General features: G+C 47.5%; 2 protein-coding genes and 2 pseudogenes across 2 annotated transcripts; 2 read left to right on the top strand and 2 right to left on the bottom strand.

The window, feature by feature from the left end:
- The first annotated feature begins 29,068 nt into the window (after positions 1-29,068).
- LOC125513312 (7-deoxyloganetin glucosyltransferase) lies at positions 29,069-30,801 on the top strand. The gene has a single exon (XM_048678393.2). The coding sequence runs from the start codon at positions 29,174-29,176 to the stop codon at positions 30,614-30,616; it is 1,443 nt and encodes a 480-aa protein (XP_048534350.2). The 5' UTR covers positions 29,069-29,173; the 3' UTR covers positions 30,617-30,801.
- A 1,017-nt stretch (positions 30,802-31,818) lies between these two features.
- LOC147963235 (uncharacterized) lies at positions 31,819-45,939 on the bottom strand (annotated as a pseudogene).
- A 3,809-nt stretch (positions 45,940-49,748) lies between these two features.
- LOC125515992 (7-deoxyloganetin glucosyltransferase pseudogene) lies at positions 49,749-51,550 on the top strand (annotated as a pseudogene).
- A 14,691-nt stretch (positions 51,551-66,241) lies between these two features.
- On the bottom strand, positions 66,242-67,435 carry LOC147963234 (uncharacterized). The gene has a single exon (XM_087529519.1). It carries the CDS (start codon positions 67,433-67,435, stop codon positions 66,242-66,244), a length of 1,194 nt encoding a protein of 397 aa, XP_087385645.1.
- Between the last annotated feature and the right edge of the window lie 4,654 nt (positions 67,436-72,089).

Here is a 72,089-nt window from a genome sequence, read left to right as displayed (position 1 = left end):
GTTTGTTATACATATAGTGCCATGGTTTTGATATCCGTCCCCGTCGGCCCTAGTCCTTGTTATGATTCGGATGTGGTATGTATATTCTCTTTTAAAACTAGTTGCATTTCGTGTTTATGAAAAATTATGCCCATCAAGTTGACATAGACATTTTTTCTAGGAGGTATGTGAACCGGAAATTCCAACCGACCCTATTGCCGAGAGGTTAAATTTAGTTGAAAGAGAAAACGAGTACTTGAAAGAAAAATTGAAAAGAATTGAGGGGGAGAAGATGGAATTGGAGTTGCATGTTGCCGATGTCGTCGATGATCACAAGATGAAGATGGAGAAAATGCGCTTGAAGATTAGAAAGGTTAGAAAATATGCCATCGATAGTGAGGCTTGGTATCATTATGCTGTTGGATCCATTGTTACCTTAGTTGCGATCTTGATCGTATTTGTTGTTGCATTTAAATGCTTTAACTAGAGAGTTATTTGTTTGTTGCATTTAAGTGTTGTATGAACTTTATGTATGAACTTGTATTAATTTGGTCTATTCGGTGTTGTGTAATGAAGATGAGCCGGCAATGGATGTACGATGACCGATGCACTCCCCAGTTTGTTGAGGGCGTGCATAGTTTTCTGCTTGCGGCTGAGGCAAACAAGCGGGCGGATGGTTTTATGCCTTGTCCATGTGCTCGCTGTAAGAATGGTCACAATTACTCTACGTCAAGAACCATTCACGTCCACCTGTTTAAGTCCGGTTTCATGCCCCATTATAATGTTTGGACCAAGCACGGAGAAAGAGGGGTTATGATGGAAGACAATGAAGAAGAAGAGGACGACGACAGCTATCCTGGCCATGGGTTCCCTGAAGACGATGATACAACAATGGGGGAAGAAGCTGAGCCGGTAATGCGGGGAGAAGCTGAGCCGGCAATGCGGGAAGAAGCTGAAGAAGAGGCATCAGATGAGCCCGTTGATAATCTAGGTCGGGCCATTGCCGATGCAAAGAGAAACTGCGCAAGTGATTTGGAGAAGAAGTTGCAGCGCATGTTAGAGGATCACAAAAAATTGTTGTACCCGAATTGCGTAGGTGACAAGAAAAAGCTGGGCACCACACTGGAATTGCTGCAATGGAAGGCTGAGAATGGTGTATCTGACAAGGGATTTGGAAAGTTGCTGGTAATGATAAAGGATATGCTTCCAAAGGACAACGAATTGCCCGAGAGTACGTACGAAGCAAAGAAGGTTGTCTGCCCTCTAGGGTTAGAGGTGCAGAAGATACATGCATGCCCTAATGATTGCATCCTCTACCGCGGTGAGTACAAGGATTTGAACGCTTGCCCGGTATGTGGTGCATTGCGCTATAAGATCAGCCGCGATGACCCTGGTGATGTCGAGGGCCGGTGCCCCAGGAAGAAGATTCCTGCCAAGGTGATGTGGTATGCTCCTATAATACCACGGTTGAAACGTTTGTTCCAAAACAAAGAGCATGCCAAGGCGATGCGATGGCATAGAGAAGACCGTAAGAAAGACGGAAAGTTGAGAGTACCCGCTGACGGGTCGCAGTGGAGAAAAATCGAAAGAAAGTACGGGAAGGAGTTTGCAGATGACGCAAGGAGCGTATGGTTTGGTCTAAGCGCAGATGGCATTAATCCTTTTGGGGAGCAGAGCAGCAACCATAGCACCTGGCCTGTGACTCTATGTTTGTATAACCTTCCTCCTTGGTTGTGCATGAAGCAGAAGTTCATTATGATGCCAGTGCTCATCCAAGGCCCTAAGCAACCCGGCAACGACATTGATGTGTACCTAAGGCCATTAGTTGAAGAACTCTTACAACTGTGGAATGGAACAGGTGTACGTGCATGGGATGAGCACATGGGGGAAGAATTTGACCTAAAGGCGTTGCTGTTCGTGACCATCAATGATTGGCCTGCTCTCAGTAACCTTTCAGGACAGACAAACAAGGGATACCGCGCATGCACGCGCTGTTTGGACGATACCGACAGTATATATTTGGCTAATAAGAATGTGTACCTGGGACATCGTCGATTTCTTCCGAGCAGGCATCCCGTAAGAAAGAAAGGCAAGCATTTCAAAGGTGAGGCGGATCACCGGACGAAGCCTCACCACCGTACTGGTGCTGATGTACATGATATGGTCAAGGATTTGAAGGTGGTCTTTGGAAAGGGTCCTGGTGGACAACCTGTTCCGAATGACGCTGACGGACGCGCACCCATGTGGAAGAAAAAATCTATATTTTGGGACCTGCCCTATTGGAAAGACCTCGAGGTCCGCTCCGCAATCGACGTGATGCACGTGACGAAGAATCTTTGTGTGACCCTGCTTGGCTTCTTGGGCGTGTATGGGAAGACAAAAGATACACCTGAGGCACGGGAGGACCAGCAACGTATGCACGGAAAAGACGGCATACATCAGGGTCATGCAAGCTACGCTCTTACCAAAGAAGAGAAGGAAATCTTCTTTGAATGCCTGCTCAGTATTAAGGTATCGTCTGGCTTCTCGTCGAATATAAAGGGAATAATAAACATGGCAGAGAAAAAGTTCCAGAACCTAAAGTCTCATGACTGCCACGTGATTATGACGCAACTGCTTCCGGTTGCATTGAGGGGGCTTCTACCGGAAAACGTTCGATTAGCCAGTGTGAAGCTATGTGCATTTCTCAATGCAATCTCTCAGAAGGTAATCGATCCAGAAATCATACCAAGGTTACAGAATGATTTGGTGCAATGTCTTGTCAGTTTCGAGTTGGTGTTCCCACCATCCTTCTTCAACATCATGACGCACGTCCTAGTTCACCTATGCGAAGAGATTAACGTTTTGGGTCCTGTATTTCTACACAATATGTTCCCCTTTGAGAGGTTCATGGGAGTCTTAAAGAAATATGTTCATAACCGTGCTAGGCCAGAAGGAAGCATCTCCAAGGGCCGTCAAAATGAGGAGGTCATTGAGTTTTGTATTGACTTTATTCCTGACCTTAAGCCGATTGGTGTTCCTGAATCGCGGCATAAGGGCAGACTGGATGGAAAAGGCACGCTAGGAGGGGAACAAATAATATGTATGGACGGACATTCTCTCACTGAAGCACACTACACAGTTCTACAGAATTCCGCCTTGGTGGCTCCGTATATGGATGAACACAAGAATTTGCTACGCTCCAAACACCCGGAGCGGTCTGATGACTGGATTACACGTGAACAAACCAGGAGTTTCGCCAGCTGGTTGCAAGCACGTACCATGCATGACACCTCTATTGAAGATGACCTGTACTTGCTGTCCCAGTTACCATCTTCGAATATAATGACTCTCCGGCTGGGGGCTCATCCATGCTAGGGCTCGTCCCGAGATGCCACTCGTCCCACCAGAGGGTCAAAGGCACTCATCAAAATCTTCGAGTCGGCCATCGGTATTCCCAAGTATGTAATGGGGAATTAGGCTAGTCTGCAATTGAGGTTTTCCGCAATCTGTTGTTGTTCCTCTACGGGGAATCCTATGATGATGACCTCACTCTTGTCAAAGTTGATCTTTAGTCCTGACATAGCCTTAAAGCATAAGAGTATGAACTTAAGATTCACAACGTCCAGGTTGGATCCCTCCACCATAATCATGGTATCATCGGCATATTGGAGGTGGGTGACCCCTCCTCCCGGGATCTGGTGACCCACTACCCCCAATAGGTGACCTGCCATCCTAGCTTTATCCAAAATTCCTGCTAATGCATCCACAACGAGGTTGAAGAGAAGAGGGGATATCAGATCCCCTTGATTCACTCCCGCCGAGGACGTAAAGAATGGTCCCACCTCACCATTTATGTTAATTGATGACCCACAAGTATAAGGGATAAATTGTAGCTCTTTTTGATAAGTAAGAGTGTCGAACCCAACGAGGGAGAAGAAGGAAATGACAAGTGGTTTTCAACAAGGTAATGTCAAAAAGTGCTGAAATTGTAAGTAGCAGGGTAGTTTGATAGCAAGGTAATTTGTAACGAGCAAGTAATGATACTAGTAGAAAAAGTGCAGCAAGATAGCCCAATCCTTTTGAGGAAAAGGACAGGCCAAAACAGTCTCTTATACTAAGCAAGGCATTCTTGAGGGTACACGGGAATTTCATCTAGTCACTTTCATCATGTTGGTTCGATTTGTGTTCGCTACTTTGATAATTTGATATGTGGGTGGACCGGTGCTTAGGTGATGTTCTTACTTGATAAAACCTCCTACTTGTGATTAACCCTCACGCAAGCATCCACAACTACGAGAAAAGTATTAAGAATAAATTCTAATCATAGCATTAAACTTTTGGATCCAATCGGCCCTTATGGAATAGCGCATAAACTGTGGTTTAAGCTTCTATCACTCTCGCAAACCCATCATCTAATTGCTACTCCACAATGCATTTCCTTTGGCCCAAATATGGTGAAGTGTCAAGTAGTCGACGTTCACATGACACCACTAAGGGAATCACAACATACATACTATCAAAATATCGAACACATATCAATTTCACATGATTATTTGCAACATGATTTCTCCCATGACCTCAAGAACAAAAGTAACTACTCACAAGTGATAAACATGCTCAAGATCAGAGGGGTGTTAAATAGCATAATGATCTTGAACATATAATCTTCCACCAAATAAACCATATAGTAATCAACTACAAGATGTAACCAACACTACTAGTCACCCACAAGTACCATAGTTCTGGTAACAAGATTGAACACAGATGAACTAGGGTTTGAGATGAGATGGTGCTGTTGAAGATGTTGATAGAGATAGCCCTCCCCAAGATGGGAGAATTGCTGGTGATGATGATGGCGATGATTACCCCCTCCGGGAGGGAAGTTCCCCGGCGGAATCGCTCGGCCGGAGGGCAAAAGTGCTCATGCCCAAGTTCTGTCTCGAGACTGCGGCGCTACGTCTCGAAAGTCCTCTCCCTATTTTTTCTAGATCAAAATTACTTATATACCAGAAGATGGGCACCGGATGTGGGCCTGGGTGAGCACGACCCACCAGGGCGCGCCTGGGCTCCCTGGCGCGCCCAGGTGGGTTGTGCCCACCTGGTGGGCCTCCTCTTGTACTTATTTTCTCCAATATTCATCATATATTCCATAAAAATTCTTCGTGAAGTTTCATTTTGTTTGGAGTTGTGCAGAATAGGTAGCCTGACGTAGCTTTTCCAGGTCCAGATTTCCAGCTGCCGGAATTCTCCCTCTTTGTGTGTACCTTACAAATTATGAGAGAAAAGGCATTAGAATTACTCCAAAAAGCATTATTATGCATAAAAACATCATAAATAACAATACAAAAACATAATGCAAAATGGACGTATCATTAATCGTAGTCTTTCTAGACCGGACCAACTGCATAATCCAGTTGCACCATCTGTCCTCAAAGCCCTAGCGCTCCTAAACTAATCGCAAGAAGTTCCAATCCAACCGGTCATAGGCTTTCTGGAAATCCAGCTTCAGGAAGACGCCCTTATGGTCGTGTGTCCGCACCTCATGGACAATCTCGTGAAGGGCCATGATCCCATCATGAATTCGTCGTCCCTTCAAGAATGTCGACTGGAGGGGGTGGTCCAGTCGCGCAGACTTTGAAGAAAGTGCGCTCGAGCACGTTGATGACCGTTGTCGGTGTCAAAACCGGCGGATCTCGGGTAGGGGGTCCCGAACTGTGCGTCTAGGCCGGATGGTAACATGAGACAAGGGACACGAAGTTTTACCTAGGTTCGGGCCCTCTCGATGGAGGTAAAACCCTACGTCCTGCTTGATTAATATTGATGATATGGGTAGTACAAGAGTAGATCTACCACGAGATCGAAGAGGCTAAACCCGAGAAGCTAGCCTATGATTGTTGACGTGTACGTTGTCCTACGGACTAAAAACCTCCGGTTTATATAGACATCGGAGAGGGTTAGGGTTAGACAAAGTCGGTTACAATGGTAGGAGATCTTCATATCCGTATCGCCAAGGTTGCCTTCCACGCCAAGGAAAGTCCCTTCCGGACACGGGACGGAGTCTTCAATCTTGTATCTTCATAGTCCAGGAGTCCGGCTGAAGGTATAGTCCGGCTGTCCGGACACCCCCTAATCCAGGACTCCCTCAGTAGCCCCCGAAACAGGCTTCAATGACGACGAGTCCGGCACGCAGATTGTCTTCGGCATTGCAAGGCGGGTTCCTCCTCCAAGTACTTCATAGAAGATTTTGAACACAAAGATAGTGTCCGGCTTTGCAAAATAAGTTTCGACATATTGCCATAGAGAGAATAATATTTACACCAATCTAATCTGCTGACGTATTCCGTAGCGTGTCACACCACGGCCAAGCCTTTATCCGAGTCGTTTCATTATCCCACCTCAGCGCGTCATGCGAGGCGGTTTCCTTGGCACGTCTTGTTAAAGCAGAGATCGTGTCCCCTTATCCCGGGATTCTCATCAATACGGGCGTGGGTAACCCAACCGCTTCTAGGACTCCTAGATTATAGGCAAGTCCAAACGGGCACGGAGAGGACACTTGATATTCACCCTCTTTATAAAGGGGACGAGGCTTTTATTTCCCTCCCGTGCTCAATCAAATCCTTCCCCCACCTCAAGCTCAAACGCCCGAAGTTCAGGTCAGGCGCGCCGAACCTTCAGTCATGTTCGGATCTAGCCTTCAAGGCCGATGGATGCCTTCCACCATCACGGAAGAAGACATCAAGAAGTTGAGGGAGGCCAGATATCTGACCGCCGAGATTTTGCATCAGCTGCCTCCCCGAGGGTAGGCCATCCCCACCCCCGAACCCAACGAAAACGTCGTGTTTGTTTCCCACTTCCTCCGAGGCCTAGGCCTTGCCCTGGATCCTTTCGTCAGGGGTTTGATGTTTTACTACGGGCTAGATTTTCATGATCTAGCTCTGGACTCCTTTCTTCATATCACGACATTTATTATCGTGTGCGAGGCCTTCCTCCGGGTTACCCTCACTTTGGCCTATGGCTCAAGACCTTTGAAGTGAGGCCGAAGCTGGTCGAGGGGCAACATGCAGCGTGTGGAGGTGCCTCAATACGCAAGATGACGGGAGCTCCGTGGCCCAAAGGTTCCACCCCAGAGGTGTCTGAATTGTGGCAACAGGAGTGGTTCTACATCAAGGCTCCTAGAAGTGCCAAGTGGGCGGCCCCCCTGTTTTCCGCTCGGGCCCCCCACCACAGCTGATGTCATGGATCAGCAGAGGTCTGAGCTGGGGTCCAGTCAAGGACGTGCCTATACTGCAAGGCCGCATTCGAGATCTCTTCAATGGAGATTTCAGTTTGGTTGCGGTGATACAGATTATGCTGGTTCGTCAAGTCCAGCCTTGCAAACGCCGGCCTCTTCGCCCGTGGGAGTTCAATCCCGAGGGACCGCGTGCCATTCAAAATTTTCTCGGCCTAACGCACGAGGAGATGTACAAGTCATTCTTCAGACCTCGGACGGAGTGTCCGGAAATCACCGAGGACGCGGGCCTGAGTAGCAACCGCACCGCCGAACAGGTACGGCACCTTCCGGCTGAACATACTTTCTCTACTTTGTTACGAAGTTATTTCTGAGAGTTCGCTTTTTGACCAGGACTGGCTAACAAAGGCGAAGTTGATTCGGTGCTCGGCCCCCCTCCCTGAGGGTTTGGAAAATCCGGTATTGGAAAAGATGCTCCAGACCGCACCTTGCCCGGAGCCCTTGAAGGAAGATACTGTGGAGGATAATCCGGGCGGACGCAGGCCCCCAACGCTACCCATTCTAGCCGAGGGAGCGAGCATCTCCATGAGGGAAGGCGACCAGAAGAGGAAAAGGACTGCGCCCGGGGATTCGGAAGCTTCCAAACGGGAGAAGAAGTCACCCACAGAGGGTCCCACCTTGGGGGGCGCTGTTGCCGCAGAAAGTCCGCGGGGGGATCAATTCTCCCACGAGTTGTAAGTGACCCGAAATACCTTTAATAGTACAGATATGCCATTTTTTTCTTCTAAGAAAATAACCACCGCATATATTTTGCAGTTCGGGCCTTAGCCCCTCTCAAATGAGCTCATCTTCGGGGGATCTTCTTCCAGAGATGATGGAGAGCGAAACGCCTCCTCCGGACTCCTCCGCTCCAGAAGCGGGCGACCCTGAAGTGTCGTCGCGGAGGGCCTCTCCGAGTCCGGTGAGGCCAGAAGATAATCCCATTGACCCCCGAAGCTCCCAGTGTCCGGCTCCCGAAGGGAGTAGACAAAAGAGTCCGGCCCCGTCTAGTGTGCGATCGGATGTTCTGAGGGAGTTGGTGGGGCGAGCGGCCATCTCAGATGAACACTGTGTGATGATGAATACGGTGATGGAGAGAATATCATCCGCCGAAAGTGGATTGCATGAAGCCTTTATGAGTCTACTGACAGGCTTTGAGGTACGTAAAAGAATGTATGATAATCCTGCACATGCTAGGTGTGCCCTGTGTAGGTAGTAGCCCCTGAGACTCTGGTTGTCGTCGGAAACGACGACCAACAAAGGATCATATTTCCAGGAAATAACCATACTGCCTTTATGTGCAGGTGATGGAAGCTCCGGTGTCTAGTCAGACTAGCGAGTTTGCCCATTTAGAACGGCAGTTGGATGCGGCAGAAGCCGACATCGAGCTTGTTAACAAGAGGCTTGACGAGGCACAGGGTAAGTGTCAATATCTGGTAAACGCCACATAGGAAGAGCAGCATGATGACAGTATCTTAAATATGTTGTGACTGCAGATGGAGCTGCCACTGTTGAAGCCTTGCGGGCAGAACTTGCCCGAGCCAAGGAACAAGCGAGGTTAGGTAATGCGGCTGCTGTGAAGGCGGCCGAAGAGTTGCAAGCCGAGAAGGCCGCGCATGGCGAGACCCGAGACAAGATGGCCAAGATGGCTATAGAATTAAAAGCCGCCGCCGACCGTTGCCGGGTTCTTGAAAAGGAAAACCAAGCGAAGGCATCGGACCTTGAGAAGGCTGCTGCGACGAAAAAGGATCTCCGTTCTGCTATGAGGGCAAAGAAGAAGGAGCTGCGGGAAGCCGGGATATTGTAGCTGGGAAATCCTTTATGTTGCGGAGGAAATTTGGAGATCCACGGTATGCCCCTCTGGATCGGCTGTGGAGTTCGGAGGATGCGTATATAGATTTGGCGGCGAGCGCTGCCGATGCGGCCAAGTACTTCCAGGGTCAGACGGACCGTGGAGTAGACCAGCTGTTTTGGAGACAATTTCATTCTCCCGAGCGTCCACTTTCATTGACTGACCAATTAGCCGAATGGGCCGAACTAAATAGGTTGTCCGGACTCTCTATGAGGTCTGTTGTGGATCAGCTATGGCCGGGAAGGCCAAAACCGAACAGCTATTTCAGCTTGGTGCAGCAGGTCCTTGACGTGGTGCCGTGCATTGATGCGATGAGGAGGTCGGCGTGCATAGAGGGCGCATGGATGGCCTTTGCCCGTGTTAAGGCATATTGGGCGGAGATGGATGCTACCAATGTTGCAGCGCGGGATTTGGCTATAGGTCGAAAGGCTGCCGAGCACTACTTTGAAGAAGTTCTTGAGGGTGCCCGTTTGATAGAGGCCCAGTGCTCAAAAAATATTATGTTTGAGTGATATGTAATCTCATTGTAAGCGAAATTCTTTTATAAATTTTTATGAGGCTATTTTTATACTTTTGCCTGAAAGTAATATGATGCCTCCTGGGCGGCCGTTTATGTATACATGTGTATAACCTGAAAGATTGCAGCCGTCGGCTTCAACCCTCACACATATGATGCGGAGGTGCTCGCAAAAACACGCATTCACACTTAACCCAACATCTTGGTCCTATTGAGGAGGTGATAGCGGAGCGAGCGAGGCAACCGGACTATAATGCTTTAGCACTTTCACTTAGCCATAGGAGTTTGACAGTGGGGCTACTAGATAGCCCCTGGTGGCTCCGCACTCTCCCGATCTCGGGGTGCGTACATGCCTGGCCGGGAAACAGCCCTTCGTTAAGGTGGAGGAATTCCAACATTCCCACAGGTCATCGAGTGATTGACCAGTCTCACGCTATATCATGACAGTCAGTTTTCGGCTTTCTCTATTGAGGTGTTCGTCCGGATGAACCAGGGCACAATCGCAATAGTTCTCCTGGTGCTACCTTAGCCGGCAAGGCGGAATGTAAGGCACCAAAACACAGGAGCCGGGCAAACCCAACATTTGACCAAAGACAATGATTCGGAGCTGATGCATATAGGGCCAAACTCGCGACGCCGAACACTCCCTAAGGTATTTGGTCTTTGTGGTATAAACCGAGCCTTAATAGTGGCCTTTGTAAGAAGCCCCGTGTGTCCAGGTACGTGCATTGTTCTGGCGTGGCCACATGCCAAGACATCAGCATCCTTCTCGACGGTGGATATGTATCAACAAGAGACAGTAAAAAAGGTTTACGCAGGGTCTTAATCTAAAAAGAATCCTTGGAGCGGGTCCCTGCTGCACGTCTGCGCCTGTGTCTCCGTTGTGCCGTATCCTGGACAGGTGTAGCACGATGATCATCTGTAAAAGAGAGGAAGTTAAGTGAAAAAGTTGTCGTGCAAAAGGATAGTTTTCAAAGAAACCATGTATAATTCAAGATGATAAGAAATTGCCACTTGTCTGCGCGCGTTGAGCCCCTTGTATTGACAAATAGGGGTGTGACCACTTATTTCCGTATAAATGGCGGCGCCGGACTTGATTAGTTGTATCTAAGGTCTTGACGACCTATTGGATGCTTTCGCTTGTCCGGGCGCCTTTAGTGTGCGGCGGCCAAGGCAGCCTCACTCTCTTCGGCACGTAGAGATCGCTTGATATTTCCATGCACTCTGATGATGCCACGTGGACCGGGCATCTTGAGTGTGAGGGAGGCGTAGTGTGTTATTGCGTTAAAGCGAGCGAAAGCTTTGCGTCCGAGCAGTGCTTGATAGCCACTTTGAAACGGAGCGATGTGGAAAGTTAAATGCTCGCAACGAAAGTTATCGGAGGATCCGAATGTAACTTGTAGTAGGAGGGAGCCTGTACAATGAGCCCATGGGCCTGGCGTTACTCCTTTAAAGGTAGTGTTGCTATGGCGAATTTGCGTTGGGTCTAACCCCATCCCGCGGATTGTATCCTGATATATTAGGTTTAGGCTACTGCCGCCGTCCATCAAGACCCTTGTGAAGTGATATCCGCCAATTACTGGGTCTAATACCAGGGCAGCCCATCCTGCGTGTCGGATACTTGCTGAGTAATCGCGATGGTCAAAAGTGATCGGTTGAGATGACCAGTGGCAGGACTTCGTGGTGACAGGCACTTGGGTATACTTTCCTGGGAGTGCCGCCTTGTTTTTCCCCTTGATTACGTGTAACACGTTTACTGTTTTGACTTCTGGTGGAAATTTCTTTTGCTCCCCCGTGTCTTGCTTGGGGGGCTCGTCCTTGTCTTCACTTGGTGTATCCTCCCCCTTATGTACGGCGTTGAGCTTGCCGGACTGCTTGAAAACCCAACATTCTCTATGGGTATGATTAGCAGGTTTACCAGGGGTACTATGAATCTGACATACTTGGTCCAGAATTTTCTTGAGGCTGGACAATTCATCCCTGGTGCCTTTAGGGGCGGCTTTTGTCCTGGCCGAGAGCTTTTGAATCCGGCATTTACTGCCGTGCCCTTCGTGCTGTCTTCTTTATTCCGGCATTTGTTATTGTTGTTGCGCCATGATTTCCCGTTTCCATCTCTAACTTCAGATGTACTGGGGTCGCTGGTGCTACATCTGGCTAGCCAGTTGTCCTCTCCCGCGCAAAAGCGGGTCATGAGGTTTGCTAATGCGGCCATTGTTCTCGGCTTATTTTGGCCGAGGTGTCTGGCGAGCCATTTGTCACGGACGCTATGCTTGAAAGCCGCTAAGGCTTCGGCGTCCGGACAGTCGACAATCTGGTTCTTTTTAGTAAGAAACTTGTTCCAAAGCTTTCGGGCTGACTCTCCGGGCTGTTGAGTTATATGACTCAAATCGTCCGCATCCGGAGGTCGGACATAAGTCCCTTGAAAATTTGCCCGAAAGGCGTCTTGGAGCTCTTCCCAACTTCCAATGGAGCTTTCGGGGAGGCGTTTGAGCCAGTGACGAGCTGGCCCTTTGAGCTTGAGGGGTAGGTACTTGATGGCGTGGAGATCATCTCCTCGAGCCATATGGATATGAAGGATGTACTCCTCAATCCAGACCCCAGGGTCTGTTGTTCCGTCGTATGCCTCTATGTTTACGGGCTTGAATCCCTCTGGAAATTCGTGGTCCAGCACCTCATCGGTGAAACATAGGGGGTGTGCGGCACCCCTGTAGCTGGGTGTACCGCGTTGTTTGGATGTTTGTTGTGTTGCATTGTATGCTGGGGCGCGCTTGCGTGGTCCATAGATGGATCTTGTTGCACCGTTCTTTGGGTGCGAGCCCTTCATTGGTTGCGTGTTGTATGGTGAGCGGCATTGTATGCCGCTCTGTGTTGGTAGAGGGATCGTCCATCCGACCAGATGGCTGCTTTGATATGTGGTTGTGGGGGGTCTGAGGCCTCCTCATCGAATTCGGGTAGCAGCTTCCGCTTTGGGTAGCTCTTGTAGGGGCGATTGTCGCCGTACCTTGTTGCTGTGTTGAGTATTTTACTCCATCTGATTTGGAGTGTGTCTTGCGCGGCCTTTAGCCTTTGCTTCTGCTTTCTCAGACTCCTCGTGGTGGCAACAAGCCTTTTACGGGCAGTCTGCTGCTCCGGGTGCCTGTCTGACGTTATGTCGTCCGGACCATGATCCTTTATAGGATTTGTTTGTTCGGTTTGATTATTCGGATTGTCGTTGTCCGGCAGCGGTTCGCCCTGATCCAGCGCTGGGTCTGTGTGATCGCTATTTCTGTCGGGCGGGATTTGGGGCGGCGCTTGCGTCGCCGCTTTGACTGCTTTTCGAGGGAACAGGCCTTCTGTTGGGGATATCACTACTGGGCGTAAACCGGCCTATCTGGGCCAGGTTAACTTCGTCAGTAGTTAACTATGTTAAAGCCCAAGAAGGCAGATGAGGGCTCAAGGCCCATAGTCGGTTCAAGGCCTGTAGCCGTAAACCGGCGTTGGTATGTAACTTGTATTGTAAGTTAGGAATAAGTAGAGACCAAACCGGACACATCTATGAGCCGGTATTGGGACTCTGTGAACCGACGGGCGTCACCCGTGTATATTAGGGGACGACCCAGCGGCGGTTCAGGACAACAGACAACAACTTGAGACTTAGGCGAAGCTTGTTTGCTCCCTAGTCATCGAAACCCCATCAATTCCATCACAACTAGAAGTAGGCTTTTACCTTCATCGAAGGGGCCGAACTAGTATAAACTCTCTTGCGTCCCTGTGTCCGCTTTAACCCCTTCAAGCTAACCCGTTGCGATGGCTCCATGACTAAGTCCTTTCATGAGGACATCTGCCGTGACAAAACCACGACAGTTGGCGCCCACCGTGGGGCTATCGCACGATGGTTTCAAGTTCTTGGAGGGCCGCTTTGAAGGACTCGAGGGCTACGTTGTGGGCCGGATGACTAAGAGTCGTCGCGGCAAGCTCTACATCGATGATGCAGGCTGGGGCCCCGAGGCCGGCTCAATTGAGTACGGATACCGGGTCCCCTTTGGTGGCATACACGTTTTCATCGGCAAGATCGGTGAACCGGGCCCTGAGCCAGACATCTGCACCGACCTTGTCGAAACGGCTCAGCGTGCGCGATCCGCCCGAGTTAAACCGGCCGTGAAGCATGCCTTCGTGGGTGTCATCCATGGAGGAAGTTATGAGGATGGATCGGAATCTCTATATTAGCTACAAGACGGCCGGATTGGGGGCTGTTCCGATGGCGACAGTATTCCGGACCCCTCTGATCTACCCAACCGAGTTGGAATATTCATGGCCGGCACACAAGCAGCGCCTCATTCTTCGACCGCTGCGCCAATAACCTCCGGTTCAGTAGCGGCGACAGCTCCCGGGGCAGGAAGCTCTGCACGCCCGCCGGCTCAAGTTCTATCAGATCTATTTGATGCACTGGTTGTGCTTATGGCAGAAGCTAACCCGGCGAATCAGGAAGTCCACAACGCGGAGATTGCAAAGGTGAAGGAACAGATCACCCAGGCCAAGGTGGACCTGGCAGCTGAGAATGCCAGGATGACCACAGAGCGGGCCGCTTTAGACGCACAAGCCTACAAGCTCATGTTGGACCAGAACGCGTCGCATGAAGTCATGAAGAGGAAGTACCGATCCCGTTTGCCTTCGGTTTTCGAGGCCAGAGACCTTTTCAACACCCCAGGAGCAGGAACCAGTAATCCGCTGGAGGGAAACCGGGCGGAAGCTCCGGGTACCGGCGCACCGGCTCAGCCCCGTCTGATGAATCCGCCTCGTCAAAACACTGTTATACCTCAGGCTGTTTCAACACCTCCGGGTCACTACTCCAACCCAATGGACAATCTTGTTGCCGCTGCTGCACGGCTGGAGGCCATTCCAATTGAAGGTGACTCGCCACAGGCGGTAGAGACGCGACGGGTCAAGGAGCTTCTTAGGACAGCTTTGGTCCAGCAAGAAGCATACTCGTACAGCCGCGACCGGATCCACTTGACCCCTCGTCCGAGCCGGAGCTATAGCAGGCGTATGGATGAACCGGCAGTGTCAATTAATGAACGACATGGAGCACCCCACGGCAACAACCCGGCGGGTGGTGCTGATAACGCTCAGGAAGTGGTGGACCGGGCCCGAGCGCGCAGGGAGGCCGAGTTAGCCGCACAGTATCAGGCTCGGCAGCTTACGCCAGTTCGTCCAACTATCTCGGTCGAACCCGGTGCTACTTCTAGTTCTTTGGGGGTGCCTTGCCTTGTCCCCGCTTTACGCAATGTGCGCCTGCCCAAGGATTTCAAGGGCCCGCGGAAGGTACCAAATTACACGGCGGATCAACCCCCAGAGACATGGGTGGAGAGCTATGAGATGGCCATGGAGATGCTTGATGTGGATGATGCGGCGTGTGTGAAGTACTTCACCATGATGCTTGAAGGAACGGCCCACACTTGGTTAAAAAGCTTACCGGCCAATTCTATCAGTTCATGGGCCCAATTACGAGCCCGGTTTATCAGTAACTTCAAGGATACATGTTAGCAGCCTATGTCGATAGTGGACTTAGCTGCCTGTGTCCAGGAGGAAGGAGAATCGAGGACTCATTGGGTGCGCCGGGTCTCGCAGGTTCTGCATTCATCAGACCGCATCAACGCTGACACCGCGGTTATAACCCTAGAAGGCAATTGCCGGTTTGGGCCCCTAAAGCTGAAGTTAGGACGGATGAAGCGCCATTGCACTTACATGGGGACCCTCATGGCTGCCTTGGTAAAGTATGTTGATTCTGATAGTACCAAGGATCCCGGGTTTGATGATGACAAGACAGGGAAGGGAAAGAAGAACAGCAACTCCAAAGGTCAGCAGCATCACTCGGCAGGTAACGGTAGCGGAGGCAAGCGTAAAGCGGATGGCAACATGGACTTCGTGGCTAATACCAACGCGCAGGACAAGGGTCAGCGACGCAAGGGTAAACCGCCGAATCGCAGTGGAGCGCCTAACCCTAACCCGGACCACTTAAATTATCTATTGAACCAGCCCTGTCCAAAGCATGGGACGAAGGAGGTGCCAGCAAACCACCTTTGGAAGGATTGTTTCATTATGCAGGAGTTCAAGAATTCTAATACTTTCCGGTATGATCACGGCTCCGGTGGTGGCTCAGGATCCGGGCCGGGTTACGGTGGAGGAAATTCCGGTTCAGGATTTAATGGTAATCCGGGCGGACATAACAATCAAAATAATCAGAACAGCCAGGGTGGTTACAACCAGCAGTAGCAACAGTCTGGTTACCAGAGCAACCCAAAGCAGTTGAATAGTGGGCAGTACCATGTATTCACCACTAGCTTGGACAAGCGAGACCGGAAGGTTCAGAGGCGGGCAGTCAACTCTGTTGAACCGGCCGTGCCCCGTTATCTACGCTGGTCTGAACAGCCAATCATATGGAGCAGAGAGGATCACCCTCCCCAGGTTGATAATCTGGGTCAGTTGGCTCTGGTGGTGGCGCCTCAGGTGGGAGGTTACAAGTTCACCAAGGTGCTCATGGATGGAGGGAGCAGCATTAATATCTTGTACTATGAGACCTTCCGTCGTATGGGACTAACAGATAAAAATCTCAAACCGTCCAATACGGTGTTCCACGGTGTGGTACCTGGCAAGTCAACATATCCTGTTGGTAAGATAGCTCTGGAAGTGGCCTTTGGAGATGATCATGATTCCAGGTCGGAAACATTGACGTTTGAAGTGGTGAAAATCCAAAGTCCATATCACACCCTATTTGGGCGACCGGCCTACGCCAAGTTTATGGCACGACCCTGTTATGTGTATTTGCAGCTCAAGATGCTGGGTCACAAGGGGACAATAACGGTTCACGGAAGCCGTAAAATCGCTTTGGAGTGCGAGGAAGGAGATGCGGCCTACGCAGAGTCGGTTTGTGCCACCGAGGAGCTGAAGTATTATAAGGACAATGTTGATCCGGCGGACATGACTCCATTAAAGAAGCCAACTACGGAGCATGATCCGGCCCTGAAGTTCAAATTGGCAGCAGAAACTAAGCTTGTTGACTTCGTACCTGGTGATTCGTCCAAGTAGTTCAGCATTAGTGCCAACTTGGATCCGAAATAGGAAAGCGCGCTCATCGAGTTCATCCGTGAGAATCAGGACATTTTTGCATGGAAGCCCTCTGACATGCCAGGTGTACCGAGGCAACTCGCTGAGCACACCCTTAATGTGGATCCTAAATACAAACCGGTGAAACAGTTCCTCCGCCGGTTTAACGAAGAAAGATGCAAGGCGATTGGAGAAGAAGTAGCCAGGCTCTTAGCAGCTGGCTTTATTGTTGAAGTTTTTCACCCTGAGTGGCTTGCCAATCCGGTGCTGGTCCTTAAGAAAAACGGCACCTGGCGCATGTGTGTGGATTACACAGATCTTAATAAGGCCTGTCCAGCAGATCCTTTTGCCGTCCCCCGTATTGATCAAATTATTGATGCTACGGCGGGTTGTGAGCGTTTGAGTTTTTTGGATGCATATTCTGGCTATCATCAGATCAAAATGGCGGTTAAGGACCAGGAGAAGACGACATTCATAACTCCCTTTGGAGCCTTCTGTTATGTGTCTATGCCCTTTGGGCTCAAGAGTGCCCAGGCCACTTATCAATGGTGTGTACAAAATTGTCTTCACAAGCAGATTGGCCGTAATGTACATGCTTACGTGGATGATATCGTGGTTAAGTCAAGGGAGAAAGAGACTCTGGTTGACGACTTGAAGGAAACCTTTGATAACCTGAGGACGTACAAGATGATGCTTAATCCGGCCAAGTGTGTCTTTGGTGTACCGGCTGGCCAGTTATTGGGTTTTCTGGTGTCCAACAGGGGAATTGAGGCTAATCCGGAGAAGATCACAGCCATCACCTCCCTGGCTAAACCGAAGTGTATCAATGATGTTCAACGCCTGGCAGGCCAGATTGCCGCGTTAAGCCGGTTTATCAGCCGCCTTGGTGAGAAGGCAATCCCTTTGTATCAGATGTTGAAGAAGACGGATCAATTCGTCTGGAGTTCTGCTGCTGATGAAGCATTTGAGGACTTAAAGCGGCAATTGGCCAATCCGCCTGTGCTCGCCGCTCCCACTGACAAGGAGCCGTTACTATTATATGTTGCTGCTAATGCTCGTGCGGTCAGTGTGGCTATTGTGGTGGAGCGAAAAGAGGCAGGCAAGGAGCATCCGGTTCAACGTCTGATTTATTATATCAGCGAGGTACTCATTGAGTCCAAGCAAAGGTATCCGCATTGGCAGAAGCTGGTATATGGAATTTTTATGGCAAGTCGGAAGCTTAAGCAATACTTCCAAGGGAACCCCATTACGGTGGTCAGTTTTGCTCCCTTGGGGGATATCATCCAGAACCGGGAAGCGACTGGCCGGATTGCCAAGTGGGCTATAGAGCTTGGGCCGCACGGGTTGAAGTATGTGCCTCGGACGGCGGTTAAGTCTCAAGCACTTGTTGATTTCATCAATGATTGGACGGAACTGCAAGCACCCGAAGAAAAGCCGGATCACACATATTGGACCGTCCATTTTGACGGATCCAGGCAATTGGAAGGCTCGGGGGCTGGAGTCGTATTAACTTCCCCACAAGGTGATAATTTTGTTACGTTCTCCGCTTAATGTCCCTTGTACTAACAATGCAGTTGAGTATGAAGCCTTGCTCCATGGTCTCCGGATGGCTAAGGAGATGAATCTAAGTCGAGTTAAGTGCTTCGGTGACTCGGACCTCATGGCTCAATAAGTGTCTGGCACTTGGGATTCCAAGGACCCACTCATGGCAGCATATCATCGTGAGGTGGATATTGTTGCAGGTCACTTTAAAGGCTATCAGGTGGACCACGTGGACCGACGGAAGAATGAAGCGGCGGACGCTTTAAGCCGGCTAGGCTCTCAGCGCAAACCGGTCCCGCCCAATGTTTTTCTGGATGTGCTGCACAACCCGTTGGTCAAGCTCCCTGGTGAAGCGGATTTGGCTATTCCTGATCCGGAGGTTCAATTGGTGGCAGCTCTTCATGTCATTCCGGATTGGACGCTTCCTTACCTGGCGTACATGAACTGGGGCGAATTACCAAAGGATGAGACTCTGGCCCGACAAATAATCCGGCGGTCCAAGTCCATGACTATCGTCAATGGCGAGTTGCATCATTGCAGTGTATCAGGGGCGTTTCTACGCTGTGTGTCTCCTGAAGAAGGCTGTGAAATTTTGCGTGAGATCCATGAAGGAGATTGTGGTCACCAAGCCGGTTCAAAATCTTTGGTGGCTAAACCGTTTTGCCATGGCTTCTATTGGTTAACTGCTCATGCTGATGCGGAGGATCTGGTCAGACGATGTGATGGTTGCCAAAAGTTTTCAAGACGTGCTCATGTGCCGGCTCAAGAATTGAGAATGATTCCAATTACTTGGCCGTTTGCGACTTGGGGGCTGGATATGGTTAGGCCTTTCAAAAGGTCCAAAGATAAGAAGACCCACCTCCTGGTGGCGGTTGACAAGTTTACAAAGTGGGTGGAGGCAGAACCTGTTAGCAAGTGTGATGCGGCCACCGCGGTTCAGTTCATCAAAAAAGTGATTTTCCGGTTTGGCTTTCCACACAGTATCATCACAGATAATGGTACCAATTTGTCCAAGGGTGCCATGAAGGAGTTCTGCGAACGGGAGCACATCCGGCTTGATGTTTCATCAGTGGCACACCCACAGTCCAATGGTCAAGCAGAAAGGGCTAATCAAGAGATCTTGAGAGGCATCAAGCCCCGGCTTATGGTTCCTTTGCAGAGAACACCGGGTTGCTGGGTAGAAGAGTTACCATCTGTGTTATGGAGCATCAATACTACACCCAACAGATCAACAGGATACACGTCGTTCTTCATGGTCTACGGAGCGGAGGCGGTTCTCCCAAGTGATATCCGTCATGACTCACCTCGTGTGGCGGCTTATGTTGAAGCGGACAACGAGACAACACGGCAAGACGCTTTGGACCTGTTGGATGAAGAACGTGACATAGCAGCCGCCCGCTCGGTGATTTACCAACAGGATCTTCGTCGTTATCACAGTCGCTGAGTCAGAACAAGAACCTTTCAGGAAGGAGATTTGGTGCTTCGGCTCATCCAAGATCAGACTGATATGCATAAGCTATCCCCACCTTGGGAGGGACCTTTCGTGGTCAGCAAGAATCTGCACAACGGGTCATACTATCTGGTTGATATTCGAGAGCATAAAGACTCATGTACATCAGAGGAGGAGACCAACAGGCCGTGGAACATAGCTCATCTTCGGCCTTACTATACCTGAGCCATTGGCTCTACTTATGTACATATTACGACGATGTATATATTATGATTAATATAATAAACCAGAACCTCATCTAAAGCGGGGTATCTGTTCTTTTACATCATGTGTGGTTACACGGAGTTGTTCTAAAGCGGCCTTCGGTTTACCCCTTGAGTTAGCTTTTCAAAGCATCATGTAATATCACTTGGGGGCTTGGTCGTATCCGAACCAATGCAATGCCTTTTGATAGGCAAAAGCCACCAGATCACTTGGGGACATGGTCAAGTCTGAACCAGTCACGCCTCTTGATCGGCCTAAGGCCACAGAATCACTTGGGGGCTTGGTCGAACCCGAACCATTGCCACGCCTCTTGATCGGCATAAATGCCATGGTTTCATTTGGGGACCTGGCTGACTTGAACCATAGCTACACCTATCGGGAGCTTAGTCGTGTCCGACCATGGTAACGCCATCTGATCGGCTCAAATAAGCCTCTTTTTGCAAACGGTTTTATCATTGCCTTTGCTTCACAATTTTCTTTGATAGATATTTCTTTCTTTTTGTTGGGTTTTTTAAACCGACAAAGTTTTAAACCGGTTCAAACTGTCAATTGACGGAACACGGTCCATTTTTAATCCGGAGACTATTTGCCTGGTTTGATTTTTTAAACATCCTATTACGGAGTAACACGGTGTTTTATTATAACCCGACATGGTTTACATGGTAAACCGGCATTATGTATATACAGGAGCTGCTATCTCCTCCAACAGTGTGCGTTTATAAACCTCCGCTTCAAGATTGGCCAAGCCAACTTCATGCCCAACGATGGCAGGTATTATGTATCCCAAAGATTTGATCATATTTCAGATATTTTGATTTCACATATGCAGACATCATACTCCGCCGGACGGTACAACCGCGGTGGCGCTTTAAGATTTTTTGTATTACAGAAAATACTTTGGAAAGTTTATCACCCAAAGGAAGAACAAGTTGCAGTAATTATGCACGAAGGCATATCAAAATCAAGAGTATCGGCTAGCCTATTACAAGGCAACACGGTGCCCAAAATAAGATCATGGTTTTTTCGCAAAGGAGAAGCAGTTTAAACCGGCTTCCGGTTCAAGCTTGGTCACCAGCCTGGCCTGATGGTTGTGGGTCATCCCGCGCCGCTTCAACTTCAGCTTCTCTACCCAGCGGCTGGAAATCAACAGTTGTCCAGTCGATTCCCATTAATGCTTGAAAGACAGCTTCATCATGGATCAGCAACGACAATTCAATATCGGGAGCGTAAGTATGCTTACGGATTGGAGGGATAAGATTTTTCGCTTCAGGAATTGGTGCAACTATTCGCTTGTTTTGGTTGTCATATTGGGCTTGATAATGAGACAAGTCTGCTTCTTCAACCAATTGACAAGCTAGCGGACGCACCTCCCGGTTTATTACTCACAGATCTGCTTCACTAAACTCTGACCCGTCTTCCTTCAAGCTGGGATAGCCCTGAGCCGCTTCAACAGGATCAAAATCTGGCACCCAAGCTTTTGCCCGGATTAAGGCATTGATCGCACTGGTTCGAGCAGCAGATTTCTTCAGCTCTTCAACCCGGGCAGGAAGCATCGACAGACTCTTCAGAGTGTCCAGAATCAAAGTGGGCGCTGGATTGTTGTGGGATGCAGCAGAGATGATCCGCTGGGCACCAGTGTACAGTTGTTCGGTCAATGTGTAGGCAGCTTTCAATTTCTTCCGCACATCTGACCCCAACTGACCAATGCGTGTCCCTGAAATATTGCAAAGGGTTAACAAACTGGCAGCTCTATAAGATGGCCGAGTCAATCCAGGAATCAAACCAGCTTACCAAAGATAGCAGCGGTCATGGCATGCACTTGCCGCTTTATGCTGGTCAGTTCGTCTACCACCGGTTTAAGTGCAGCCTCGGCATCTTCTGCTCGTTTGGTTAAAGCGGATTTTTCATTGGCCCAATCCGCCCGCTTCTTCTTGAAGCCCTCCTTAACCTGTTCCATGGCGCTTAAAGCGCTGGTTAATTCCTCTTTTGCTTTGGAGGTTTCAGCTTGTTGGGATTTCAGATTTTCTTGGAGATCGGCGACTTGGCTTTCTTTTGTCTTCAGTTCAGCCTGCATACAGACAGATATATGATTCTGCAAGCAGTACAACAATTGAAGTACCAACCACATAACAAGTTATGCACTTGGCCCTTGGGGGCTAATGTATATTTGATCTTAAATCTTTCAATAGATTCTAAAGTCCCAAGATCAATACAAGTATTCAACTTGGCACTTGGGGGCTAATGTCTATTTGCTCTAATAAAGATGACAATTACTTAAAGTCCCAGTTTAACTACGCTAAGTTGAACCGGCCCTTGGGAGCTACATCAGCAAATTCCGAAGTATGGAGATTTATATTAGCAAAGTCCCGGTTTGAATGAAGTTTCTAAACCGGCCCTTGGGGGCTAGGAGAATTAACAAGATTGAAATGTCCAAGCAGGGAAAAGCACAGGGAAGTTACCTCAAATTTCTCTTTCATCATATTCACCAGACCAGCTTCATAATCACGGCTGGTATACAGCCGGTTCAGATAGCCAGAATGAAGATCTTGGGCATTCAGAGCAGCATAGGTCGCCAAGTCAACATTCCACTTGCCTTTGCCCATGGCAGCAAATTCTTCTTTGGCGGTATGCTTGGATAAAGCAACATGATTGCTGGGCTCTGTACGGCCAATACCAGTAATTACAACTTCATCATCCTTAGCATCACCGGTTTGCACTGGTGCAGTCGGTTTGTCAGCAGGCTGGGATGGACTGGTGGATCTCCCAAACCGGATGGGGCTTCTGGGCTGGTTGAAAGGGCCTGAGGCATCAATAGGCCTTTCTTCAGCAATAAAATCATCATCCTGCTATGGTGGATCATTGGGTAGATCTTCATGAATAGCCGCTTCAAGATCTGGTGTTTTACCCGGTTCAGGGACGATGTCCTCCTCGGCCGCTTTATCTAGGTGAGCCTTCTTGCTCGGCCTAGGCTTGGCCCTGAAAGGAATAACAAAGTCAAATACAGCATATGTTACAAGGTGATGTACCAGAAATATTATGACAAGTATAGCTTACCCAAGCACCGTTTTGAGCGGCGGCAGGTGAGTAGCCGATGACTCGCCAGAGGATGAGTGGGAAGTAATCTGATAATCAGAGTCAGATGGATTAAGAGGTTGACGAAAACAAACCGCTTTAGGACAAGCACTGACAAGCAAATTAGAGACCTTTGAACGGCGTTTCCGAACCGGACTGTTCGGTAAACCGGTGGAGGTAACTACCTGGCCACTATGCCGGGTTGTGCGGCGAGCTTCGTGCTGTTGGGTCTTCACAAGAAATTTGGGATCCAAGTAAGCAAGAGGATGAGAAAATTTAACCTTCCAGTTTGCCTGACGGATTTTTAGTGAAGGCAAAGGGTCTGAATCGGAAGAGAGAGTAATTACCTCTGCGGCATCAGCATGGTTGGCTTCGGCATCATCCTGACAAATATCATCATCAATAAGGCGCATGAAAAATAAGCCAAGTGAGTCAAGCTCTACCTCAAGGTCCGGATTACCCACATCATCATCAGGGGCCGGATCAGAAGATGCAGTGGTTTTCTTCTTATGAGCAGGCCGTTTCACGACTTTAGTTTTTAGTCGGGTTGGTCGTTCCGGTTTGTCTGTTTTTTCTGGCTTCTCCTGTGAAAGTTTCTTGCTCCAAAACGGATCATCGCCCTGTTTAAACAGACATTGATATTAAACAATGACCAGATATATCAATAACAGGTTCAGTAAAAAGAAAAATCAAGCTCTTACAGCTGGCGGTTTGTTGGTGGCACAGAAGGGAAGCAGGCCGGTTCGAGCACATACGTATTCCGGTTCATTCAGCATTTTATTCACAGCCTCTGTGATTTCTTCGTCGGTGAGCTGGATGTTAGCATGTCGCAGTGGGTCATCAACACTGCCAGTATGCTCACAGATCAAACCGGAGCGCTGACTAAGGGGCAGTATGCTCCATGATATCCAACAGCGAGCGAGATCAACCCCTGTTAAACCGTTGGCCATGAAGGCTCTGAGCTTGGACAGTTGAGGGGCGTATTTGCTTCTCTCCTTGGCAGTCAACCTTTGCGGAAAGGGGTGTGTATTGCTAAGCCGCTCTGGACGAAAGCCAAGCAAAGGATTTTCACCAGCAGGGGAGGTGTCTTTGCAATAGAACCATGTTTGATTCCACTCTTTGGGATGGCTGTGCAGTTTGGCGTGAGGGTATGTGACCTCTTTCCTTTTCTGAATCGCCACACCACCCAACTCCGTATTGGAACCATCAGTAAACTCAGTACGGCGGTTTAGATGGAAGCAGTCTGTGAACAACTCAACTGTGGGCTCCTCTTGAAAGAACACCTCACAGAGCACTTGGAAGTGACACATATTTGTAACAGAGTTGGGGCCAATGTCTTGTGGGCGGAGTTGAAAATCGGCCAAAACATCCCGGTAAAATTTAGAACTGGGCGGCTTAAAGCCCCGGGCTAAGTGATCTACGAAGACGACAACCTCTCCTTCTTGAGGTGTGGGAGGGCATTCTTTGCCAGGGACCCTCCAATGGATGCTGTTTTTGCTGCCTAAAGCGCCGATCAGGACTAAATTGTTCAGTTGAGTCTCTGTGACGCGAGAAGGAACCCAGTTGCACTCATATACTTGCTTGGACATGATGAAATCTACAAGATAGGTGATTCCGGTTCAAGAATGCATTGATTAAAGTACACTGGTATGTACAATGTTAAACCGGAGACAGCTCTATCTAAACCGGAGTTTTATGAAGCAACAACATCTGGCGGTTCAACAAGGGGACTAATGGTATATAGCGGTTTGTTAATTTTTTCTACACCAAGTTAAACCGCCGGATCTAAGCATTGAAACAGTTGAGATTGCGGATGGGTAAGTGTACAGAAACAGATTTCACAAGATTTCTCTACAGCGACGGATCTGAAGCAAGTTCAGAAAAGAAGGAAAATATTCAAGGTTCAAAAAAGAACAGTACCAAATCAATGGGCAGAGATACAGATAGATCTATGGTCTTGAGGCATGTAAGTGAAGGCAGATGCTAAAAACTACCGCTACACAGAGCAAAGGTTCACAGGTTCATCTAAGATCTATCATATGAGTACGAAGCAGACGATGAACACTGAAGAACTTGGAAACCCTAGAACGTATCTACGGAGGAAAAGGTGAAGAACTCACTGGAGCCGAGGAAGAAGCAGAAGGTCGCCGCGATGCTCTGGTACAATCAGGGTGATGCAGCGGCCAAGGTTGGAGTAGAGGTCGTCGACGGCGGCGGAGCTCCGAAGCTAGATGACGCAGGGAAGACGAAGCAGAAGGGCACGAAGGGGAAAAAGAAATGACCCTTCGGTCCTATTTATAAGGCAAGGGACATGTGTCAGGCGCGAAAATCAAGGGACCGTGGGTGGAAACGAAGTTGTCGCCTTGATTGTCACAGACCTATTAAATAAAAAGGGTATCATGGATAAGTTTCTTTATAACAGGTGACGTCACGCCGGTTTACAACGACCAGAGAAGATGACATCACGGCGGTTCAACAAACTACAAGAAGATGTTGAAGATGAAGATTTTGCTAAGGATTGACATGAACCTATTCAAATCAATCTGGGGCCTAATGTTGGGGATATCACTACTGGGCGTAAACCGGCCTATCTGGGCCGGGTTAACTTCATCAGTAGTTAACTATGTTAAAGCCCAAGAAGGCAGATGAGGGCTCAAGGCCCATAGTCGGTTCAAGGCCTGTAGCCGTAAACCGGCGTTGGTATGTAACTTGTATTGTAAGTTAGGAATAAGTAGAGACCAAACCGGACACATCTATGAGCCGGTATTGGGACTCTGTGAACCGACGGACGTCACCCGTGTATATAAGGGGACGACCAGGCGGCGGTTCAGGACAACAGACAACAACTCGAGACTTAGGCGAAGCTTGTTTGCTCCCTAGTCATCGAAACCCCATCAATTCCATCACAACTAGACGTAGGCTTTTACCTTCATCGAAGGGGCCGAACTAGTATAAACTCTCTTGCGTCCCTGTGTCCGCTTTAACCCCTTCAAGCTAACCAGTTGCGATGGCTCCACGACTAAGTCCTTTCATGAGGACATCTGCCGTGACAAAACCACGACACCTTCGGTGCGTCCTTCCGCTCCTCGTCGTCATCTTTTGGTGGGTCCACCATGTATACGTCATGTGACGAGGTGGCGTTCCAGGGCCCAATAGGCGCTGGTTCTTCATCGTCTCCTTCATCGGCGTCCATACCGTCGATGTCTTCGGAGTCGAGGTCGAGCATGTCGGTTAAGTCGTAGACAGTGGCTACAAAGTGGGTGGTGGGTGGGCTTTGAATTTCTTCATGGTCCGTACCCCAACCTTGCTGACCGTAGTCCGGCCAGGGCTCTCCTGATAAAGAGAGAGACTTCAGCGACTTCAGGATATCGCCGAAAGGCGAGTGCTGAAAGATGTTCGCGGTAGTGAACTCCATGATCGGTGCCCAATCGGATTCAATCGGCAGGGGCGCGGAAGGTTCGGAGTCCGGAGAGGAGTCCAGCTCCTTGGAGTCACGAGTCTCGCAGAGTACGGGGCAGGTGTTTGGCTCAATCGCCGTTGGGGTCGCAGCCCCCGAGGTGGCGTCCAACCGCCCATCCTCGATCGGCGCAGTTGGCTCCGAATTAAGGTCGCCGATGCGGGTGCGGCCTCCAGGGCACTGTTCGGCGGCAGAGCTAGATCATGCTCGTCGTGACAGTGCGGCGCGCTCGGCAGTGGCTCGAATCCGTCGAAGATCAAGTCCCCGCGGATGTCAGCCGTGTACTTTAAACTTCCAAATCTGACCTGACGGCCAGGGGCGTAGCTTTCGATCTGCTCCAGACGGCCAAGCGAATTGGCCCACAGTGCGAAGCCGCCGAAGACGAAGATCTGTCCGGGGAGGAAGGTCTCACCCTGGACTGCATCGCTATCGATGATCGTAGGAGCCATCAAGCCTGACGGCGATGACACAGAGGAACTCTCAATGAAAGCACCAATGTCGGTGTCAAAACCGGCGGATCTCGGGTAGGGGGTCCCGAACTATGCGTCTAGGCCGGATGGTAACAGGAGACAAGGGACACGAAGTTTTACCCAGGTTCGGGCCCTCTCGATGGAGGTAAAACCCTACGTCCTGCTTGATTAATATTGATGATATGGGTAGTACAAGAGTAGATCTACCACGAGATCGAAGAGGCTAAACCCTAGAAGCTAGCCTATGGTATGATTGTTGATGTGTACGTTGTCCTACGGACTAAAACCCTCCGGTTTATATAGACACCGGAGAGGGTTAGGGTTATACAAAGTCGGTTACAATGGTAGGAGATCTTCATATCCGTATCGCCAAGCTTGCCTTCCATGCCAAGGAAAGTCCCTTTCGGACACGGGACGGAGTCTTCAATCTTGTATCTTCATAGTCCAGGAGTCCCGCTGAAGGTATAGTCCGGCTGTCCGGACACCCCCTAATCCAGGACTCCCTCAACCGTGCTAGGCCTGAAGTGCCTAATGTCCGTCGCCCCAACTATTTTGGGGACCAGGATAATGACTCTAAAGTTTATTTGCGCCATGTCAAATATTCCAACATGAAATTCATGAAATACCGACATGGTCACAGGTTTAAGGACATTCCAGAATTTATAGAAGAAGGCAACCGGAAGACTGTCAGGACCCGATATCGACCCCGCCTTCATAGAGGCGATCGCCCTACCCACCTCTTACGATGAAAATGGGGTAGTAAGTCCCGCATTCTCAATGTCGGAAACCCTGTTCGCCATCAACCAGAAATTTCCCGCCAAAGAAACCCCACCACGGGGTTCCGCCGCGAAGAGCCCCTTAAAGGAGTAAATGTGAGACCTAATCTCACCCGGATGCTCTAGGAGGGTATCTCCCTCCCAGAGGCACGGGATAGCGCACTTCTGGCGCCTTCCATTAGCTATTGCCTGGAAGTAGGCGGTGTTAGAATCACCTTGGAGGAGCCATTTCTGGCCCCCTCTGTTGCCAGAACAATTCCTCTCCCTTGAAAATCTCCACCGGGGAGGATTCAAGGGAGTACCGCTGCAACCAATTGTCGGGCGATAGACCGACTGAATCAGCAGCTACGTCTAGGGCCTTAATCTGATCTAGCAAGGCCCCTTTACGGGCCCTCAGATCAGCACCCATGTTGGCGCCCCAACCCCGCATAAACTGGCGGGAGATCTTAGAGCAATGATGCTAGATATCTGTAGCACAGAATACCCGCGGCGGGTTGGCTGCTGCTTGAACCCGACGACGCCTTACCATTTCAAAGAACCCCAGCTGTAGCAGCCATGACAGTTCGAAATGGAAGCGCCTGAACCACGGCCGGGGCCCTTCCCCTGACGAGAACAACATCGGAACATGATCGGAACCAATCCTAGTGACCGCTCTCAGAAAGCATAGTGGGAACATAATCTCTCACTGGATAGATAGCAGGACCCGATCCAACACACTCTGGATAGGGTCCACATGTTTACCGGTCCATGTGAACCTAGCCTCTACACGGGCTATCTCACGTAGGGCCATATTCACTATGCAATCATTGAACACACGCATCCGGAGCCGGTCAATATTAGGAGAGCTCTTCTCAGCCTCCTGAGGGATAAGGTTGAAATCCCCAGCGACTACGACCGGCATAGTGCAGCGTTCTACATTATCTTTCAGCTCGGCCAAGAAGTCCGTCAACCGCCCGTGAACAGCCGGGCCATAGATAATGATCACCTCCCAGCTGAGGTTCACACGTCATTCCATAATGGACATACTGAGGAAAAATTCTCCTCGGTCCATATCCTCCACCGAAATAGAGTAGTGTCGAAAACATGTTACATTATAGGATAGAGTAGTATACATACTAACGTACCTAGCATTTGGAGCGAGTAATAGATCCACCCCGGCCGCCCGACATGTCCATGTGGAGCTTAATTTCACTGAAAGTTTCCATCCTCGATCCAAGGTTATACGACAAATAAAGAAACAACACGTCCCAATCGGTCGACGTAATCACTTGCGTACGTCCTTCATACCACGACACCAATTCAAAGACCTAGTCAGTATGTTTGCCCATCGCCTGCCACCTATAAATAATGTATGGTATAATGGTAAGATCGGCAGAGCCATGCCAAGCCAACGCATAGCATAATCATCAGCAGCAAGACACTAGCTACTGGCCACAATAGCCCATTGCCGTCTCCGCTGGAAATGGCTTCCTCTCCGGCACCGGCGGGCGAGAAAGCACACGCCGTGTGCCTGCCGGCGGCCGCACAGGGGCACATCATCCCCATGCTCGACGTGGCCAAGATGCTCCACGCCCGCGGCTTCCACGTCACCTTCGTCAACACCGAGTACAACCACGCCCGCCTCGTCCGCGCGCGGGGCGCGGCCGCGGTGGCCGGCGTCCCGGGGTTCCGCTTCGCCACCATTCCAGACGGCCTGCCGCCGTCGAACGACGATGCCACACAGGACGTCACGTCGCTGTGTAAGTCCCTCACGGAGACCTGCCTCGGGCCCTTCCGCCGCCTCCTCGCGGAGCTCAATGACCCAGCCACTGGCCACCCGCCCGTGACTTGCGTCGTCGCCGACATCATTATGGACTTCTCCATGGAAGCGGCCAGGGAGCTCGGCCTCCCCTATGTCCAGCTGTGGACGTCCAGCGCCGTCAGTTATGTCGGTGTCCGCCACTACCGGCTCCTCTTCGACCGTGGCCTCGCACCGATCAAAGACATCAAGCAGCTGACGAATGAGTACCTTGACACGCCGGTGGATGACGTGCCGGGCATGCAGAACATGAGGTTCAGGGACTTCCCGACCTTCATACGCAGCCCGGCCTCGGACGACTACATGCTGCATTTCGCGCTCGGCATTGCGGAGCGCGCGGTCGGCGCGTTGGCGATGATCGTCAATACCTTCGACGACCTTGAGGGAGAGGCGGTGGCGGCCATGGAGGCGCTCGGCCTGCCCAAGGTCTACACCATCGGCCCGCTCCCTCTGCTGGCGCCGAGCTCAAGCATCAGCACGAGCCTGTGGAAGCAGGAGGAGGAGTGCCTGCCATGGCTCGACGGCAAGGAGGTCGGCTCAGTCATGTACGTCAACTTCGGCAGCATCACCGTTATGACCAACGAGCAGCTACTGGAGTTCGCGTGGGGGCTGGCCAAGAGCGGCAATCATTTTCTCTGGATCATCCGTCCCGACCTCGTCAAGGGCGACACCGCAGTGCTCCCCCCGGAGTTCTCGGCCGAGACGGTGGAGCGTGGGCTCGTGGCCTCCTGGTGCCCGCAGCAGCAGGTGCTGAACCACCCGGCCGTGGGCGCGTTCCTGACGCACAGCGGCTGGAACTCAACGCTGGAGAGCATGTGCGGCGGCGTGCCCGTCATCAGCTGGCCATTCTTCGCGGACCAGCAGACCAACTGCCGGTACCAGTGCAAGGAATGGGGAGTCGGCATGGAGATCGACACCGACGTCCGGCGCGACGCCGTCGCAGACCTTATCACTGAGCTCATGGAGGGGGAGAATGGAAAGGTGATGAAGAAGAAGGCACAGGAGTGGAGGGAGAAAGCGGTGAGGGCGACCAAGCCAGGCGGCTCGTCTCACCGCAACTTTGATGCGTTGATTCACGACGTGCTCGCTCCTAGCCGCTCTGGGTAGTGTACCTGCTTTAAGTTTTTTTTCTCAATCCCTTCTTTTACGGAGGAGGCCGGTTTTGAGAATATTTCGATAATCTCAGCAAATTAGTACCCAATAAAATCAAATAAATTTTGAATTAACAATGTGCCAAAATAAATGTAATTGACCCGTGGTTTTGCAATTAGTAGTGCCCGCTCACTTCATTACTCCCCAGATGTCGATTCTAAGCTTTTTTGAAAGATCCAGCATCGCTGGCATTCATTGGTAATAGCAGAGAGCAACGGAAAACAATAAGGTGGTGAAGGTTTTAGGACCAGAAGATCTGAAGATCAAAGAAAAAGAAAAACAACAGCCCTAGTAGCTGCAACACAACACTCCATACAATCCACACAAGCCGACGTAGCTCCGACTCCGATGATGAACTACGAAGAAACTAGGCAAGGTTGGCATCACGGAGGATCACCGAACGAACAACTTGCCACGCGTCATCGTATACCACCTGGCCCCACCACCGCGGCTTCGACTTCACAGCAACAAACTAGCCGCTCTGGGTAGTGTACCTGCTTTAAGTTTTTTTTTCTCAATCCCTTCTTTTACGGAGGAGGCCGGTTTTGAGAATATTTCGATAATCTCAGCAAATTAGTACCCAATAAAATCAAATAAATTTTGAATTAACAATGTGCAAAAATAAATGTAATTGACCAGTGGTTTTGCAATTAGTAGTGCCCGCTCACTTCATTACTCCCCAGATGTCGATTCTAAGCTTTTTTGAAAGATCCAGCATCGCTGGCATTCATTGATAATAGCAGAGAGCAACGGAAAACAATAAGGTGGTGAAGGTTCTAGGACCAGAAGATCTGAAGATCAAAGAAAAAGAAAAACAACAGCCCTAGTAGCTGCAACACAACACTCCATACAATCCACACAAGCCGACGTAGCTCCGACTCCGATGATGAACTACGAAGAAACTAGGCAAGGTTGGCATCACGGAGGATCACCGAACGAACAACTTGCCACGCGTCATCGTATACCACCTGGCCCCGCCACCGCGGCTTCGACTTCACAGCAACAAATAGTCGAGGCAACCCCACAGAAACGTCGGAGAAGAAGAACCGACTACCACGACCAATACCATGCCTCCGATATTGCTCACCATCATCATCGTTGCCACAGAAGCCACCATGCACGTCCAGTCATAGGAAGCACCAGAGGGATCAAGAGCTTCAAGACGGCACCCTAAAGAGAGGAACGACGTTGAAGACGACGTCACCGTCCGACCCTACAGCAGGATCTGGGCTTTCACCCGAAGAACTTGATCCGGGAGTCACTAGTAGAAAACAGGGCTTTGGTTCAGGCCGGGTCAGCCCATTAGTCCCGGATCAGTCCAGAACCGGGACCATTGTGGGCATTGGTCCCGGTTCGTGAGCCCAGGGGGCCGGCCGGGCCACGTGGGCCATTGGTCCCGGTTCATCTGGACCTTTTGGTCCAGGGGGCCGGCCGGATCACGGTTCATCTGGACCACCGTGGTGAGCCTCTTATTCTTATCTTCTTTCTGAAAGGAAAAATATTCTTACTTGTATGTTTACATAGATACTGGTATTATTTTCTTACTTTTATTATTGCATCTTATATAGTGCGATGGTTTTGGTATCCGCCCCCGTCGGCCCTCGTCCTGTCTATGATTCAGATGTGGTATATATATTATCTTTATAACTATTGGTTCATTTATTGTTTATGAAAATTATGCCGACCAACGTGACATAGATTTTATTTATGTAGGATGTATGTGACTCGGAAATGCCAACCGACCCTATTGTCGAGAGGTTAAATTTAGTTGAAGAAGAAAACAATTTGTTGAAGGAAAAAATAAAAAAAATTGAGGAGGAGAAGATGATATTGGAGTTGCATGTTGCGGATGTCGTCGATGATCACAAGATCAAGATGGATGCAATGCGCTTGAAGATTAGAAAGATTAGAAAATATGCCATTCATACCGAGGCTTGGTATCATTATGCCGTTGGATCAATTGTTACCTTGGTTGCGATTATGATCGCATTTGTTTTCGCATTGAAATGTTTTACATAGTTTCAATGTATGGTTTAATTAATTAGATGCTCTGGAGAGCTATATGTTGTTAGATGAGAACTATGTATGCACTTTGGTTTTAATGTGATGATGAACTTCTATTAATTTGGACACTTAATTATATATAATGCACGCAGATGAATCGGCAATGGATGTACAGTGACAGACACACCAGCGAGTACATTAAGGGCGTGCATGAGTTTCTCGATGCGGCTGAGGCAAACAAGAAGAATGGTTTTATGTGTTGTCCATGCACTGAATGTGGGAATACGAGGTCTTACTCTAACCGGAAAATCCTTCACTCCCACCTGCTTTACAAGGGTTTCATGCCACACTATAATGTTTGGATGAGGCACGGAGAAATAGGGGTTATGATGGAAGACGGCGAAGAAGAAGAGTACGATGACAACTATGTGCCCTCTGAATACGGTGATGCTGCAACGGGGGGAGCTGGTGAAGATCAAGAGGAACCAGACGATGTGCCCAATGATGCTGCAACGGATGAAGCTGCTGAAGATCAAGAGGAACCAGACGATGTGCGCGATGATGATGATTTCCGTTGGGTCATTGTCGATGCAAGGACGCAATGCGAAAGTCAAAAGGAGAAGGTGAAGTTCAATCGCATGTTAGAGGATCACAAAAAAGGGTTATACCCCAATTGCGAAGATGGCAACACAAAGCTCGGTACCGTACTGGAATTGCTGCAGTGGAAGGCAGAGAATGCTGTGGCTGACAAAGGATTTGAGAAGCTACTGAAAATATTGAAGAAGAAGCTTCCAAAGGATAACGAATTGTCCGACAGTACATACACAGCAAAGAAGGTCGTATGCCCTCTAGGATTGGAGGTGGAGAAGATACATGCATGCCCTAATGACTGCATCCTCTACCGCGGTGCATACAAGGATCTGAACGCATGCCCGGTATGCGGTGCATTGCGGTATAAGATCAGACGAGATGACCCTGGTGATGTTGACGGCGAGCGCCCCAGGAAGAGGGTTCCTACGAAGGTGATGTGGTATGCTCCTATAATACCACGGTTGAAACGTCTGTTCAGAAACGAAGAGCATGCCAAGTTGATGCGATGGCACAGTGAGAACCGAAAGAAAGATGGGAAGTTGAGAGCACCCGCTGACGGGTCGCAGTGGAGAAAAATCGAGAGAAAGTACTGGGATGAGTTTGCAAAGGACCCAAGGAATGTATGGTTTGCTTTAAGCGCGGATGGCATTAATCCTTTCGGGGAGCAGAGCAGCAATCGCAGCACCTGGCCCGTGACTCTATGTATGTATAACCTTCCTCCTTGGATGTGTATGAAGCGGAAGTTCATTATGATGCCAGTTCTCATCCAAGGCCCTAAGCAACCCGGCAACGAAATTGATGTGTACCTAAGGCCATTAGTTGAAGAACTTTTACAGTTGTGGAATGGAAACGGTGTACGTACGTGGGATGAGCACAGACAGGAGGAATTTAACCTTAAGGCGTTGCTGTTCGTGACCATCAATGATTGGCCCGCTCTCAGTAACCTTTCAGGACAGACAAACAAAGGATACCACGCATGCACACACTGTTTAGATGACACTGAAAGTATATATCTGGACAAATGCAGGAAGAATGTGTACCTGGGCCATCGTCGATTTCTTCCGACCAACCATCAATGTCAAAAGAAAGGCAAGCATTTCAAAGGCGAGGCAGATCACCGGAAGAAGCCCGCCATGCGCACCGGTGATCACGTGCTTACTATGGTCAATGATTTACACTACGTAATCTTTGGAAAGGGTCCCGGTGGACTAGCTGTTCCGAATGATGCTGAGGGACACGCACCCATGTGGAATAAGAAATCTATATTTTGGGACCTACCCTACTGGAAAGACCTAGAGGTCCGCTCCTCAATCAACGTGATGCACGTGACGAAGAACCTTTGCGTAAACCTGCTAGGCTTCTTGGGCGTGTATGGGAAGACAAAAGATACACCTGAGGCATGGGAGGACCTGCAACATTTGCACGAAAAAGACGGCATGCCTCCGAAGCAGTATAAAGGTCCTGCCAGCTACGCTCTTACGAAAGAAGAGAAAGAAATCTTCTTTGAATGCCTGCTCAGTATGAAGGTCACGACTGGCTTCTCATCGAATATAAAGGGAATAATAAATATGCCAGAGAAAAAGTTTCAGAACCTAAAGTCTCATGACTGCCACGTGATTATGACGCAACTGTTACCGGTTGCATTGAGGGGGCTTCTACCGGAAAACGTCCGATTAGCCATTGTGAAGCTATGTGCATTCCTCAATGCAATCTCTCAGAAGGTGATCGATCCAGAAATCGTACCAAGGCTAAGGAGTGATGTGGCACAATGTCTTGTCAGTTTCGAGCTGGTGTTCCCACCATCCTTCTTCAATATCATGACGCACATCCTAGTTCATCTAGTCGACGAGATTGTCATCCTAGGGCCCGTATTTCTACATAATATGTTCCCCTTTGAGAGGATCATGGGAGTCCTAAAGAAATATGTCCGTAACCGCGCTAGGCCAGAAGGAAGCGTCTCCATGGGCCATCAAACAGAGGATGTTATCGGGTTTTGTGTTGACTTCATTCCTGGCCTTAAGAAGATAGGTCTCCCTAAATCGCGGTATGAAGGGAGACTGGCTGGAAAAGGCACTCTTGGAAGAGACTCAATAATATGCAGGGACGGATATTCTTGGTCTCAAGCAAACTACACAGTTCTACAGAACTCTACCTTGGTGACCCCGTATGTCGATGAACACAAGAACAGTCTACTCTCCAAACACCCGGAGCAGTGCGACGACTGGATTACATGTGAACACATCAGGACTTTCAGCAGTTGGTTGGAAACACGTCTCAGAGGTGACAACACTGTTTGTGATGAGTTGTACTTGTTGTCCAGGGGACCATCTTTGACTGTATTGACTTACAAAGGATACGAGATAAATGGGAATACATTTTACACGATCGCCCAAGATCAAAAGAGCACCAACCAAAACAGCGGTGTCCGCTTTGATGCAGCAACCGAGAGCGGAAAGGGCACATATTATGGTTACATAGTGGACATATGGGAACTTGACTACGGACCTGATTTTAAGGTCCCTTTGTTTAAGTGCAAATGGGTCAATCTGTTAGGCGGCGGGGTACAGGTAGACCCACAGTACGGAATGACAACAGTGGATCTGAAAAATCTTGGGTACACTGATGAACCGTTCGTCCTAGCCAATGATGTGGCACAGGTTATCTATGTGAAGGACATGTCTACCAAACCGCGAAAAAGAAAAGATAAGAAAGCGAATACATCATACGATGAGCCAAAGAGCCACATAGTTCTTTCAGGAAAAAGGGACATCCTGGGAGTGGACGGCAAGACAGACATGTCTGAAGATTATGAAAAGTTTCATGAAATTCCTCCCTCCAATGTCAAGGCTGACCCAAGCATCCTGATAAACAATGAAGATTATCCATGGTTACGGCGCAATAAGCAAATGACATAAGCGAAGAAAAAGTGAAGACTTTCTCCCGCAACTATTATGATGATACCATGCCAACTTTGTAACACACGAACATGCTACCATTGTCCGTTTTGTACATGCACATGCTATGTGGGTGAAATTATGATACCATGCTAACTTTCAACTTTTTCAGAGTTCATTTGAAATGCTTTCATGTCTTATGGTTCGGCCCTCGTAATACCATGACCATTAGTCCCTGGCCCATGCCAACTTTCAACTTTCAACTTTCTAAAACTAATAGCACTAATAGAAAGTTTATAATTTTGCTCCTCGCCCCTGGCCCATGACCATTAGTCCCGGTTTGTGCCACAAACCGGGACTAAAGGGTTGGTCCTCGTTGCGGGCAGAGTTTAGTCCCAACTCGCCAACCGAAGGGGGCTCACACCGGTTTATAAGCCCTTCCCTCTCTGCCTTGTTGAGCTCCTCTCAAAGTAAAAATAGATGCCCTAATAGAGAAAAGTTTAACCTAAATTCATAGTGAATTTCTCTAAAATTCATAGCAATTTACTAGGAATTTAGGTTGAATTTTCACTATAAGCACATCTATTCTCATTTTTTAGTAAGTTAATCACAAACTTGTGATTCAAACAATTTTCAAAGAATTCAAATTTTAACTATTCCAATTTGAAAACTAATGGCACTAACAGAAAGTTTATAATTTTTCTAAAACTAATGGCACTAACAGAAAGTTTATAATTTTGCTAACCTAAAAGCAAACAGAATTAAAAATTAAAGCAAAAAACAAAAGAAAATAAATAATGCAGAAAACAAAACAAAAAAACTCAAAAAAAATAGCAACAATAAGTATTTTGTTGTAAGTAGAAACAAAATAAAATAAATAAAGCAACAGAAAGTTTATAATTTTGCTGACCTAAAAGCAAAAAGAATTAAAAATAAAGCAAAAAACAAAAGAAAATAAATAATACAGAAAACAAAACAAAAAAACTGGAAAAAAATGAAAATAGCAATAATAAGTATTTTGTTGTAAGTAGAAACAAAATAAAATAAATAAAGCAACAGAAAGTTTATAATTTTGCTGACCTAAAAGCAAAAAGAATTAAAAAATAAAGCAAAAAACAAAAGAAAATAAATAATACAGAAAACAAAACAAAAAAACTGGAAAAAAAATGAAAATAGCAACAATAAGTATTTTGTTGTATGTAGAAACAAAATAAAATAAATAAAGCAACAAAGAAAACAAAAAAAGTGTTTTCAAATTTGAAAACTAATGGCACTAACAGAAAGTTTATAATTTTTCTAAAACTAAAAGCAAAAAGAATTAAAAAATAAAGCAAAAAACAAAAGAAAATAAATAATGCAGAAAACAAAACAAAAAAACTGGAAAAAAAATTAAATATAGCAACAATAAGTATTTTGTTGTAAGTAGAAACAAAAAAACAAAAAGATAAAAAAATGTGCCACCTATTGCGCACCCACGACCTGAATACGACTAGAAACCCTACCATGGGCCAAGATTCAGGCCCGCAGGAGGCCTAGTAGGCCCACAGGCTCACATTGCACGGTTAGGCCCGAAAGCCTGCTTTAGAGAGAAGCTCGAGAGAGAAGGCGCACCGCACCTTATAAACAGGTGCGGCTCCCTCTCAACTAGCGAGGTGGGACTAAACATTTGGGCGCGGGGCAGCACAAGGCCTTTGGTCCGGGTTGGTGGCACCAATCGGGACTAAAGGGTGGCATTGGTCACGGTTGCCATGAACCGTGACCAATGCCCCCCTTTAGTCCCGGTTGGTGCCACCAATCGGGACCAAAGGCCGCCGCTGCTGAAAAGAGGCCTTTGGTCCCGGTTGGTGGCACCAACCGGGACTAAACGGGGGCATTGGTCACGGTTGGTGCCATGAACCGTGACCAATGCGCCGTCTATATAAGCAAGACTTGTGAAAAATTTCATTCAGTTCTTCGATCGCGCCCTGACGACGCCGCCAGGCTGCCCCTCTGCGCCTCACCGTTGTCGTCGCCGCCTTGCCTCCGACGCCGTCCTGCGCCACCCCGACGCCGTCGCCACCCCGCGCCGCCCCGACGCCGTCGCCGCGCGCCACCCCGCTCCGTCGCGGTCTCTCCGCGCCACCCCGACGCCGTCGCCTCCCCGCATCGCGCCCCGACGCCGTCACCGCCCCGCCTCTGCCTCGCCGTCGCCTCTGCCTCGTCGCGCCCCAGCTGCCCCGCGCCGCCGTCGCCTCTGCCTCGCTGTGGTCTGGGCCGGCACCGCCCCCCTCTTCCCCCATTTTTTTGCAAACACATATATGTTTTTTTCCTGCAGATTATATGTATATGTATGAGTATATGTATGTGCTAAAAAGATAGATTTTTAGAAAAAATACTATTTTTTCTGTTCATGATATGATGATGTTTTTTTTCATATATGCATTTTTTCATATATGTATTAATTTTTTAAGTTGTTAGTAGATATCGATTTTAGGTTAGTGCATTTTATCACTGATTTTAGGTTAGTTGATCGATTTAGTGCATTTTATGTTTGTTGCATTTTATGTTTGTTGCATTTTAGGTTAGTGCATTTGCTAAGTGATATTAAGAAAGGAAGGAAAAGAAGGATAGGAAAGAAGAAAATAAGAAGAGGAAAGAAAGAACAAGAGGAGAGGAAGAAAAGGAGAAATAAATAAGAAGAAGAAAAAAGAAGAAAAAGAAGAGGAGAAGAAGAAAGGAATAGTGGAGAAGAAGAGAAAATAGAATATTCTATTTTCTCTTCTTCTCCACTATTCCTTTCTTCTTCTCCTCTTTTTTTTCTTTTTTTTTCTTCGATCTTCTCCTCTAGCTATTCCTTTCTTCGAGGGTTCTATAGGGTCGAGGGATCGAGGGTCGAGGGTTCCAGGGTCGTCTAGGGGTCGAGGGTTCCAGGGTCGTCGAGGGTTCCAGGGGTCGAGGATCGCCGAGGGATCGAGAGAGGTTTCCAAGTGTCAAAGTATTGAAGAAATCCATGGCTTCATCATTAGCCGGAAGTAACCAGGGCATGACGAAGTCCTCCAAAGTTATTTTAGAATGGTGTCCCGGATAGGATAATTTGCCTTTTTGTATGAATTTCAGCAAAGGCCTTCCAAATAACGATATTTGGAAGGTTCTTGCTGAACTTTGTACCAAAAAGCGAATTATCTTATCTGGGACTCCGTTCCAAAATAACTTTGGAGAGCTTCATACCATCATGCACCTGTTACTTTCGCCTAATGATGAAGACATGGTTTTGATGAATCCTTTGACACTAGGCAACCTCCCGACCCCTCGGCAATCCTCTCGAACATGAGAGGAAGAAGAGGATAAAAAAGAAGAGGAAGAAGAAAAAAGACAGGAGAAGAAAGAATAGAGGAGTTCTTCTCCTCTATTCTTTCTTCTCCTCTTTTTTTTCTTCTTCTTCCTCTTTTTTTTATCGGGAACGAGGGTCGTCGAGGGTCATCGAGCGGTAGAGGAGAAACCCTAAATAGAAAGTATGTTATTTGGAGGGCCTTTGCTGAAATTCATACAAAAAGGCAAATTATCCTATCCGGGACTCCGTTCCAAAATAACTTTGGAGAGCTTCGTACCATCATGCACCTGTTACTTTCGCCTAATGATGAAGCCATGGTTTGTTGAATCTTTTGACACTAGGCAACCTCCCCACCCCTCGGCGATCCTCTCGAACATGAGAGGAAGAAGAGGATAAAAAACAAGAGGAAGAAGAAAAAAGAGAGGAGAAGAAAGAATAGAGGAGTTCTTCTCCTCTATTCTTTCTTCTCCTCTTTTTTTTCTTCTTCTTCCTCTTTTTTTTATCGGGAACGAGGGTCGTCGAGGGTCGCCGAGCGGTAGAGGAGAAACCCTAAATAGAAAGTATCATCGGTGTGAGATACATGTGGCCGTCGGTGTCGGACACTACATCCACGTCCCACAAGTGGCGCGGGCTTCGACGCCCACGTCACTTGTGGGACGTGGATGTAGTGTCCGACACCGACGGCCACATGTATCTCACACCCACGATACTTGCTATTTAGGGTTTCCTCTATCGCTCGGTGACCCTCGAAGACCCTCGTTCCCGATAAAAAAAAGAGGAAGAAGAAGAAAAAAAAAGAGGAGAAGAAAGAATAGAGGAGTTCTTACTCCTCTATTCTTTCTTCTCCTCTTTTTTTTCTTCTTCCTCTTCTTTTCTTCTTCCTCTCCTCGACGCTGCTTCTCTAGGGTTTGGGGTGGCCTCGACAACGCTTCAAGGATAAAAAAAGAGGAAGAAGAAGAAAAAAAGAGGAGAAGAAAGAATAGATGAAGAAAAAAAGAGGAGAAGAAAGAATAGAGGAGTATCTATTCTTTCTTCTCCTCTTTTTTTTCTTCTTCTTCCTCTTTTTTTTATCCTTGAAGCGTTGTCGAGGCCACCCCAAACCCTAGAGAAGCAGCGTCGAGGCCACCCCAAACCCTAGAGAAGCAGCGTCGAGGCCACTAATTAATATTAGTTCTACGTTTTTGCCACTAATATATCCATCTGTCATGTTTGAATAATAATTGCCATGTTGTCAATATTTGTAGAAACTATGGACACCGCCCGAGATGAAGTACAAGAAGAGTTGTTGGGGGACATAATCGCACGAGGAAGTGATGCCATCTGCTCGTTGTTTCTCAACGACACCGATGGTCTGGAAGCAGCTGGCTATGATTATGATGGCTCCGGTGACCTAATTCCGGTGCAAGAAGGAGACCGTGAGGACGGCTCCGGTGACCCAATGCCGGTGCAAGAAGGAGACCGTGATGACATCTCCGGTGACCGAACCAAGTCCGGCCAGGTATATATATTAGTTAAGCTTCTGCTGACTAGCTAATTGATGCATTCATTGTTTTGGTATGTACACATATTATTAAGTCTTTGTTCTTCTTCTAGCCCTCCGGATCGAGCACCACTTCGGTAAAGAGACGAGGCCCGAAGAAAAAGTTGAGCTCGGATGAAAAGTTTGAGATCATAGCAATCGCGCCCGACGGCCAACTGATTGAACCCCTCGGGACAAAGAGCGCATTTGTTGCTCAGTGCGGGGTTTTGGTTAGGGACAAGATCCCGATCAGCATCCAGCAATGGTTTAAGCCGGCTACAGAAGACCCTGAGGTGTCTTATGTCAATGATATGCAGAAAAATGATCTTTGGACTGAGCTGAAGTCAAATTTCACCCTACCGCCAGAGGATAATCCAGAGAAGCCAGTTAAAGAGCAATTAATCAAGTCTTTTGCTCTTAAGAGGTTGGCAGAACTATTCAGGAGGTGGAAGAAAGAGCTGAATAAGTTTGTCGAAAATAATGAGACACCAGAATTCAAGGGCAAATATGAGAAGATCAGAGATCACTGGCCCGCATTTGTGGCCCACAAGACATCGGAAAAGAGTAAGAAGATGTCGGCGACAAACAAGCAAAATGCTGCAAAGAAGAAGCATCACCATCGCACGGGGTCAGGTGGCTACCTCGTAGCCCGGCCTAAGTGGGCCAAGACTGAGAATGATCTGGTTGATAAAGGGATCGAACCAGAGACAATTAACTGGCCAGACCGTTGCCTGACTTGGTTCTTCGGGGCTGGCGAAACCTTGGACCCTGTAACAGGGAAGTGCATTTGGACGAACGATCAAATGGACATACCAGCCAGGAAGCTTCAGCAGTATATCGAAGTAGCGCAGCAAGGGACGTTCTTTCCAGACAGAGAGAACGACGAGCTCATAATGGCCCTCGGGAATCCTGAGCACCCTGGACGGACACGAGGCACGCCAGGCTCCATTCCGTGGAAGGTTGGGTTTCCGGACGCAGGCGGTTACAAATCCCATGAGAGGAGGAAAAAAGTGCAGCAGACCCAAATGCAGGCGCTGCAAGCAAGGGTACAAGCGATAGAGGAACGAGAAGCAAATCGCAGCAAACGTACTGCCGAAGCTACCCCGCCATCTCAGCGGAGAAGTAGCGTGGCTTCCACCGAGCTGCTTCAGCCGGAGCATGCCTTGACGGCTCCTGCCAGCTATCCCGTGGATGCTAACACAGAGTCTCAAAATTGCCACCTTATGACGCAATGGATGAATTTGAAGGTCAAGGCGGCTGTTGGCTCTGTTTATCCTACTGAACCCGGCGCAACTTTTCACTGCCAGCCGATTCCAGAAGGATATGCTAGGGTGGTGGTGGATGAGATAACGGAGGGATTTGAGGACCTCCAGCTTGACCACCCTACCAGTGAAGGGGAGACTCGGCTGGGGTCTGCTCTGAAGACTCCATGCCTATGGCGGAAGGAGCTCATCAACCTTCCGAACTGGACGCCTCCGCCTCCTCCTCCTCCTCCGGTGAGTCAGGGCACTCCGCCTCCTCCACCGCCTCCTCCGGCGAGTCAAGGCACTCCGCCTCCTCCACCGCCTCCTCCTCCGGCGAGTGACGATCAGGGCACTCGACCGGCTCCTTCTCCAGCGCGTGGCGGCACTCCGCCTCCTTCTCCGCCTGCGCCGACGCGCCCGAGCAGCCAGCCTCCTCCTTCTCTGCCTCGTCAGCAAGGGCGGAAGAGACCTGCCGCCGCTCCGGCTGCTCCGGCGCGTCGTAGTCCTTCTCCTCCGCCTCATAAGCAAGTAAAGAAGACAACCGTTCCGTTTGCTCGGCCGGCGTCTAGCAGTACAACCAGAGGCGGGAGGAAATACAGATTTGGTCCTTCTCTGAAGACTCCACAGAAGTTACCATACAAGAGGACCCCGGAGGAGAACGCCGAGATCGCACGAGAAGAAGTGAGGAACTACTTTGAAGGGGTGAAAGCAAAGAAACATCCACCTCCGGAGGAGAAGGTAGATCCAGTGAAAGCGAAGCGCACTCTGGCTGCCCTGACAAAACCACCCAAGTCTCCGCCGAAAGGAAACTATGAGCGCATTATTGGAAAGGAATTTGCCGAAGCGGAGTGATCGGGAAGTACTGTCAATGATCAAAGCCTGAAAGAACGACGAGCTAGGAAACAAATTGCCCAGCTCGGCGAACAAGCGAAGCAATCGTGCCCCCCGCTCAAGGTGCCTAGCGACAACGTCGCTAATAATCCAAGGATGGTGCCCGGTTATAGCAATCTTGGCGATTACCTGCCCGACGATGTACATTATGATTTCATGGAGGTGCAGATACAAAGATACGAGTACGGGAAGCCTCTCGTCAAAGATGAAAGATCTCTATCAACGATGATGCGAAGATTGCATGATTGGTACTTGAAAATCTGCAGAGACTCTGGGGGTAGGAGTACTTTGTATGTGAAAGTTAAAAAGGAGCATGACCTCGTTGGAATTGAGCTGTTGCCTGTTCCATTTGAGGAGTTCTTTCAGTTTTTCAATCAATTGGCCCTCGATAAAACAACGGTCGCCTGCTACTGTCTGTAAGTAGTACTACTTCTGTCATTAAGTCTCTCTATATAGCTCAGCTCTTTCATTGCATGTATTTATAATCATCCTCACTATATTATGCAGATTGAAGATCGCCGAATTGAAGAAAAGACAAGTCGGTGATATTGGGTTCATTAACACATATCTCATAGATGCAACTCAGGTTAAATTTCATGCCGCAACTACCGAGGCCAACTTGCTACGATCGTTGGTAATAAATGAAAACAAAGATATAATACTCTTTCCTTACAACTTCAAGTGAGTGTTACTGTCTTGTGCGTATTCGGTTTCCCTTATATATTAGTCAAGGTTATAGTAATGTAATTGATGAGTTATGCATGCGTGTGCAGTTTCCACTATATTCTCCTAGAGATTAAGCTTGAGCAGGGACTAGTAACCGTCTTAGACTCAAGACGAAAAGATCCCCAGGACTATGCAGACATGACTCAGATACTCGAGAAGTAAGTTAAATCGATCATTATCCACCATATCAGCAACTTTGTTCATTTCCTGATATATCAAGTAATTGTTTTCTTTGTCCGGCAGGGTTTGGAGAAAATTCACCAGAAAAGCTCCGGAACTGCCGAAGGAGCTGCAATTTAGACACCCGAAAGTAAGTACTATAGTAGCATGTTCCGTGCATCTAGTAGTGATTCAAGCGCTAGTTTCATCAATACCATTTGGCATTCTTGCTTATCAGTTTGATTGACCTCTATTTCTTGTAAAGTGGTTGTGGCAGGAACAAGGGAATGATTCCTGTGAATACTACATTTGCGAGTCCATCCGCCACACGACCTATGAGCGGGGCTACACTGACGAACAATATGAAATACGTAAATAACAACATTCACAATTTTATTTTATTACCATCATTTGTGTTGAGTTTCATTCATATATATATATATATATATATATATATATATATATATATATATGTATGTATGTATTGACCCCCTTTTTTAAATTAGATGTTTCGGAAGCGGGATGAACTCCTAGCACCAGCTCGCATGCGAGCAATTCAAGAGGAATTGGCGGCATTCTTTCTTGACCACGTGATCACTGAAGACGGAGAATACTATGTGGACCATGAGTCCGTATGATTATATTTGTAAGAGATAATTATTGTATATATGTAGCCGGTAGTGTCGGATAGATATACGAGAACTTGTTGTTCGACCAATCTCTCGGAGAAGGAGAGGTGGTCGATATCACTTCTCTCTGTATGCATATATGTTCATGACGATCTTCTGTTTCCTTCGTTTGCTTACTAGCTAGCTAGCGTGTCTAGTCCTCTCTATACATATGTATAGTACGTAGCGTCGACCAAGCACGGACATAAGAGAGGACACTTCTCTCTATTAATTATAGCTAGCTAACACAATATGTGAAACACCTAAATTAACCCCCCAAAAGCCCCAAACCCACCCCCCTTTCAAAAACAAAAACAAAAACCCCAGCCACAGAAATGCTGACGCGTGGATGCCTATTGGTCCCGGTTGGTGCCACCAACCGGGACCAAAGGGTCTTCTGCCTGGGCTCCGCGCACAGGCCATGTGGAGGCCAATCTGTCCCGGTTCTGGATTGAACCGGGACTAAAGGGACAGGGCATTAGTACCGACCCTTTAGTCCCGGTTCCAGAACCGGGACAAAAGGCCCTTAAGAACCAGGACAACAGGCCCTTTTTCTACCAGTGAGTATAGGCTGTGAAGAATCCTGACGACGCCTCCAAGGAGGATAGCGACGCCCACGGGGGCCGTCGCCGTCGGTCGGCCAGCACCGGCCAGGCTTTCACCCGGTGTAGCCACTCCCACGCAGTAGGCCGAGGTCGACCCGTACCTCCACTGGACCGCGCACATCCCCCACCCAGTGAGCACGCCACCGCTGTGCAAGGCCACCAGCTAGCCTCCTCGACGACGGGCCTGCAGAGACCAGATCGGGTCCTGCACCCCGCATCCAATCGCGGACGGAGCCTCCCTGCTCCATCAAGCGACAACCGAGCACCACTCCCAGCTGGCAGTGCCCCTCCCGAGCACCGGCCAAGGCCGACAAGTACAAGTCATGGTCGGCCCGCCCGCAACTACCGCAGCCGCAGCCTCGGACCTCTCCTACTACGCGCCGCAACTAGCCTCCGGCTTGGGCAGGCCCAGATCTGGCCGGCCCGTCCGCAACCGCATGCCCCAGCATGCTCGCCAGATCTACAGCCATCCGCTGCACTCTAGGCTATCAGCTAGCCGGACCCACCACACCGACGCGACGAACGCTCACTGCAGCAGCAGGCCGCGCGCGCAGCCACACCTCTGCCCCGCCTCGCGCACCGGCGACTGCGCCAGATCCGCGCAGCCCCGAGTAATCCCCACGCGCCCAAGACAGATCCGCGCAGCCCCGCTCCTGTAGCGCGCCATGGCGCAGGCACCTCGCGAGTGCGCCCCACTCGCGTACCTCGCCTCGCCGAGCTCCAGTCGCCGCCAGATCGGGACGCCCGCGCGCCCCTCGATCCAGTGTGGAAGTGACTGACGGCCCCGCCGCCGCCTACACTGCACGGGCTTTGCCCTGCTGCGTACACTGGCGGCGGCGAGGGGAGCGGCTTCGGTGGGTGGCCTCCCGGCGGTGGGCTGGATTTTGCTCTCCCGAGCCGCCCGCGGGAGCAACGCGAGAGAGCCTCGTGGGGGATATGCACCACTTCTACAATTAAAGTGTTGTCGATTCTAAGCTGGTACCTCGCACTCGCACATGGACGAAACGATTTGAATAACCCGAAAAACTTTTAAAATGTGAATATTTTTTGTACATACAAACAAAATATTGAAAATGAAGAAATTTTTCTAAAGCTTTGAAGATTTTTTAAACACGATTTTTTTGTAAAAGTGAACAATTTTTAAAACTTCAGTTTTTTTAAAAAATGTAAAATGAAATAAAATAATGAAATAAATTTTGACAATGAAATAAATTTTATTTTGCATTTTTTTTAAAAACTGAAGTTTTAAAAATTGTTCACTTTTACAAATAATCGTGTTTAAAAAATCTTCAAAGCTTTAGAAAAATTTCTTCATTTTCAATATTTTGTTTGTATGTACAAAAAATATTCATATTTTACATTAAAGGAAACAAAAAAGAAGAAAATAAAAAAACAAAAATAAGAAAAAAGAAATAGAAAAAAACGGTTCAGGAATCTTCTAGAATGTTCCCTAACCCAGTAAAACCCGGCTAGGAAGCTCTAGAAGGTTCCCAAAACTGGAACTTCCAAGGTCACGTACTGCAGGAGATGGCTGGCCCAATTGTTTTAACATCAGACTACTCTTTATTGCAAGGTGATCATCATATTATCTTTTACAAGCGTATTAATGATCTCTACGGATGGATCTTTCATCCACCCCACACACCTTACTTCTAACTAGTTTGGCTAAATCATGGGCATCACAATTAGTCTCTCTAGGAGCATGCTAAAAAATAATATGCAGGAAATCACACGCAAGGTGATATATATTATCAAAAACTATCGTTGATAGACCGAAAGAGCGACATCCATTCTTCATTGTCTATATCACCTTGATATTGTCGGAGTCCTCTATGCGGTTAGACCCGACTGTAGTTGCCAAATTAAGACCAAACCATAAGGCCTGTGCCTCGGCCATAAGCTAGCGCATCTCCGCACCAATCAATTTCCTTAATTTATGCCACGACGAATCTGCCATTCGAGTCTCTGATGACATCTCGCCATAAGCGCCTTTGAGTAAGTCTTGGTAAAAAGCCCCATCCACATTTAGCTTCACATAGTTGCTCCTTGGTGTTTCCCAACCATGTCACTTCATCATCGCCTTTGCATCGCTCGCCATAGTATAGCAACCAAAACTCTGATTTTCATTACTATGAACTTAGCTTCCTGGACCTTTCTATTATGCATTAATTTTCTCCTCTCCCACATAAATACCAGGAACCAATAGCAATTACTTCCGTTGAATTTCCCACACCAAGGACCACACATTCTTCAGCTGGTTCTAGCAATAAATATTCTAGCACAACTTCTCCCGCATGATCAACAACGCGTACTTTATCCATAGCAAAGTCCAAACCCAGTAATTGTCATATATCTTAAGCTTTTGCACAAGTGAATAACATGTGCTTGGTATCCTCCAGATGGCCGACCCAATTGATCACGCACCTGTGCGTTTTGTCGACCATTAGACGCAGGGAGGGTCAAATAGGATTTCCAGACTCATGCGTCCTATCTCTCACGTGCCATCTGATCTGGGCTGGACTGGACTGGGCCGGGCTAGAGAATATTCAACGCACTGTGATCTAAATAAATAATCAAAGTAAACCCTCTTACAAACATGAGCCATCTCCCGAAATCACTAGTTGAGGAGTACTCGTTGCAAAGATCACTCCAACTCCCCAGGTTGCGACAAGTGGGGAGTTTTCCCTTTTTTCGTAGATCCGTTTATTCAAAACATTTTATCACTCAAACCGTGCGTCCAAATCTCAAACCGTTTTCAACGTTGGATTCCTCGCATCGAGATCTTTAAAACTAGATCCCATGTTGATAGGTTTGGATGAGCTTTTTTTCACAAAAAAACCAGACAAAAAAAAACTGGACCGGGAGCATGGGTTTTCCCCCTTTCGAAAAGAGGCACGCCCGTGCGTCTCACGAAATCACAACCGTGCCTCTCGCGAAAGGAAAAAAACGCGTTTTTTTTTTCGTTTCCAAGGAGGCACGGCCGTGACTTTCGCTAAAGCACACCCGTGCCTCTCGCGGAAGCAAAACCGTGACTCTCGCGAAAGGAAAGAAAACAAAAAAACACGTTTTTTGTCGTTTCCGAGAGGCACAGCCGTGACTCTCGCGAAAGCACAACCGTATCTCTTGCGGAAGCAAAACCATGACTCCTGTGAAAGGAAAAAAAACAGAAAACGCGTTTTTTTCGTTTCCAATAGGCACGGCGTGTCTCTCGCGAAAGAAAAACCGTGGCTCTCACGAAAGCAAAATTGTGACTCTCGTGAAAGGGAAAAAATAAAATGCGTTTTCTCGCGTAAAAAAGTTTTTTTCGATTTTTTTGTTGAAAAGCTAAGGAAGACCGGTGGAAAACCAGAACATCAAAAAAACCCAAAAAAAACTGTTTAAATAGCAGAAAACACGTGCAGAAAAATAAAAAAATAAAATCCGGAGGGAGCGCCCAGAGCACGACACTTGGCAAATGGCTGAGAGCGCGCCAAGTGGCGCTGATTGTTGCGAGGCTCCAGAAGGAGCGCTCGTTAACTAGTGGCTCCCGCCATCTCCCCCTAAAAAAATGAGCCATCTGAAATTGTCTTAAAAAAATGAGCCATCTAAACAAAAACTTTAAAAAATTAACATGAGCATCCGTATCTGTACACGTTCGTCGAGTGGAGTAATGTTGATCAATATTTTTTGCAGTCATGCAAATTGATCACAAAAACATGGTCATACTTTTTTCGGGCAAATTTAACTCGATTGTGAATTTTACGGAATAGTGTCCAGTACTTTTACCATCTCGCATCGTCTTATACTATCAATTTGGCTCTCTTTTGTGTAAAGTTCGGATTTGTCTACTTGCATGTGCATCTTCTTTTCCCTGAATGATTGATCATCATCACATAAAATCGGCAGTTGGTAGTAGCTTGCTAGGACCTATAGGTACGCATAGGCTTAGTCTGGCTATGGCTAGGACCTATAGGTACACTTGAGAATCTTGATTCATTATGGAAGAGACCACAAAATAGTGTAAGATTCCATAGGGAAAATAGTGTAAGATTCTATAGGAAAACATGGATCATATAGAGTAGTAGTAAGTGTGGACAAATCACCATGTTTGCTGACCAAATCAACAAACTTGAGACACCATCTTTCCTTTTTTGGGTGTCTGCTCCAACCCGCTAGCTAGCAAACGTTTGCTGACTAGTCGTGTGCTTTGTTTTGGCATATGTGTTGTTCATTTGCTAGGCAGGTCTACATAGACTTTTGATCCGTATTTTGCTTTTAATATAATGGATATGGATATATAGATAGAAGATACATAGATATATAGATAAAGTAGAATGGATAGATAGATAATAGATATAATAGATAGATAGATAAATACATAGACTTTGAGCATGTAAAGGTCCAACCCGCCGCCCGACATGTCCATGTGGAGCTTCCACTGGAAGTTTCCATCCTCAATCGAAAGATATACGTCAATAAAGAAATCTCAGTTCAGTCTACGGTATGTTTCCCCATCGCCATTGCTGCCCTATTGTGCCACCTATAAATAATGTATGGCAAGGTCGTCAGAGCCATGCCAAGAAATGCATAGCATCCTCAGCAGCAACAACAACACAATAGGGCACAAAATCCCATTGCCGTCTCCGCTGGAAATGGGTTCATCTTCAGCATTGGGCGAGAAAGCACACGTCGTGTGCCTGCCGGCGGCCGCGCAAGGGCACATCAACCCAATGCTCGACGTGGCCAAGATGCTCCACGCCCGCGGCTTCTACATCACCTTCGTCAACACCGAGTATGACCACGCCCGCCTTGTCCATGCGCAGGGCGCGGCCGCGGTGGCCGGTGTCCCGGGGTTCCGCTTCGCCACCATTCCGGACGGCATGTCACGGTCCGACAACAACGTCACGCATGATGTCCCGTCAATCTGCAAGGCCATCGCGGAGGTCTGCCTTGGGCCCTTCCGCCGCCTCCTCGCGGACCTCAACGACCCGGCAACGGGCCACCCGCCCGTGACCTGCATCCTCTCCGACGTCGTGATGGACTTCTCCATGGAAGCAGCCAGGGAGCTCGGCCTCCCCTATGTCCAGCTATGGGCAACCAGCGCCGTCAGCTTTGTCGCTCTCCGGCACTGCCGCCTCCTCTTCGACCGTGGCCTCGCACCAATCAAGGACTTCAAGCAGCTGACGAACGAGTACCTTGACACGCCAGTGGAAGACTTGCCGGGCCTGCGGAACATGAGGTTCAGGGACTTCCCGACCTTCATACGCAGTCCGGACCCGGACGACTACATGTTGCATTTCACGCTCGGGATCGTAGAGCGCGCGGTCGGCGCGTCGGCACTGATCATCAACACCTTCGATGACCTCGAGGGAGAGGCGGTGGCGGCTATGGAGGCGCTCGGCCTGCCCAAGGTCTACACCATTGGCCCGCTCCCGCTGCTGGCGCCGAGCTCAAACATCAGCATGAGCTTGTGGAAGCAGCAGGAGGAGTGCCTGCCGTGGCTCGACGACAAGGAGCCTGGCTCCGTTGTGTACGTGAACTTCGGCAGCACCACCATAATGACCAACGAGCAGCTGGTAGAGTTCGCCTGGGGCCTAGCCATGAGTGGCAGGCATTTCCTCTGGATCATCCGTCCCGACCTCATCAGGGGTGACACCGCGGTACTTCCCCCGGAGTTCTCGGTCGAAACCGCTGAGCGTGGTCTCATTTCCTCCTGGTGCCCGCAGCAGCAGGTGTTGAATCACCCAGCAGTGGGCGTGTTCCTAACACATAGCGGCTGGAACTCGACACTGGATAGCATGTGTGGCGGCGTGCCCGTCATCAGCTGGCCATTCTTCGCAGACCACCAGACCATCTGCCGGTACCAATGCACTGAATGGGGCGTTGGCATGGAGATCGACAGCGATGTTCGACGTGACACCGTGTCAGGACTTATCACGGAGGTCATGGAGGGGGAGAATGGCAAGGTGATGAAGAAGAAGGCGCATGAGTGGAGGGAAAAGGCGGTCAAGGCGACCAAGCCCGGCGGCTCGTCTCGCCGCAACTTCGAAGAGTTGATCCATGAGGTGCTAGCTCCTACTCCTCGCCGCTCTGCATAAAGAAATAATAGTGTACCTGCTCCAAGGTTTCTCAATCCCGGTTTTTTGGAGGAGGCCGGAAAATCCCTTCTTTTGGAGGAGGTCGTAAGAACCAGTTTTGAGAATATCTCGGTAATTACCGCCCAATAAAATTCAATAAATTGTGAATTTAGAAACTTTGGTGCCAAAAATAAATGTAATTGCCCCGTGGTTTTGTGATTAGTTGTTTTTGTCCCGGTGGCCCGCCCACTTCGTTACTTCCCACAAGTCCATTCTAACCTGGTACCCGGCGCATGGACGAAACGGTCACTAACTACCACACCAAGGACTGTGAAGTAGCAACGATTGCGTACACACCTTATTTGAACCTATTCAGTGCTCAAATCAAAATTTGGTTGAAATTTTTTCGACGGTACCAGTAATTCTCGAAAGGGAACGCAAAAGCCGGAAACCAGTCAGTTTTTGTAAATACCTAACGGTAAAAAAAACTGGACATGATCCATGAGATAATTTATGAGGAGGACACACCACCGTCTTTTTAACTACAGGAGGGAGTGATGTGTGAGTGGGAGTGTAATTCCGGTTTCAACAAGGTGTCAATGTTTATGCTTAGCAATCCCATTTTGTTTGGGCGTGTGCATATGCCGCACTGTGTTGTGCCCCCCAACCTCCCCAATTGGATTGGATATCATGACCTTTTGTAATGAGAAGCGTTTGATCTGTGTTTGAAAGGTGTAGAAGACTTGCTCAACATCTGATTTATGTTTGAAAGGTGGATGCAAGAGGAGGGTCCCTGTTCGAGAGGAGAAGTGGTAACACGGTTAGAGGCATAATAAGGGAGTTGATAAATTTTACCACATTGACACGAATCAGATAGATGACGCATGACTTAAGACAAACTTTTGCTGGAACAAATGAGGAAGTGGTAACTCAGTTCACTCGCTCTCTAAGATGATACAGCAGATTAGAGACACAAGAGAGGAAGAGAGGAAGGCCCCCGCGTCGTCTCCCCAGGAGGCGACTCGAGCGGAACCAGGGCCACCGCCGCCAGCCCCTCTTTCTCCAGCGCCTCCCCTCGCCGCTGCCGGCTAACGTCGCCGGGCGAAGCCCGCCGGCAGCTGGCAGCGGCGGGCGCAGCCCCCGTGAGGCTCCCCCTCCTCCCTAGTCTGTCCGCTCCTCGCCCCCACGACGGCGACTCGATTTGCGCCCCCGTCCCCGATCTGCGGTGCCCGCGCGTTGCCCGGCCTACCCCCTTCCTCTCCAACCCGTGGGGGGCGCCGGCTGGCCAGATTCGCTCGGCCGTAGCTGGTCTCATGGCGGTTGCGCTTCTGCGCCAGATCTGGCGGGTTCGGGTGGCCTCGCCGACCAGCTCCCCGTGCTCTCTCGTTGCGTCCTCGCGCTGGCCGCCGTGCACCTCGTCCTTGCCTTGGTATTTGTGCGGCAGTCCGGTGTGTTGCTGCTTCTCTGGCCCTCCGTAGCTCGCTTCGCAGCTCCTGGCTGCCTAGGCTAATGGGCTACGGTGGTGGTTGGCTGACTTGCTCCGGTTGTGAGGTGGAGGAGGCATTGCCGGGTGAAAACCTCATCGACGGTGACGGCTGCTGCCGCCATTTTCCCTTCTTGAAGGCGTCAATTTTGGCATTGTTTCCCTCCCTCCCAAGCTCTCAGATCCCGAGAGAAATCTTGGACCCGGGGTTCCCCGTGTCAGATGGTGTCGACGCCTCTACGCCGTTTCCTCCTTGGGGGCATCTTCTTGGATTACTTCTGCTTCGGGTGGACTCGCCTCTTGCTGCTTCATCTCCACCTCGGCTTCGATCTTGGCTGGTCATTGTTCTTGGCGACTCAAGTGGAGCTTGCTTGGACGTCCTGGGGTGGCCTCGACGACACGCTGCCCTTCGACCTCGGCGGTAGTACACCGGTGCTGCGCCCTTCGGTCTCGGTGGTGCATTGCCTTCTCGGCTTCGCCGGCGGCACACCGGTGCCGCCGCTCGAACTTGGCTATCCGATGCCCTTCGTTCGCGTCAGTGATGCTTCTTGATATGCTTCTACTTTGGTGTCGCCATTCCGCAGGGCTGTGCTTCATGGTGGCCCGGATGACGTTTTGCGTGGACATCCTGGGGTGGCCTTCCGCAGCACGCTGCCCTTCGACCTCGGCGGCGGTACACCGGTGCCGCACCCTTCAGTCTCGGTGGTGCGTTGTACTTTGGCTTTGCCGGCGCACACCGGTGTCGCCGCACGAACTCGGCTATCCGACGCCCTTCGTTCGTGCCATAATGTTCCATTGCGAGTTGTTGTTGTTGTGGTGGTGGTGCCCATCTTTTTCTCCCTAGGTCTGGTTGTGGTTCATTGTCAATGGTGGAGCAAGCTGCTCAGCGGAGCTCGCTACCCGAGATGTCGGCTTTCAAGGGTTTCGGTTTGGTTCTGTTGCCAACCTTCCCCTCCATTTGTTTCTCTTTCTAGTTTTGGGCTTTCTCTTGATGCCTTCCCCTGTAATTTCTTTTTTCGCCTTTGTGCGCTTACATGTATCTGTACTGACTGCCAAGTCACCTTCGAGTTGGAATATAACAAACGGTGGGGCTTTTTGCCCCCCGGTCAATCTCGAAAAAAAAATGACGCACTCAATTACGTTATTTTATCAATGACCAAGACGTTGGTGCCATTGACACAAAGAAATCCTAACGCTAGATGAAGCTTCATGTGAACATGGTGCTGCTTACGACCGGCGACAAGGAGTTGGCTAGAGGCTGCCGCTGCGCGAACAACCTTCTTTTTACCCCACCCTTCACATTGAAACATGAAGAGTGAAATTCCATGGAAAAATAAGATCATTATATACAGATCTATAAATTGAGAAGATATTTTGGTGGATACTTGGAATGTGCAAAATATTCGTCAGTGCAGGAGAAATATTTGAGCTAGGAAGTTTTAAGTGGCCAATACAAGAGATGGGCAAGCATTCCCCATTTGCTACCCGCACCTGATCCTTCCATTATATGTAGCTCGTGTGCACAACCAGATGGTCCAAGTCACTAGTAAGGTGATCCGTGGCCCCAGTGTCTGTCTACAGGTTCGCGTCACCATGTCTAGTGGAAGCAAAGTTGCCAATGCAATAGTTTTCTGCCGGGTTGTTGTGGTTGAAGCGCTTGCCCTATCAACGTTATCTTCCCTCGTCCCGATAGACACCCCCATGTCGGTGATCATTGTTACGGGAGTTGCCATGGTTGCAGTTATATTGTCTTAAAAAATTTGTGAGATACTTCATTATCACTTTATGTTATGTTGAACTTAATACAATGATGCTATTTGTTATTTGAACTGTAATTCTCTATGGGATAAATTTTTTGTTCTATTTTAGCATTCAGACTTCAAAAATATTTTCTGGTCATCTACCTACTTGAGGAGGAGTAGGTATTAAGCTTGGGGATGTTGATATGACTTCAGCGTATCTATAATTTTTTCAAGTATTCATGTTGTATTCACATCAATTATGCATGGTTTTGGGGCATTTTTATATTATTTTTATTGAACTAACATATTAGTTAGTGCCAAGAGCCAATTGTTGTTTTCTGGATGTTTTTTGTATTCTAGAAAATCCATATTTACGGAGCTGAAAAATACATGGGGATTTACAAGGATTTTTTTTGGAAAATAAGAGACTCAGGGGACCATGACCCTCAAGGAGCCCCACACAACCTCCCCGTGTGGCGAGCCCCTTACCCGTATAGAGGCTGTGGAGGTCAGTTGCGGTTGCCCTTTGGAGGGTAACTTGCTCCTGAAATCAAGAAACCGCCATAAAAATCATATTTTTTTGGACTTATGGATTTTCGTGGGTCGCTAAAATGGTGAAACCTCCTAGATTTCGACGCAGAGAGACAGACATAAAGTTCCAGGATCCAATCTCAGGGAGGCTCTCGCCCCCGAGGAGGCCAAAAACACCATTGACTGGAGGGGGAAACTTCTCCCAGCTAGGGAGAAGGCCAAGGAAGAGGAAGGAGAAGAAGAAGAAGGAAGGGGGCTCTCCATCACCTTCCTCCCTTTCTATTTAGCGGGTCCTTGTCGACGTGGGTGCTGGAGAGGCAGAAACCAGCGAGGAAGGTGAGCACGATGTCAGGCTTAGCGGGGGACCTGAGGTGGGAGAGCTTTGTGGAGGCCTTGATGGCCTGTGCTCGGGTCATTCCACTTCTCGGCGGCGTGGAGACGAGGTACTTCTCGGCGGCAAAGCCAGGGCCCGGGGAAATGCCGGCTGCGGCGGAGAGGAAACGGTGGATAGGAGAAACTAGGGAGGCGGAGGAAGAAGAGAGGAACTGGGTGAGGATGCAGCTTCGGAACCGGAACATGGCGGCGGGGAGGCGCCGGCGACGAGGGAATGGCTAGTGGCGGCGTGGTTGGTGACAGACGGAGAGAGACGTGATGTGCGTTGTATCTCTCTCATGTGCCATCTGAGAATGGGTTGGGCTGGGCTTAGACTGAGTTGAGTGAGCATTTAGATGACCTTTCTTCTCCTATTATAAATAAAGACATTTGAGTTTTTTCTTCTTCTTCTTTCCTTTTCTTTGAAAATTTTAGAAAAAAAATTGATTTCTTTTTTGATTTTTAATTTTTTCGAATTATTTGATGATTTAGTCTCTAATCACCTCTCTTAACTGCTCAAGTGTGGATCACTCATTTCAAATTATCTAACTTCCCGACCGGTCACCCATCCCTCTCACTACTCCAGCCCGAGCACGCTTAACTTTCAGGTTCTATTCTCCTTCGTTTCCGAGTCTGCACTTGTTGTTTTCCTGACAATAGTAAGATGTCAATCCTATTAACCCTCAAGAGTTTAGCTTGAGCATGAAGTCACACATTTCACCGTTTGAGTTTGAAACTATTATTCTAAAAAAACAGTAATTATTTAGTAACGCTAATATTTCTTGAATAAGTTTGACCACAGTTTGACCATAGTTTGATCAGATTTGACCAAAATTCAAAAAATTGAAATAATTATTTAGTAACACTAATATTCTTGAATAATTATGTAGTAACACTAATATTTCTTGAATAAGTAGTTTGACAACAATTTGACCATAGTTTGACTAGATTTGAACAAAATTCAAAAAAACTGAGATACTTATTTAGTAACACTAATATTATTGCGTAATTATTTAGTAACACTCTATATTTCTTGAATCAGTTGTTTGACCGGTTTGACAAGATTTAACCAAAATTCAAAAAAACATAAATTAGAGCATATCTTTTTTTTCCTTTTACAATTTGTCATTTCAAAAATTGTCCTAAACCCTAAACCCAGGACTTAAAACGTAGGAAACTATGCTAAACAGTAAAAACTAAGGGTTTAGACCATAAAACCTAACCCTAAACGCTGAAATCTAAACCCTAGCATGAAACGCTAAAAACGTCCAAAAAAACGTCTAAAAGCCCAAAAACTCTATTTTCCCTTTGGAATTTTGTGATTTTAAAAAATTGTCGAAACGGAAAACTCCTTGTTTCAGCGGATCAATCTCTTTGTTCTGCAAATTTTGATATATTATATATATTTTTCTGAATTAGGATGATTTAGTTATGATTTTTTCAAGTTTGAAAATTGCCCTATAGTCCCGGTTTTTGTCTCCAACCGGTACTATAGGTCAGACCCCGTTAGTACCGGTTCATGGCACGAACCGGTACTAAAGGTGATCGTGCGGCCCCGGCCTGACGCCAGCCTGCCACCACCCCTTTAGTACCGGTTCGTGCCACGAACCGGTACTAAAGGTTCAACACGAACCGGCATTAATGCAAATCCGTTCGAACCGGCACTACTGGTACCATTAGTACCGGCTCAAATACAAACCGATACTAATGTGCTTCACGTTTGACCCTTTTTCTACTAGTGAATGGACGGAAGTGTCGTATAGGGAATAAAATTTAGGACTAGTGTCAAATAGGGAAGAAAAACTTTTCTAGTGTCAAATAAGGAACCAGATTTTAAGACAGTGTCAAATAAGGAATTTTCTCATCATATTTACTAGCAGTTTTATGTGAATTTCATATAAGAGTGTTGAACTTATGCAATGTAAAACCCCATTGTCTAGTCTCTGAAGTGCTCGACTCACTTGCCCTCGATCTGAACTTTGTGGTGACGGTTATGGATGGTCAGGTGGCGCTAGCTCATGGTTGCATTCCAAAACCTTAATTATTACTCTCTTATAGACAGACAAAAGGTAATAGCAGAGGAACTGCACATTCTCAACATATATGCACCCTATATTTGATAAATATTCTCAAAATTCAGCACGGCATGGTGTTCCACAACTTCGAGAGCAAACACGGCAAGAATTTTACTAATTTTTCATCAAGAAACTCGAAGTCAACCCATGCTACGACGCACGCTGTGGCAGGGGAGGATGAGAGCTGAACAACTGATGTGAGCCCGACAAGCGCGGATGCTTAGTTTGTCACCATGGTTCTAGCTACTGTACTGTATCACTGTATTCTACACTAAGCATCGGCGTGATGTTTCGTTGTCATGCTACCTGCGGTACTGGTGCTTCATCAAGTTCTCCACCGAGTACATGTGACCTCTTTCTGGGTGTCTCACATTCCCTATCGCATTGACTTTGACATCCTCATGCTCTGCCCTTCTCATCTCTCCCTGTTACTACCGCCTTTGGCTAAACGATGTGGTATATATGCATCTGCACATCCGCATGGTATCTGGTTGATTGGTGGGTATTTACTCTTTCTTCACATCAATTTAATGTCATTAATTAGTAAAATAGTACAAGTATATATATATATATATGTGTGTGTGTGTGTGTGTGTGTGTGTGTGTGTGTGTGTGTGTGTGTGTGTGTGTGTGTGATGGTGACTTTTGACGTTTCACGATTGGTTTGATATATTTTCTTGCGCACCACGGGTTGTTGGAATGTAAATTAATTGGTGTTTCCCTAGTACAAAAAGTAATAACGGTGTACATCACCTCTGCAATTGTTTGGACTTCAATAACTAGTACTATTTGATTGGAGCATGGTTAATAATACATCCAACAATCAGCTATAAGGTATTGCTATGTCATCTTAAATATGTACACTATTAATAATGAGCCAATCTTATAATCTCACAAAGTGTCTTGGGGCTCATGCTGCAACTAGTTACTAATCTACAGACAGCTCCTATTCTCTCTCATCCTCTCTCTACAGGCGGCAAAGCCAGCGTCCGAGCGGGAAGGAGGCGGCGGCGAGGGGGGCGGGGAAGGGGTAGGGAGAAGAGAGGAGCTGGGTGAGGATGCAACTTTGGAGCCGGAGCACGACGGCGGGTAGGCGCCGGCGCCGAGCGGGTGGCTAGTGGCGGCGCGGTTGGTGGTGAAAGTTGGCGAGGGTGTTGATGGTTTGGGGCTGGACTCATGTGTCGTATCTCTCACGTGACATTTGATGATGGGATGGGCTGGAGTTAGACTACAGTGGTTAACTGATGAACTTAGATGGCTTTTTTCTCTTATAAATATAGCCATGTTGGTTTTCTTCTTCTTTCTTTCCTTTTCTTTGTGATTTCAGTAACATAAAATGATATCCCCTGGTCACATGTTGCCGTCAATGGAGATTGAGTAAAGGCCTGGCACTAATCTGATTTCCATTCAAAGAAACCATTGTGTCTTGCAAACAGGTCAGTTGGCGCTAGCTCATGGTTCATGGTTGCATGCCAAAACCTTAATTATTACTCTTTGTTTACAGATAAAAAATAATAGCAGAGGAACTGCACATTGCCATCATATATGCACCCCACATTTGATAAATTTTCCCAAAATACAGTGTGACATGCTGTTGGACTAATTGATGGCAAACTTGGCAAGAATTTTACTATTTTTTTCATCAAGAAACTCAGAGTCAACCCATGCAACACACCAGGTGACCAGGTGTCAGGGGAGGACGAGAGCTCAGCAACAGATGTGAGCTCGAGAAGCGCCTCAAGGTCCCGCAAAGCCATGGTAGTGAGCCAATTATGGAGGAGTGCAGATGCCCTTGGCAAGGACAACAAGGCTGATAAATGGATGATTTTGATGCATATATTTATTGAATCATCAAGGTCAACACCAATATGTAGTGTTTGATGCCATGCTTCTCGCTACTGTATTGTATCACCGTGTTCTCCTCTAAACAGCTGCGTGATGTTTCATTATCATGCTACTTGCTGTACGCCTGGTTCATCATGTTATCCACCGAGCACAAGTGTCCTCTTTCCAGGTGTCTCCTATTTCCTGATGCTTTGAGTTTCACATCCTCATCCTCGGCCCTTCTCATCTCTCTGTATTACTACCGCCTTTGGCTAGACGGTGCGGTATATATGCGTTTGCATAGCTGCATGGTGTCATGTTGATTGGTGGGCATATACTCTTTCTTCGCATCGCTTTGATGTCATTTCTTGCGTACCACCGGTTGTTCGAATGTAAATGCATTTGTCATTCGCTACAATAATAATAATGGTGCATACCTTTTGTAGTTGATTGGACTCGAATAGTTGGTACTATTTGATTAGAGGATCTACATATGGTTGGATGCTTTTACAGACTTGATAATTAAAAGGATCAGTTATGAATAGTATGGAAAAAGTACTGATTCAAATAGTAAGTATTGCTACTCTACAGCAGCTGATTTCTTTTTCGTGTGCGTCAATGCAGAAACTGAACATGGGTTCGAAATTTGTGCAAATGAAAGTGTGGTTTGTGTCTATGCTGTAAAAAAAAGAAGGTCAGATCTTGTTAGGTAAGAAAGAAAGTATGGATAAATGTCGATGTTCTGTTTTTGAGCAATACATCCAGCCTTTCAGGTTGTATGGCCGTCCATTTTTTAGATCTGGATGTTTCTGGCCGCTGGATGTGTTGTTGTTTTTTTCAACCTTCCAGGCATGTTAGAATTCCTGGCCCAACTGTCCTGGGCTACTGCTCTCGAAGATAAATCTGAGACCAGGCCTTTTCTCATAACTGATCTATGGAATACGCGAGAAAGGCCCACCGGTGGTACGCGCGCGAGAAAGGCACACCGGTCGCTAATCCAGGAAAAAAAACTCTCGACAGACACAACCAGCTGAATCGTTTAGTTCTCAAAAAAAAAAAAAGCTGAATCGTTTCCTATATCAGAATTCACAGTTGCTTCTTTTATTTGCAAAAATAAAATAAAAAGGAAATCGTTCTAAATCAACCGGTTGATTTGGTTGTTAGGCTGGTTACAATGGGGAGGAACTTAGGAGTAACATCACACACTCCAATACAACTTTGCTTATGTGTCACATATTTAATGAAGAGAGAGGTGCTTGTGGTAACTAGCTAAGTTACCGGAACATCACACACTTCAAGAAACAATGAGTCTATAACATAATAAATACATTGTTGCATGACACTACATAGATGTTCCTACCCACTGTGGAGGTAATAACATAGTCTAAGGAAGTGCGTAAGTTACTAGACTATGTTTTTGCTCATTGTGACCAGCCTTATGTTCGCCACCTCTCCCGTTTGACACGTGTCGCTTGGGGGCAGCTTATCCTCTCGTAGCCTCGTCTCCACGACGCGCAGCTCTCGTCCACACGTCCTTCGTCTAGATCCATTCTTCTCTCACCCCTGCGCCGCGCACTTCTCTCGCACCGCGCCACCGCCCACTCACTCCTCCGCTGCCAAAAACTGGGTGAGGAACGACGGCGACTACCGCATGCTCCATCTCCGCCGGAGCAGCTCCATTGCAGCATCAGACGTCGCCCGACGCGAGCTTCATCGCAGCAGCCCGTCCATGTCGCGGCATCAGATGTCGCCGTCGCGTGCGTGCGGTGGTGTTAAAGTGGAGCGCTCGTCGGTGGCTCGCCGTCGGGCACCGTCGATGTGCTGCGACGCAACGCTCGCGCGGAAGCCCAAAGCTCGGTGATGCAAGGAAGCTTCACCGGCGGCTGCAATGAAGCTTCACCGTCGACTCCCGGAGCTGAAATGAAGCTTCACGGCGCTGCAATGGAGCTTCACCGGCGAGCCCTGACATGCGGTGCGAGCATGCGGTGCTGCGTCCCTACGCCGACGTCGTCGTTGCTCTTGTTGATCTCGTTGACCCGATCCAACGGTTGTCATGGAATGATGAATCCAACGATGCGCAACCCAGCTGATTTCCCGGATGATTTGTTAAATAATACCCACGTTATTTAAGCTTTAAGGTGCTAATATTTAAAAAAAGTAACATTGCCCAATAATGGAGGCAAATAAACTCCAACCGCATATAATTTATGTTTCACGTTTCTTTTAGTTTTTGCAGATTTCATTTTCATTCAAACCCATGCAAAAAGATTTTTCTAAGTGGAATGTGAAATGACTATTGTACCGGTGCACCTTAAGTCCCATTTAAGAAAAAAAAGTATGTTTGGAGAGAAACTCAAATCATTAGTAAAAACCAAAGCTTTGATTGAGGCCAGAAAAGAGCATTAATCCCGGTTGCATTAATTTTTTTTCAAAACTATGATATATTTTATAGCATTTTCGGAAACTATAGCATGATTTTCTTAAAAATCAAAAGTAGTAGCCCGTCGGCCATCTCTTGGCCGAAGTAGGACTTTTCGGCCACAGTTAGGCCGAAGTAGGACTTTTCGGCCACACTTAGGCCGAAGTAGGGTTTCCGGCCATCTCTTGGCCGAAGAGGTGGGGTACTGGCCGAAAAGGCACTTTTCGGTCAAGTCTAGGCCGAAATAGACTTTTTGGTCAAGTCTAGGCCGAAAAGTACTTTTTGGTCTCGTGTAGGCCGAAGTTGCATGGCTCATACATTAGGCTGAAATGTATTTTTTCGCCACCCGTTTCCTGCCAACACCTTCCCGCCATATGTTCCCGCCACCCGTTTCCTGCCAACCCCTTCCCGCCAATCCCTTCCCGCCTTATTTTCCCGCCAATCCCTTCCTGCCTTATTTTCCCGCCAACCCTTTCCCGCCATACCGCAGTTATTCTTTCCCGCCATTTTTCTCCTCTGTGTCTATAAAACCCCCTTCAGGCGGAGGTGGATGAGCATTCCAGTGTAGTGTAGTCGAGATGTCCCATTATCCATTCGATCGTAGTATTCACCCTGGGATGAGCAGCACTCTTCTGAGTCTAGCTACCGATTTCATGATGGACAATAGGATAATTCCATGGGACGAACTCACCGGTAGTGACACCATAATGAATGAGTCGGCTCACCAATTACGTAGGTCTGGGTGGCCTGAAAGGACCTATGAGGAGGTACGTAAAGCACTTCTTAGGTTGCATGAAAGGTGGAAGAAGGTAGTGGAGCCGAAGAGTGAAACTTTCAGAAGGACTGCAGCAAAGAATACATTTTTATGGACTGAGGAGAGCGAGGACGACGATGATATCTTCATGCCGCCGCTTCCGGGTTCTGCATCGTCGAAGGGCAAGAGTTCTACATCGTCCAAAGGCAAGAGTTCTGCATCCTCGAAGGGCAAGAGTTCTGCATCAACCAAGGGCAAGAGTTATGCATCGACGGAGGGCACGAGGACCGCATCGTCGAAGGGCAAGAGGGTTGCATCAACGGAGGATGATGATGATGACTTCATGTAGTATGTAAGATGTATTCCAGTTGTACCGTTTCATTCAGATGTATTTGCATTATTAGTTTGTATTGTATTATTGTAGGGAATTATGTTCTATCTGAATTTCATTTTGTAGTATGTAGATGTATTGCACAAGTTCAGCCGCACCGTTTAATTCAGATGTACTTGTATCTTAATTATCGGTTGTAGTCTATTTGGAAATGTAACTGGAATAAGAATGCGAATTAATAGTAATATGTCTCTCGCATACATAAAACAATATATGTCTCCTGATCAGATAGAAGCAAGTGCGATAATAACACATACATGAAGCATGTCTCATACATAAATACTGACACACAACTGCGAATAGTCTGAAACTAACATAGATAATGAGTCATACATAGATAGATAAGCATATCACTGCGGGGGACGACGACGAGTCTGGGTCTTCCTCGGGCGAGGACCGGAAGACGATAAGCGATGAGGCGATGGACGAGGCTCGCGATAACCACGACCATAGTTAACCTCGTCTGTCACGGTCTGTGTCTCCTGTGTCGGTGGTGGTGGTGGAGTGTGAAACACTATCTGCGAGAAGCCATAAAAGTTTGTAGCTTGGTCATCATCCTCGCGGTTTCCCTCAAAGTACGAAGCACCACCACTAAGGATCGGTGACTGCTCTGAATGCATGAACGGTTGTGACTGGTTGCCACCTGCGGTAAAGTAAAACATGTAAAATTGATACAAATGCATGAACGAAGCACCACTAGTAAGCATCAGTGACTGCTGAGAATGCAAGAACGATTACTACACTGTTGAAAAGAATGTAGTGAGTAGTGTTACCTAGTTCCATCTGTTGATGCCAGTAAGCGCTCCCTAGCCGTGAAGGAGGTGGCTGATGCCAGGAGGAGCTCCCTGGCTGTGAAGGAGGTGGCTCATGCCAGGAAGAGCTCCCTGGCTGTGAAGGAGGTGTCTCATGCCAGGAAGAGCTCCCTGGCTATGAAGGAGGTGGCTCATGCCAGGAAGAGCTCCCTGGCTGTGAAGGATGAGGTTCTGCACGGTGCACAGAGGGTCGTTGTTCTGAATGGTGCACAGAGGATCGTGGTTCTGAATGTTGTATACAGGGACGTGGCGGACGATGTGCTGGAGGAGGAAGTGCAACATCCGAAGACCGTCTACACGTAACAGCTGCATAAATCCCGTGTAGCTTGTCATCAAGACGCCTCAACCATGAGACGCCCTCTCGCGGTGGGATAGTTTCTCCCCTCTGAAAGCGCCGCATTAAAGCGGAAACCTCCTCTCGCGCCTGTACTGTCAAGTCACCCTGTACACGAAGAGTTAACCAATTATATCCTCATTGTATGATAGACACCACGAATAGACAGCCAAGCGAATATGTCCAGATTAACAAAAGACTTAACATATGAGAATGAAGGCATTTACCGTGTGGTGTCTGGTTCCCACAACAGAGGCAGTTGGGTACATATCGCTTGTGAGAGGGGCTTCGATCTGATCAGGAGCAGCTGATGGAACCAAGTAGATCCTCGTTGTATGCCGGTAACGCTGCAGATACAACCCGAACATTTCCCAGTTAAAGGGCCGAACCTCACCCCAGACATTTGTCGCGGCGGTAGTCCATTCGTCAACGTAAGGGGAAATGCTCTTAAGCCAATAAGCCATGGACTTGTTTCCTCCTAGGCGACTGTCCCTGAGATTGACATGCGCGATACATGATTAGGTATATTATGAATGCAGAGCTGACAACTAAAATAGTATTAGTACTTACTTGTGCACGTGTTCTGGCAAGTGTGGAATATCTAGAATCTCAGGCTCTTGATATAGACCGAACTGTCTCATCGCCCTATGAAGAGACATCTCCTCAACCGTCACGTCGAACACCAACTTGGCCTTGGTCATCCAAAAGTGCCGATCTCTAGTGCACAATCCAGAAATCCCAACTGGGTACCTCGATGATATAGCCTGGGGCGAGTATGGCTCCCAGATAACTTGATCCTCGTGCAAACTATCAAACTGCGCCATGAAGGACGTGTAGCATCCCCTAACCTGACTATGTGCAAACTGTCTCTGTGCATGACAACAAATAAGCATTAGTAAGATTCCATTAGTAATACTATTGAATGGCAAGAAATAATTGAATTAATTGTTACTTAATATAAAAGTACCTTTCGCCGTGCCCAAACAGATCCCATAGTAGGTAAGTCGCCGATAGCAGGCACATAAGCCCTGACATATTACAAATTAAAACATAGTCCTGACATATTACAAATTAAAACATAGTCCTGACATATTACATATTAAAACCCACTACGACACATTATATAGCTTGTGAGTTATTTCTTCCTCGTCCGCCCCTTCGGCCTCGACTGCCACGACCACGTCCACCTCTTGCTCCTGTTGTCGCAGCCGTCGATGTGGAAGCACTCGTCGATGAGGAAGCACCATCTTTGTTCAGGTCGGGACAATATTTCATCCTATGCCCATAAGCCGCGCATAACAAACATTGTCTGGTTGCTCCACCAGCTTCAGACTGGTCCATATCGTTCCGGATGCGACGGGTCTTTCGTCTGCCCCTACTTGTTCGCCGAAGGTCTGGATGCGGGATGAATACTCTCTCACCACCGTTTACCTTGTTGAAATTGCCGACAAGTCTAAACCCTGTCATCTCGCCTGTCCAGGTGTTGAGCACTGCCTCTTTTAAATAGTATGGGGACACGAAGGAGATAGCATCCAACTCAATCTGGCCACAGGCAGCTAACACATGAGAGCAAGGTAGGTGCAACAACTTCGGTTTATTGCATGTACACTCACACGTTGGATAAAATTCTGTTCCAATTTTTACCTCGTGTGTCTTCACCTCATTTCCAGAACCAAAACCATCGGTAGGAAGCTGAACCTCATACCTCCTTTCTTGATTCCCTATGAGTCTGACAGTGTGCTTCTTTGCTTTCTCTATCTTCTTTGCCATGTATTCCATGACACGGCTACAATAAGGTGTGTTCTAATTATCTTCAATATGCTTCTTTGCTAACTCGTGCCTTTCTCTGAAATATCTCAAAGTGCCATGGAATACAGCCTCCACAATAGCTGTGAGTGGCAATGCTCTATTCCCTCTCAGCACAAAGTTATACACTTCTGCAAGATTGGTTGTCATGTGGCCATACCTAGCTCCATGTGTGTCATGCAGCAAAGATCAGTTCACTGGAGGCTCTTTCTCTATCCACTCAGAAAAATTCTTTATTGCCCTTCCCTTCTTTCTCTTAGTTTAGGAGGGTCAATTGCTGGCAAGTCACAAAGTCCTACTGGCTCCTCTAGCTCCGCGATGAGTGCTGCTAATTTAACCTGACCTTCTTCCATTTTCTTCCTCGCACGGACCTACTTCTTAGTAAACTCATCTAGTTTTGACCAAATAAATTCGTATTTGCGCTGCTGGCTCTGCTTGCATAATTTTTTGAACAAGTTCATCAACCGCTTGTTCTTGAACTGTGAGAAAAAATTAGCCCCAAGATGGCGCATGCACCACCGGCTCTGCAAGTCCCTCCAAGGTGTTGGTTCGTCATCTGTTGGATTACGAAGTGTCTTCACGGCCTTCAATATACCAGCATGTCTGTCATGAATGACACACACGTTTGGTCGGTCCTTCACGATAGCAATTTTCACTTGGCGGAAGAACCATACCCAGCTGAGAAAGTTCTCACCCTCCACAAATGCCATGGCAAGTGGGATGATTTGATTGTTCCCGTCCACACCAATAGCAGTCAGGATTTGCCCTCTATACTGACCGTTCAGGAATGTACCATCCACAAACATAACAGGAAGACAATGCCGGAAAGCTTCGATGCACATACCAAAAGAGAAGAACACTCGTTTCAACACCTTGAAATCTGGTATACTCAGCAACCTCATGTGTTGTATGTTCACATAAGTGCCGGGATTCCTCTCCTTCAGTATGCCCAGGAGACAGACAACATTATCATATGAGTCGAAGAACGTCCCAAACCTTTCCTCCATAGCCTTCTGCTTAGCCCTCCAAGCCTTCCCATAAGGAATGACATAATTCCATCTGACCTTCACTGCTGTCTGGATGTGTTTTGCTTCCATATCTTTCTTCTCTACTATCTCAGTATACATGAGTTGCACAATGAGACTTGAAGTCAGGTTCGGATGCTTCACCAGCAGGTTCTTCCTCACACAATTATGTGGGACGACAATGGTGACAACCCAGTGGATGTCATACTTCGCCACGTGCCCGTGCACCTTCCCAGGACAACTTGTTTCAACACATTTCACGATATAGTTTGTTGGACTTGATATGTGTGTCCGGAAAACCCTCTGCGTAGACATAGCCCACTTTATCACTGCATGCTTCAATATTTTCTTTGTATCAAACATAGCCCCTATCTGTACTTGGTTCAGATTATACTGCCATGGAGTCTCATGGCCATCGTTGACCGTAAGGCCGGTGGATATGTCATGCTCCCATGTAGAAGGAATCGGTACATCCACTTCATCCTCAGAATTTTCAGAATCCAATTCCTCCACCAATCCATCCTCGTCCTCTTCCTCCATCACCCTCTGCATTTAATCCCCTTCCTCATCCCCATCAGCAAAACCAAAACCAGCTAATATTATCGACTGGCTACTCTGCGCAGTATCAGGACCACAAACATTGTGTGGCACGTAGTCTGACTCTTTCTCGGGTTGGCTAGCATCCACATCTTTTGGCTGTGACCAGGATAAAACAATCTCGTTAGCCACTTCACTGCCTTGGCCGGGTTCATACCCCCTGTGGAGTTGTACGGTATTCTCCTCCTTCGGCACAGGTTGCACAAGTGCATATGGGTGGATTCTTCGGTCTCGGCAGCGTCTTAACAGGGACAACCAATGTTGGCTCCTATCTACCGGCATCAACTCCCACTTGACATTTTACAAGATTTGGTCCACAATGCATGAATACTGATGGAACATACTTCAGGATCCAGCCCGAAACTAGTTGTCAACTAGTACTTCAATTGTCTAATGTCCAGTCTGTCCGGGTCTGCTAGTGTCATGATGCCATTTTTAAACTCGCTAAGATCAACCCCAACTCATTATATCGAACATTACCAGCGCCGTAGTAAACATTCAGATTTACTGATTCAAACATTTTCACCTGTCAGACATTGCCATCTTCTCATTAATCACAACGAACACTAATATTATCCGCTACACGAACTATGCGCTAAAATGCCTCCACAAATATATTAACACTAAAATTCACAATATGACTTATATACACTAACTAAACTATACAATTTAGATAAAATTTGTGACGACATGATTATACCTTCGAAGCGTGTGTCCGCTTCTTGCTTCTCTCTTCGACTCAGCGGCACCGGCCACCTCGCAAAGTACTTGCACCACCGGAGAACGACAACGCCGCCCCCGACGACCGGAGGTTCAACTTCGGTCAGCCCCCAACCTGCTCCTCCTCCTCACCACCTCCTCCTCTACAGCTGCTGCTACTAGTCACCACCACCTACTACCCGTCCTCCTCTCCACCATGGCTCCTCCTCCCCACCATGGCTGCTCCTCCCCAAACACATCAAAAACTATCCCATAGCAAAAAATAACACCGTAGGCCAGCGGGGATTGCTACGATCTACCGATTCTGTGGGCTGGATATGCAAATGGGTGGCAAATGGAGGAGATCGGCGCGGGGGGGCGAGGTACAGAGAAGAACTAAGAGAGAGAAAGGGGAAACGGAAAGGAAGAACAGAGGCAGCGAGAGGAAAGGGACGACGGTGCTTATCCGCACCTTTTCGGCCGATACGTGGCCGAGAACAGCTTCGGTCGAAGCCTGGCCGAAAAGGCCTACTTCGGTCGCTGGTTGGCCGAAAACGGCCCGCTTCGGCCGTCGGGTAGCTGAAGCTACTATTTTCGGCCGGGCCCCCGCCAACACCGACTTTTCGACCCAGGTACGCACGTCTTCGGCCCAAGCGCGGCCGAAAAGCCTACTTCGGCCTTAGCTTGGCCGAAAACTGCCTTTTCGGCCCACTCTAGGCCGACAGGAGTTTTACATTTTTTTTAATCTGCGCTATAGTTTCCGAAATTGCTACAAAAAACATGATAGTTTTGAAAAAAATCCATTACGAACCGGGAGCATTAGTCCTGGTTCGTGCGCCTAGGGCGCCATGCAGGCATTAGTCCCGATTCAAATGGGACCTTTAGTCCCGGTTGGACACACCAACTGGGACTAAAGGGGTGCAATGCCCTTTAGTCCCGGTTTGAGCCACCAACCGGGACGAAAGCACTCCTTTAGTCCCGGTTCGTGGCTTCAACCGGGACTAAAGGTTAGACCTTTAGTCCTGCTTTAGTCCCGGTTGGTGGCTCAAACCGGGACTAAAGGTTAAGCCATGAACCGGGACTAAAGGGGCTCTGAAATTTGTTTTTCTTTTTTATTTTTAGTTTCTTTTTAAAATTGCTTATATCTTTTAGGATATTTGATGTTTTTGAGTAATTCTTTTTGCATTAGATTAAATTTTTTGTCTAGTATTTGTTTGTGCCGTTAGTTTTCAAATTTGAATGATTTAAATATCAATTTGTTCAAATTTGCTTAAAATCCTAGATTGTGGATAATTTGAGTTTAAAAATAGTTTGAAATTTAATTCTTTTTGCTCCTAGTCACATGTTAGAGTGTCATCACAGTAAGATTTATTTGGTTATTTCTAGAATAATTTAAGTTATGATTTTAATAAAAAAAACAATATTGTTTTGCTTATATAGTTGTTTTAGTCCTTTAATTGTTGTTTTAAATTATTTTTAGTTAGTTCTTTCTGTGGATTTTAACATGTTGTAGTATGCTTCTACTAGACAAGAGTAGATAAATTTTTATAATTAATTAATATTAATTTTGCTACTATTTTGTATTAATAGTTGTTTAGCCTTTTAATAATAGTTGATAGAATTAGTTTTGCCATATGAAAAAGTAATTCTTTTTGCCATTTTAATAGAACGTGACTCTGGCTTGGTTAACCTTAGTTGTGACTCTGACTGGGACTGTGCTAGCAGATGTAGTTGACGGTAGAATTGGACACCATCCCTGACTAAAGGGGTTGTGCAATTTTCAAACTCTACCCCCCCCCCCATATCTCCATTTCAGTTAAAAAAACAAAAGAAAAAGATAAAAACTTCAAAAATTAAAATCCTTCGAGATGTAGTTATGTTACTATATCTACTAGTTAGGAAAACTAAAAACATAAATTTTGACATGTTTTGCAAAATAGTGTTATGAAAAAGTAAACCGGCTATAATTTTTGCATACAATGTCGAAAAAACGTATAATATATCAAAATGTTCAGCACGAAAACCCGGTTCCGATTTCGACCGCCGTAGGCCGTTTTGCAAATTTTTGGAATCCTCATATTCTGAAAGGAAAAAAGTTATCCTCAAATTTAAGTTTTTTTGAATTTTTGGTCAAACTCTGGTCAAACTACTTATTCAAGAAATATTTGTGTTACTAAATAATTAATTATTTTTAGAATAATAGTTTCAAACTCAAACGGTGAAACGTGTGACTTCATGCTCAAGTTCAACTCCTAAGGGTTAATAGGATTGACAGCTTACTATTGTCAGGAAAACAACAAGTGCAGACTTCGAAACTAGGGGGAATAGAACTCGAAAGTTAAGTGTGCTTAGGCTGGGGTAGTGAGAGGATGGGTGACCAGCCGGGAAGTTAGACGATTTGGAATGAGTGGTCCATACTTGAGCAGAGATGAGGGATGATTAAAGATTAAATTGTCAAATAATTCAGAAATTTGAAAATCGTAAAAAAATTCAAAATTTTCTTTTAAAAAAATCAGAAAAACAAAATTTTAAAAAAAATCCAAGCGAAACTAAACGTGGAGCTCTAGACAGCGGCCACATGGAGCTCCTTTATTCCCGGTTCGTAAGCTAACTGAGACTAAAGGTTTTGGGCTTTAGTCCCGACCCTTTTGTTCCGGTTCCATAACCGGGACTAAAGGCTCTCTGGAACCGGGACTAAAGGCTCGTTTTCAACTAGTGTATGTATGCTTTTCAATTATCAATTCCAAATATATGTGATGATATTACATGCCAAAATTTCAAAAGTTTGACATGGTAATCTATTTTCAGCAAACTAATTGAAGTTTTTAGCTATTTTCTAACTCAAACATCTTTAATTTGACCATGTCTATAGGAACTATATCCATATGTGCAACGCAAAATTAATTTCGTGAGAATATTCATAAAATATAGTTTATGCATATATCTATAGTTACGGATATTAGCATGTTTTTTATAGATTCAGGGAAATATATATAAGTTTGGCTTCAGACAAAGCTAGAACCTAAGACAATTAAACACATAAATTAACTATTATAATCAGACTTTATACAGTTTGTGTTAAACACCACTTTTTCACTCTTACTAGAAGATATATGTCTTCAATAACAAATAGGGAGAGGCCCTAACTCATCAAGTTTTATGTACTTCTAAATTTGCACTAGTTTTCATACATTAAAATAGTTATCTCAACTTATTGCGTTAGAACTTCCTTACATAAGGTTATGAATTATTCTTATCCATGTTTAGTATGAAATGCTTATTTGTGAACTTGCGAGGGGCCCACGAGGGTGGAGGGCGCGCCTGGGGGGTAGGCGCGCCCCCCTACCTCGTGGCCTCCTCTTTTGTTTCTTGACGTAGGGTCCAAGTCTCCTGGATCATATTCTTCCTAAAAATCACGTTCCCGAAGGTTTCATTCCGTTTGGACTCCGTTCGATATTCCTTTTCTGCGAAACTCTGATATAGGCAAAAAACATCAATTCTGGGTTGGGCCTCCGGTTAATAGGTTAGTCCCAAAAATAATATAAAAGAGAATAATAAAGCTCAATAATGTCCAAAACAGTAGATAATATAGCATGGAGCAATCAAAAATTATAGATACATTGGAGACATATCAATAGTATCTTGCATGTCTATGTTGTTGTAGATAAATGGCCTGTGTTGTTGTTCCGTTGAATTTTAATGCGTTCGTAGAGAAAGCTAAGTTGAAAGATGATGGTAGCAATTACACGGACTAGGTCCATAACTTGAGGATTATCCTCATTACTGCACAGAAGAATTACGTCCTGGAAGCACCGCTAGGTGCCAAACCCGCTGCAGGAGAAACGCCAGATATTATGAACGTCTGGCAGAGCAAAGCTGATGACTACTCGATAGTTCA

This window comes from Triticum urartu, chromosome 6A (assembly GCF_056163025.1).
Source record: "Triticum urartu cultivar PI428250 chromosome 6A, HENAU_Tu73, whole genome shotgun sequence".
NCBI lineage: Eukaryota > Viridiplantae > Streptophyta > Magnoliopsida > Poales > Poaceae > Triticum > Triticum urartu.
The sequence above is the reverse complement of the archived record's forward strand: the minus strand, read 5'-3'. Positions and strand labels throughout refer to the sequence as shown.

Excerpts from the sequence above, each read along its gene's own strand:
- LOC125513312 (XM_048678393.2), top strand. The coding sequence starts at position 29,174 with ATGGCTTCCTCTCCGGCACCGGCGGGCGAGAAAGCACACGCCGTGTGC.
- LOC147963234 (XM_087529519.1), bottom strand. The coding sequence starts at position 67,435 with ATGGAGGAAGAGGACGAGGATGGATTGGTGGAGGAATTGGATTCTGAA.